This window comes from Pinus tabuliformis, chromosome 9, assembly GCF_031772625.1.
Source record: "Pinus tabuliformis cultivar Carrire ecotype Pingquan chromosome 9, CPIR1, whole genome shotgun sequence".
Lineage (NCBI taxonomy): Eukaryota > Viridiplantae > Streptophyta > Pinopsida > Pinales > Pinaceae > Pinus > Pinus tabuliformis.
Window position 1 is genome coordinate 775157395 of NC_142307.1, and position 72089 is coordinate 775229483.

At 34.1% G+C, this 72089-nt stretch overlaps 1 pseudogene; it reads left to right on the top strand.

Moving 5' to 3' along the window:
- The first annotated feature begins 21789 nt into the window (after positions 1-21789).
- LOC149151021 (guanosine nucleotide diphosphate dissociation inhibitor 1-like) lies at positions 21790-24234 on the top strand (annotated as a pseudogene).
- Positions 24235-72089: the final 47855 nt, after the last annotated feature.

The following is a 72089-nucleotide window of genomic DNA, read 5'->3' on the forward strand; positions in this document are numbered from 1 at the left end:
TCACTACTTATAAGGCAAGGATTGTCTGATGATTTAGAACACATGTTGGATGAATGTTTCTCTTGGTCTGACTCTTGCTGAAAATATACTATCTTAAAGCAGAGTAGTAGTGCCTTTGGTATATGATCTCTTGTGATTTGGTTTCATGGTGATGGTTTTAGACTTGATACTGGAAAGGTTGATACATTGGAAGAGAATAAAATTCGGGATGAAGTTAATTAGACTTAGAAGAAGAACTGAGCAGAGTTTGGCTAAGGTACTAAAAATATTCAACTATGGTACCACAAACTATTCATGGCACATGATGGACTTGGATATTTTCTTGATAGTTTATTTTGATAGGTGAATTGTAATGTATACAACATGCACAATAGTGGAAGAAAAAATAATAGTTGTTGATGAACAATGAAGTGCTCAATAAAAAACCACATGAAAAGTCCCCATCTTTTTAATCATAGCTAATGCTCAACATGTATAATTAAAGTTTGTATGTTGGTTCTTATAGAAATGGACTCATGAATGGCTTGTAGAATATCATGCACTCTTTTATTGGGGATCCAACATGATGAAAGGGATAATGACATCATTCATATGTAAATAGTTGGTGAATGTGCATAAATGAGTCCATGACCTAAAATACAACCATATGTAACTTGGCCAATGCCTCCTTCACTGGCAATTGTTGGCACAATTCAGCCATCATGTAAGTGAGTTTTTGTACTCGCTGATCAACGAGTTGTATTATCTTCTATTTGAATTGCATGTATTGCACTTTTCTTTTATTACACTATTATTTAATAGTGGTGAGAGAGTCACGACGTTCAACTAGTAGGTATTTGAATAAAGGTAACAACTTAGGATGGTATCAATTTCCTCTCCTAGTTCTCTCACTTTAATCTGTCCCTATATTATCTGCTACAAGGATTTATTTGCATTCTATGAAAAATCCAATGGCCAAGAATTTCCATTATTTGGCTCTCTTGGTGACTGAGAATCCACCTAGAAACCTTTTCATCGTTCCTTGAGGATTGCAAAGGCATAGTCTTAAATTCACAACCTTTACGTTTTATAGACTTACTAATGGAAATTGTGAGTGCGGTGAGTTTGACTTTGTAGAGACCATATCTTATTTATACCTTCAATGCTTGTTGATATCATGGGAATAATATATTTTATGATTTCAATTAATTATCTAAACCATAACATTGTTCTGTCATTTACAATTTTTTATTTATTTTTTGTCAATTCCAAATCAATCACCATATCCATGAGCCACACTCATTCATGAGTTGTAACTAACATTATAATCAAACTACATGAGCACCGGTGTGGATGATCCAAAGTTTACTCCTTGTATAGTTTCATTAAGAATTAGTTCGTTGTAAAATGAGTTAGTCATAACTCTGAACTATAGTAGAAAAGGGTTTATCCATGAACGACATCCCTGATTCAATGATATGGCTTCACCCCTTGACTTTCTTAATTTGAGTTCCAGAGAATACTTTTGGATATCTCTTGGCAGTTGTATTCACACCACTACTATCGTAAGGTTGTTGCTACCACTGTTGATGATACTGGTAATAATAGCAACATGATTAATAATGTTAGTAAGATTAGCTACTTGATTCATTAGCTTAGCTACTTGGACTAATTTATGTATCTTTGCATTCAATTAGGAGTTTTTTCATTACAATTTTAGAGATCTATGAAATATGAATTATTTTTTATTTCACTAAAAAGAAGTTAGTGATCGAGGGCAATCACTCCATTATTTCATCTGAGTAGTGCCCATTTCCTTTGTGTCAAATATGTGCAAAAGAGGAACAGATTAAAATATTCATGCTTGTATGATCGTATCTTCATGGTTTGTCCAAACTCTTGTTGTTGCCATTTTGGCCCTAAGAGTGAGGTGGAAGACTCATCACTTGCTAGAATATTTTAGTACAATAATAATTTTGAATTTTACAAATATGCCACTGATTTTAATTTGGAACCTTGTGCATTGTGGAACAAGGTCATATCTATGTTATTGTGCATTTTATGCCCACTGTTATGCAAGAAAAATATCATTCATCACCCTTTCTTTTGTGAGATCCAAGGACAATGTAGCTCCAAACTCATCACTGAAACAACTCCCTTTTTATAAAATTTCTTCTTCATAATCACAATCCTCATCACATGCTAATTATTTTGCAAGCTAGAAGTCTCTTATGTTTGTATAAATGTCCTCACAAAGACTATCTTCTTGAGAAGTTTCATCTTTCCAACAGTGATGAGAATTTTTTCTGAACATTTGGCAAGGCCAATTGTACTCAACCCACTTGCATGGGATTCTCATATTGTAATGGAATGGTCTTGGAAGATCTTGATATCTACACAGCAAACTTTTGAGCTTGATAAAGCTTAGAAAACCTTTAAAGCAACCTAAAATTTTATTCATGTCTATAGTGTTTCATGGCATAAATCAAATTATCCTCGAGATATTCAATGTTCAATATCATTGCTTCTCATTCTCCATGATTGTCTTTGAATATAGGCCATTATCTTTGAGGTAATCGAGCCAGAATATGTGACTTAGTGTCTCACCCTTGAAAAAACAGGGGCACCTTTCATTGGTAAACCTACTTTTGCAAATCACGGACATGGTAGGATGGCCTTGATAAAGTAAATACTCTGAGCTTATAAGAAATATTGTAGGGTTAAATAGTTCTCATTTGGTGGATCCATGTAACTCAACATTCAAGGAAGACCATCTTGCATTAAAGACTGGGGCCTATGGTATCCTTTTATGCATAAAAGGGCATTATGCTAGTATAGTTGAAAATGATATTATCATAAAACCACCTCCAATCTTTCCAAACAAAGCCCTGCATAGTGACATTCATTTTAGGTAGATCCTCATATTTTATAAGATATTGCAATTCTAGATAGATATTCTATCATATGAAAATACTTCCTTGAAATGAGAGAAAATTTGGCAATCTATCAAGGAACTATGATCAACATCCCATAGACCTTGTCATAGAAATATTCTCTATTTACAAAGCCTCTTTGCTTGAATTGTGGGAAGCTCTGCAATACTTTTCCCATGAATTTTCCAGTCCAAAATAGGGAAAATAGATAGGTACTAACTGCTTTTTCCACCTGAAACATTCCAAGAACAATCATTGAACAATAGATTTCCAACCTTAAGCAAGTCTATTGATTGTAGTCCTTTTTGTATGCTTTGTCTATTTCTTAAATGTCTTCTATCAAATATTGTCAAGGAATCCTCAAAATGTTGAATCCAAATTTCAACAAGTTTATGGCATCTAGTCGCAAATGTCAATGCTCCTAAATATCTTTAATATTTCAATTTTCAAGCCGCATAAACAAACATTTTCTCTATAGAATGTCCATAATCTGCTTTCCACTCTTTAAGAGGTTCCCTCCTTATTTATGGGTAGCTTTACATAAACATGTTTTAATAATATTGGATGGGTTTTCATATGAATAGATGTACATTTTTCTATATTATTTTTCATCCATTGCTTTATTCATTGTTATAAGAACTGTGATTAAGCTATCATGTTTATATGTACAACTAACGATAAGGTGCTCGTACTTTTTTCAGTAGGTGAATATATTTGCCACGTATTTTAGCTTCTTTCTTGAGGATGATGTGGAATTGGAAAACATTAAACAAGTGAGTTACCATTTTCTATTTCTGACAATTTAATTTTTTAATTGTTTAATGTTTGGAAATTTGTGTTGTTGATGTTCATGCAACATGCCACTATTTTTTCTTTTTTAGTAGTAGATGAATATAATTCTTACATTCATATGTGTAGAGATCTAGGGTAATTTTTCCCTAGAATTTCCTTGTAAAAATATTTCCTTTTTCTAACACAACAACTTAATTGAATACAAATTGATGAACAATCAAATTTATGTCAATGATGTAATAAGCACAGTTCCATTCAATAATCCAATATAAAATCTTGGAAATACGGTATATTATTCAATAATATATTATACCCAATTAGCTCAATTTCATTGAGAACATAGTTCAGTCTAACACTGTCACATACAAAATAATTCAAACTCCCACTCAACGGGACCATAAACCCTAACCATATATCATAGTTAAAAGATGCCCATTTAAATTTCTATTCAGACCAACTGAGACCTATGACTACTTAGTATGTTAGATCTGAGAGGCTACATGGCTCAACTCTTTTAGATATATTAGACCCGAGCTCTCAAAACTTGTTCAATCCAGCGTGAAAGTTTTTGATATCTTATTTAATCCACAATGAAGACCTTTGCTCCTTGGACCAACTTCGAATTTGGTTTTCGTCCCATGACAAGGAATTAATGATTTCGTCTTGGTTAATTTAGCCTCAACCTTCATAGATTCTCTAAGACAGAGACTTCCAAAATCCTCAAGATGATCGACAGGCCAATCCCTTGCTACATAATTTCTCACATATGGATATATAGTAGTCCAATATTCACAAAAAATGTATCCTTCAGCTATAGGACACCTTGTGAAGGTGTCTCTATGTATAGAATTTCTTCCACTTTTAAGAAAGATCACTTATCGAGACCCTGATTCAACATAAAGTGGGATATCAAAAAGTCTTTAAATGTCTGCTGCCTTCATTAAATAGTTCCTATAGCCAGAACAAGGGAAGAAGAAGAGAAATAACTTCATTGTCCTTCTGGATGACATTCTCTTGCCAATAACAAGGGATCAACCCAATAGAGGGTTTTTCTCACCTTTACAGAAGAATATCCCATCAAGAATTTTCATTTCCTTTTGGATGTACGTTTTGTGCCAAAACAAGAAATAAAATAGATACTCACTTCCCTATCAAATTCATTCTCAGACAAGGACCAAGAACTAGAAAGATTTTGGTCCCCTTCCAGATCAAATTCCTGAGCCCAGAACAGAGACAAATGACATAATAGTGTCAAGTAGGGTGGAATCTTTCACCACAGAAATTGATAGGAGATTTAGGGGTCTTAAAACCCTTAGAGCTTCGGGCTCAAGAAAAACATAGATAAAGTGACCCACAATTGATGATCTCAAAATGAATTCAATCCTCCCATATTTATAGATTTATCAGAAGGGCCTCTTCTTCCTAATTGATTGAGTAAAATTTACCCCAAGCCCCAACTTTGGGTTTCTTCATCCAGCTTCCCCAAAACTCTCCCCATAGTGGGAATTTCTTGGTTTTTTCCCCTTTGTTAAGGACTATAGCCTACATGGATTGATAGGCTACTTCATCCCTTGAGAAATTAGTTTTTTGTGGACATTACACCCCCCTTCCTGACATCGCTTGTCCTTAGACAATGACAACTTCTATTGTTGCTCACTGTATTGTCTCCCGTCTTCAATGTATTTCAAAGAAATATTACTGCCTATAAATAAAGAGCATTTGATATCCTTTAATGCAACTTCATAGAGGGTTTAGTGAATGCTTTTAAAATTCAGAGGTGTTGGTTTGTGTTATATTCTTTCCACGACTAGCCCATGTAGTTAATCGGGGGGTTAGAAGGGGGGCAGAGCCCCCCCTTCGTTGTGCCAATTTCGTAGCGAGAGGAGTCACAGGGGGTTTGAGGGGTTCAGGTAAGCCCACTCTATGGGGTCCAGGGCAAGTGCCCCGGAAAATTTTGTTTTTGGACCCTATATTAGGTTGGGCAGACCTACTTATGGTTTTGTGCATGTCTTTCGCACATGGTTTTGGACGTGATGGTTTTCGGTCCATGGTATTGGATGCTTCAGCATGTATAAATATGTATTGTAACATTGAAAGGAAAATAATGAAAAATCAAGCTTGTAGTCCCGGTTTTGGGATACAGGGGAAATCTCTGTGTATATGTGTTTTATGTCTTATGCTCTCGCAATGTTTATTTTTTGTGTTTTAGAATTAATATGCAGGTAATTTCTTTATGGGGTTAAAACCTACATTTGGTATCGTAGTTGTTTTGGCTTCAAGGGGACGCCTTTGTTGCTGAGGGGTTTCGCTTGAGCCTGTGGTAGACCCTGTTCAGTGGGAGATCTGCGAGATCGATTCTGGTGGTGAAAGAAGATGGCGAGCAGTGGAAAGATAGAGACTGAGAAATTTAATGGTCAGAGTTTTGAGTTGTGGAAAATCAAGATGGAGGATCTGTTAGATGATAAAGATCAATGGATCGCGGTAGATCCAGGTACTAAACCAAAAGGAGTGTCTGATGAAGAATGGAAGAAGTTGAATCAGAAGGCAAAGAGCATAATACGATTGTGTGTCTTAGATTCAGTATTGCTGAATGTATCAGGGGAAGCTACGACAAAGGCTTTGTGGGACAAGTTAGGGACTTTGTACCAATCTAAGTCTTTGGTGAGTAAATTGTTTCTGCAGAAAAAACAGTATAACTTGAGGATGAAAGATGGAGACTGGTGACAGAGCATCTGAATGCATTTAATACTATGGTAAGTCAGTTATTATCTATTGATATTAAAATTTCAGATGAAGATAAGTGCATCATTTTGTTGTTTTCTCTACCAGATTCGTGGGATAGTCTGGTTATTGCAATAGGTAGTAATGCAACTGCCTTGCAGTTTGATGAAATAGTCTCATCCTTGCTGACGGAGGAGATGAGACGGAAAAATATGGAGAGCCATAATGGTGATGCCTTGTCTGTACGAAGGTGGTCCCAAAACAGAAACAAAAATAAGTCATCGAGTGGGAGATCTAAATCTAGAGGGAGATCTAAATCTCTAGGAAAACCTTTAAAGGTGGTTTTCTGGAAATGCGGAAAGGAAGGGCACTACAAAAGGGAATGTAAATCTAAAGCTCCTGACAAAGGAAAGGGATCTGATGATGCTCCTTATGCACAGGTGAAAACCACCTCCGATGAAGGTGGGGATGTGTACTTGGCTTCTTCAAGTACACATGTACATCATGAGGCATGGTTGATTGACTCAGGTGCATCCTTTCACTTCACTCCCCATAGAGAGTGATTCTGCGAGTATGAGAAATATGATGGTGGTGATGTCTTCTTAGGGGATGATAGGAAGGCCAGAATCATTGGTCGCGGAAGAGTAAAGTTGAAGTTGCAAGGTGGAAGGGTTAGAACACTTCCTTGTGTTCTGCATATTCCTACATTAGCTAGAAATTTGATTTCTGTAACCAAGCTAGATGATGCAGGTGTAAAAACAGTGTTCAAGAAGGACAGCTGCAAGATGGTTAGGGGAGCACTGATGTTGATGCGAGGAGTTTGGATTGGAACTCTGTACAAGCTGCAAGGTAGCACTGTTGTTGATGGGTTCAACAGTTCCATGGTTCCTAAAAGTGGAGGAGAAAATCTAGTGGTCCCTGGAGAGAAGACCATGGACTATACCTTTCTGGCTACCTTCTTTATGAGAATATCAGTCTGAGAAAGAAGGTAGCCAGAAAGGTATAGTCCATATGCTTTCTATTCAAATTTTTCTTTATCTATTTTTGATGATGATCCCAGAACTGTGAAGGAAGCAGTAGATTTAGAGGATGGAAAACTCTAGAAAGAGGCCATGGTTGATTAAATGGCATCTTTGAAAAAAAATGAGGCTTGGGATCTGGTGGAGTTGCCAGCTGGAAGGAAACCCATTGGCAGCAAATGGGTGTTCAAGAAGAAGACAAATGCAGAAGGAAAGGTGGAGAAATACAAATCTCAGTTGGTAGCAAAAGGTTATTCCCAGGTGCCGGGAATTTATTTTGGTGATATTTTTTCTCTTATTGCCAAGGTAACTTCTATTAGATTACTTTTATCTGTTGCTGCTACTTTTGATTTTGAGGTAGAATAGATGGATGTGAAGACAACATTTCTTCACGGGGATTTGGAAGAGGAGATCTATATGAAGCAACCTGAAGGCTTTACGGTGAAGGGTAAGAAAGAACTGGCATGCAAGGTAAAGAAGTCTCTGTATAGGTTAAAACAGTCACCAAGGATGTGGTATCAGAAATTTGATACATTTATACGGGGACTTGGCTTCACCAGAAGAAAAGAAGATCATTGTGTGTATTTTAAATTAATTGGTGACCGTGTTATTTATTTGGTCTTGTATGTGGATGATATGTTGTTGGTTGGAAATGACAAAGAAATTATCCAAGATTTGAAGACCCATTTGTCCTCCAAATTCGACATGAAATATCTTGGTGCTACAAACTATATTTTGGGCATGGAAATCAAAAGAGATCGGACAAAGAGGAAGCTCTGGTTAAACCAGAGGGAGTATGTCGAAACAATATTGCAGAGGTTTAATATGCAGGATAGTAAACTGGTGAAGGTACCTATTCCTGTAGGTGTAAACTTATCTACTGAACAGTGTCCCAAGACACAAGAAGAGGAAGAGGACATGTCCCGTGTTCCATATGCAAGTGTAGTCGATAGCCTGATGTATGCGATGGTTTGTACTAGACCAGACATTGCACATTTAGTGGGAGTATTGAGTAGGTTTATGTCAAAACCAGAGAAGGAGCACTGGATAGCAGTGAAGTGGGTTTTCAGGTATTTGCGTGGCACTAGTGATTATGGTTTGTGCTATCAAGGAAGACTAGGATTGGACATAGTGTTGGATATTCGTGGCTTTGTTAATGTAGACTAGGCTGGAGATATGGATTAGAGAAGATCTACAAGTGTGTATGTGTTTAACCTATTTGGAGGTCCAGTCAGTTGGATGAGTAAGAAACAATCTGTAGTGGCACTATCAATTACATAGGCAGAATACATGGCAGCCACTCATACAAGCAAGGAAGCCGTTTGGTTGTAGAGATTGTGTTCATGTATGGGGATTACAGGGAGATATAAGGATAGACTGCGACAGCCAAAGTGAAATCTTCTTGGCAAAGAACCCTGCATATCATTCAAAGACAAAGCACATTCATGTTTAGTATCACTTTGTGAGGGATATGATAGAGGAAAAAAAGGTGTTGCTGGTAAAGGTGGACACTTTGAAGAATACTACAGATGAATTGACAAAATATGTGAGCTTTGAGAAGTTCTCTTGGTGTAGAGAAACAATGGGCATTGCAGGGCTAGATAAATGACTAAGCTCTCTTGTGGCCCCCTAAGGAAAGAAAACAACAAGTGGGAGAATTTTGGGTTGTGTTATATTCTTTCCATGACTAGCCCACATAGTTAACCGGGGGGTTAGAAGGGGGGCGGAGCCCCCCCTTCGTTGCATCGATTGCAGAGTGAGAGGAGTCATAGGGGGTTTGAGAGGTGCAGGTAACCCCACTCTATGGGGTCTGGGGCAAGCGCCCCAAATTTTTTTGTTTTTGGACCCTATATTAGGTTGGGCGGACCTACCTATGGTTTTTTGCATGTTTTTCGCACATGGTTTTGGATGCGATGGTTTTCGGTCCATGGTTTTGGACGCGTTGGTTTTCGCTCCATGGTATTGGATGCTTCGACATGTATAAATATGTATTGTAACATTGGAAGGAAAATAATGAAAAATCAAGCTGGTAGTCCCGGTTTTGGGATCTAGGGGGAAATCTCTGTGTATATGTGTTTTATGTGTTATTCTCTCAGGAACACTATCAAGGGATTTTAACTCACAATGATTGATATTTCTATCACAACATCGAATACAAATTCCTTCACTATGATAATATTAGTTTGTGGTTCCTATACTTGAAATTTGTATGGACTTTACCATTTGAGGCCTGTCCTCCAATTAAGCAGGTTTTGACATGAAAGAATAGCAACCAAAAAAGTTGTGATATAAAGGTATGTGTATTATGCAACCTTGTTAGAATATCCAACATATGAATGATATTAAATATGTTCTACATTGTGAGGAATTTTAGATGTTCCTTCCAGTCCTTCCTTGAATAATGGAAGTGGCTTGGTTACCTCCTTAGATAATGGAAGTGGCAGACATCCCAAACTTAGTTTTGAACATAAGAAACATAAAATTTTAGGAGAATTTTCCATCTTATTCAGCCATTGATTATAGTAAAAAAAAAAAAATCTCACCAAAATTTCTAGGTTGGCCAATTAAAAAAAAATGGGTTTCAAATCCACATGAGCAAGACATTTTAAATGTCGTTTCTGAAGTATTGAAATTACATCCATAGTAATGTATGCAATCATTTCTGTAGATATTTCTTGATCAGATGAATCCCAAGGGTTGGGCCCCAACATATCCTTTACCAAAATATAGTAGTCTCCCTGATGCCTGTTGTCTCTCTCATTATTGTGTCCATTGTTCCACCAATACTCCTTCTGATAAAGGTAAGGCTTATCCTTGCACTGAAGCTTGTTTCCATTATTTCTAAGAAGCAACAAAACCTTATATGTGCTATTTTATTTCTCCAAGCCACCAAGAATTTTTTCTTGCAAAATATTATCTAGAAGTGACACCTACTCAACTTTCTTAGGTGGCGAAAATTATTTGAGTGTTCCAGAAAAATACCTCTCAACTATTTCATCTTTGTTTTGATAGGTAATAATATAAACTTCATCCCAAAATCTTTGATTGTCATAACCAAAAAAATCTGAACTAGCATACCTTTTCTCATATTCATCCAGTACAATATGATGCATTATTGATTGATATAATGTAGGTTATCTATCAAGCCGCTTCCAATCAATGAAGAAGTTCAATTGAGGACATATATTTACATTAGGAATAGCCTGGTGGTATCCAATTCTGATAGCTTCTTGGACATTGATAGATACATGTTGTCCATTGTTCCACCAATACTCCTTCTGATAAAGGTAAGGCTCATCCTTAGAATAAATCATGTTTCCTTTATTTCTAAGCAGCGATAAAACCTTGTATGTGTTATTTGATTTCTCCAAGCTGCCAGGAAGTTTTTCTTGGAAAATGTTATCTAGAAGTGACACATAACTTTCTTAGGCGTAGAAATTTATTTGATTGTTCCATACAAATCCCTCTGAATTGTTGCATCTATTTTTTGATAGGTAATAGTGTAAACTCCATCCCAAAATCTCCGATTGTCATACCTAGAAAAATCTAAACCATCGCACATTTTCTCATATCCATCTAGTACAGTATGTTGCATCATTGCCTGATGTAATGTAGGTGACCTGTCAAGCTACTTCCAATCAATGAAGAAGTTCAATTGAGGACATATGTTTGCATTAAGAACAATCAAGTGGTCTCCACTTCTGATAGCTTCTTGGGCATTGATAGATACATGGTAATTCATGGCAGTGGTTGTTGCGGTTGTTGATGAAAATACGCTAGAATATGATGAACACCCCAACTCTGCTTTATGCATTTGTTCTACCAAGTAAATCTCATCTCCTTCTTTAGGCAGGTAAATTAACATCTAACCATAGGCCTGCACTCATTAACATTAGTTCACAACACTAAACTGAAAATGACACAATAGGTATACACATAAACTAAAAATGATTAATCAATAAAACAAAATAGTTACAAGAGAACTCATGGCCTAATGATTGGCCTCTCATTCTTCACACTCACTCACACAATTCTACATCTTACATGCCTCATAGGCTCTTCTCAATTTATACAAATGGATTAGAACCCAATTAGGTTCTATATCCCTCAAAAAACTGCAACAATATATCTCTTGATCCCTAAAATCTCTCATCCAAATCCTTATCCCTAGATAAGAGCTAACTAATCCATAATCCTTTCAAACCTTCCACAATACTCTCAAATCTTCTCCTTTTTACAAAAATCTTCATTATCTCTTAAAAACTATAGAAAAATACAAGAAATAATTAAATCCTGACTTTAAAAACCTACTCCTCTAGTAAACGAATGACCTAGGTTAGATGCACCTGCATCAGACTCCCCAGGTAAAAGAAAATCATGGTCTCTTGACCATCAATCTTCAGTAGATGATAAGAATCCTCTTGGATCCCAAACTTTGGTCTGTTGTTGATCAATTACTTTGTCATATTGTTGATGTTATGTGGTTTTCTTCTTTCATCTTCCAAGCTTCCAAACTGTATGATGTAGTTGTCCTCCCTTTTTGCTGATGTATATTTATGAATTTAGATGTATCTTATTATTATCGTTTCTTTTTCTTTGTTCAATTGACATCTTCTGAGATTCTTTCAAAATCATCTTCTTCATTTCTTCAATTTCAATATCTAACCTATTTTCTGGCTGGTGTACATTATTGTTTGTTTGCTAAACTTTCTTGTCGATCTCTATGCTTTCGTTGTGCCAAATTTCTTGATTTATAGGTCTATTGTCACACTATGACTTTGGATTGTCCAACCATTCTTCTAAGAACTTTAGTTTTGCTACAATATCTCTCATGCTGACATTTGGCCTGTCTTTTCCAATTCATCAACAACTTGCTTCATTTCTGTATCAATTTGTTGTTCAACAACATATCCTGCATCCACACATCAATGGTTAGATTTAAAAACATGAGGTTGACAGATGAATCTATCTTCAGGTCTTCATGCTTCTCTTCTGAACAATCTGTAGTGTCGTCTGTGGGGATCGAGCCCACATTCATTTCATCATCGTTGTCGTGAAGAAATGATCCTTGCTCTGGTTCACAAATATATATATTTCTCTGGAGTTTCTCTGCCTTGAAAACTTACAGTTTATGCTTCTATCTTCTTTCCATCAATTTTTTAATTGGCCATTTAATTTTTCGCTTTATTACCCATCTATGTCTCTGTCTTTGTAATAGCTCCAGTAATATGTTAAGTCGTGACTTTAATTCAGCAATCACTTTCTCATCGTCACCAATGCCAATTGTTATGGCATCATCATGGCCTTTTTGTGGAATTTGCATCTTCTGTCATGAACTTCACCTTGTTCACTGTAACCTGAAACTTAATCACTTTTCAAAGTTATATCCTTTGAAATTGGTCAATGGTTCACTTCACTTGAACCTTCTTTCTGAGCACTGCTTTGCTCCTCTTTTTGCTACAAACAACAACTGTAGTAACTCTTCAGATTGTCTTTACAATGATTAGACTTTGGTTGTCGGGCTCCTCCAATCATGCACCCATTACATCACCTCTGAATTGACTTAAATTTATTTTTTACTCCAGACTTTTGACATCAATTCTACATTAGTGGACCTTGGGTGTTGGGTACAACTGAAAATGAACCCTTTTGTATGATAATGATAACTCAAATTTTTCTCAACTCAAAAATACTCTCAAATTCACTTGTGACAAAAATCTCAAGACTTTCCATGACTTTCTTTTATTTGACTCAACCTTTATAACATAACTCTCCTTTCCTAACTCAATGACATTATGTCAAAAATCCCTTATGATATCACCCTTTACAAAAGTGCTTTAAAACAAATAGCATAACTCTTTTACAAACTTCCATATAAATCCCCTCTCTCTTAATTCTCTGCTTGGAACACATAATTAAAAAGGTAAAATTACACTCTTTTAATCAATTTTTGTCTTCGTACATTTCTCATCTTCCCTTTCTATAATTACTCCCAAAACTCCTAAAATACCATACTCTTAATGTATGTTTTATATGAGTGCTTAAGTGGTAATTAACTCTCATAACCTCGAAGACCCTTCTATTACTTCACAAACCAGTAAAATATTGCAAGTTCTTTATGACCTAGGTTTTATTAATATGGAACAATTTCCAGATAAGTTCCTTCCTTAAAAACACTATACAATACATATTATATTGTTTCTTAACCAGTAACTTCTAACTCCACAAACTTCAAAATAGTCAACATTGCACTTACAGTTGTTCTCACTGCACATTAAACCAACACGTGATGGATAGGAGAATACACAGAACGAGATGGATTTTAAGAGAGACGAGGAGACTACCTGTGATGCTATGTGTCATGCTCATACCTGGAAATCAATGTCTAAACCTCTTCTGGTAATTTGGATCGCAGAGGTTCGAGTGATTTTTTTCCGGAGAAGAAAAAAAAGTGAGCTTCAACACGAATCTACAAAGATACCTTGATGAGTAGCTTGTAGTTCAAATACCTTGAAACTGGTCACGAATTACCCTCTAAAACTACTTAATTCTATGGCAACATCAAAATTTGTCACTTAGCACTCATCGAACTTGGTGAACAACAATCACTAATATTTTAATCTGCGATATTCAAACTCCAACGGAATCTTTAAAAATATTAAAGGGATGGCCTCGAGAATGGTTGTATCTAATTTTTAAAAATGAAATTGGGACTAACGAGGCAACAACTTTGGATTTTTCTGAGCACTTAAAAGAATTTAGGCCAAAGCAGACAGTTCTGGAAACTAAAGGGGGAGAAATAGGAGAAAAGAATCCTTTTGTACCTTCAAATAAAAACTCAAAGTCTCGATTAACAGTTAGAGACAACGAGTATTTTTAATCGAACATGATTGTTGCATCTACTCTTGACCTCGACCACTCTATGGTCATGAACACAACTAGTGTTATCTCTCCATAATAGCATTCCTTTTGCAGTCAAGGTTTCACTACAGTTCGTTCGATGTTGCTCCCTGCATTAAATTTAACACGCGAAATGAATTTACCATGCTCCTATAAGCATCTACAACTCGTCAATTGGAAATAAAGGAAATTTCAGGACTCCATTCATGGCTTCCAATATCCATGACTACGGTTCCATGACTACTGCACCTCAACGACTTTACCTCACAGCTACAAACTCAACCAAAACAAAAATTCACAAGAGTCGAACTCCACAACTTCATGGAAATTTTTCAGCTATTAAATTCTCTGTTGTAACACTCTGACCTCATGCTCTCATAAACAAACATTTGATTCAGGTAAATTAAAATATAACCATCGTCCTGCACTCATTAACATTATCTTACAACACTAAACTGAAAATGACACAATAGGTATACACATAAATTGAAAATTATTAATCAATAAAACAAAATAATTACAGGAGAACTCATGGTCTAATGATTGGCCTCTCATTCTTCACACTCACTCACACAATTGTACATCTTACATGCCTCATAGGCTCTCCTCAATTTATACAAATGGATTAGAACCCAAGTAGGTTCTAGATTCCTCAACAAAATCCAACAATATCTCTCTTGATATGTAAAATCTCTCATCCAAATCCTTATCCCTAGATACAAGCTAACTAATCCATAATCCTCTCAAACCTTCCACAATACTCTCGAACCTTATCCTATTTATAATAATATTCATTATCTCTTAAAAACTATAGAAAAGTAAAATAAATAATTAAATCCTCACTTTACAAACTAACTCCTCTAGTAAATGACTGACCTAGGTTAGATGCACTTGCATCACTTCTATATCTTCTTCTCCATTCACTTTGGAAGAGTAAGCTTCTTCCATAAGTATAGCCTCTCAAATTTTAATACGTGTGAGATCATGATTCTCATCCTGTTTGACTATTTCATTGGTAGGAGAATCCAATTTTATTAGGGGGCATTCATGGAATGAACATTACAACCATTATACTTTCCCTTTGCAGTTCCACTTTCAGTTTCCATAGGATTTGAACCTAGGTGGGGAGGATAACAATGTTATACATTATAAAATTAATAATATCGTGTGCTAATTATGTTAATGAAATAAAGTGTGTTAAAACTCGTCAAAAAGAAGGCAATGCTAAGAAATTTTTTGTATATCCTAACAACCTTTTCGTTTACTGGTAAATTGAACAATAAGTATCATGTGATGGAATTCCAATGACCCCTCACTAAACCGTGGATGATGGCCACCTATGAGAATTCTTGGCACATTCCATTCTGAATGGTTGAGTTGCAGTTTAATGAGTTTAAAAAGACAATGTAAAAAATAATCCCTTCAGCTAAAGATGATAGTAAAATAGAGTTTGTTAAAACTTGTCTGAAGGCAATGCTAGGGAATTTTGATATCATCCAGCAATGTTCTCAGTGATTGGTAAATTGAATAAGAAGTATTAAGGTATACTTCACCAAACCCTCGATGATGGTCATCTATGGAATAAGCCAAAACATATGAAATATGCCCATGTTATTTAATCAATACAATGCTCATTCCTTCAACATTCTATATTTTTATATTCTTGCATTTTGGAATAAAATATGAAATAATTGATTATGTGAGAGTTGCCATAGTTGAAAAAATGAAAGATATGTCTATTCCATGTTTATCTTCTGTGACAGCTACAAGAACAAAGGTCCATTAAAAACAAAAGATGGAAATGAAGTCATTGAAAAAGATCTTTGACACCATCCTGAAATGGAACCTAATGTTGGGAGTGCCATTAATCATATCCTTGTACATAAAAAATTGTGTTCTTCCAACTTATATTAAACTTTTTGGAACTTGTTTGAGAAAGGATTATTAGGACTACATTATATTATAGAGAATGAACATACTACTACAAGTTATATTTTCCAAATTAAAATAACAAATCTCAGGTAGTTAATTGTTATATTATCATCTTATCTGTACACACTGCATTATACATAGGGAAATGTCTCAACAATTAAAGCTGGTTTGATTGGATTATATATATGCTAAACAAATCATAACATTTGAAACTTCTTGAAGCCAAAGGATAAGGTAAGGCATGAGTCTATCATTAGAACATTTATGACATAAAGCCAACAAAATTTTAGTGTTATTTGCCCTAGACATATTTGATCAGCCTATATGTATCTCCATTATTTTATGTTGTAATACTTGGCTTTGCAACTCTAATGACAACTCTTATTATTTGATTCTCTTGTTTTTAGGATTTGGGGTTTGTTTTATCTTTCTCCTCAATTATTATCCCAATATTATTCTTTAACTATTTTGTTTCTACTACCATTCCAACCATTGGCATTTGACTTAGTAAGACTAGCATTATTTTCCATAGTACTAATTGGCTCATTATTCCAATTGTTCCAACCCTCATTATTTGATGCTCCTTTTTTTAGTAATTCCTAGTTGGTTGAAATTCCATCCCAACTATTACCCCAATTTAATCCTTTATCTATTAGAACTAGTGTTCCAACCATTGGCATCTGACCGACTAAGGTTGGAATTATTTTTCATGGTACTAGTTGGTTCAATATTCCAACCACCATTCCAACCCTCATTATATGATGTTATTATCTTCAGTAATTGTTCGAAGCTACAAATTCCACCCCAACTATTAAATTTTTCTCCAACGCCACATTTTTAACATTGTATTCACCACCCCAATCTAATTTTATGTTTGATTTTGCATATTTTGGGTTCCATCCCTCATTACATAGAACTTTTGGTAGAATATTCCACTCACTTTGTCTTTTTTCACTCTAACCATTATCTCAATATGATCCATTTTCCATTACCTTGGAAGTAGTGTTCCAACCATTGGCTTGTGACTATTGGTCAATATTTAATCATTCCATCTTGCTAGATAGATTATTATCCCAAACACTCTTATCCCTTTCTTCCGAATTTAAAATCAAACATCGTGAACCATCTCTAGATTGGAGATTTATCCTAGGATTTCCAATTAGATGTCAGAACCTTGTTGGAATTGTCCTCTTGAACTAGTGAATTTGCAAAAAGATTCTCAAAATTATGCTACTCCTAAAACCAAAGATATCATATGAAGGCCTATTGCCATATGAAAAGATCCCCTCTTCATCTTTTAGATCATCAAAATACAACCCAATACATAAGCTTGATGGCAACATTTCCTTTTTATTTGGTGCCCTGCCTAAGATTTTGAAGAGTTCACAGATATCCAATTGTCTATACTAGTAAACCAAAGGTTCCTTTTCCTCCTACATACAAATAAAATGAAGTTACTACTACCCTTGGTCTTCATGCCTCATCCTCAAGGATAATCCTATTTCAAGACTCATTTACTGATGTTTTACTAACTATAGTTCAAATGTGCAAACAAAACATTTTCCTGTGAAAAGGTGCACATATTTTAATATAATGATCAAGATATGAAGAAATTACATATAAATAAAACACGCAAAATATATTTGAATAGAAAATATAAACATTGAAAGGTTTTACTAGGAGAGATATTTTCTTGGACTCCTTTTGGACCAACATAAACAAACTTGAATGAAAGGCTTTCTTCAACATCATTTGAGCATTGTTCAAATCAGTACTAATGAATGTAGAAATAAGTACCAAAAATTTCAAATATTAGCCCATAAAATTTCAAAACATGAACCTGTTCCCATAGGAGCACGTCTACCCCAAGAACATGATGTGACTTCATGAGAAAGGGCATCCTTCGCACCTTTTTCAGTTGCTTTCTCAAAGCATTTAATGGGTGTCTACATATTCATATTTAAGTTAATGTGTGGATCTTGATGATATTTCTAAGAATAGAGACTGTGACCAGATCGAGCCCTTGTACAAGGAAGTGATGTCCATCATAAAATTCATCACAGTGTATACTATTTTCCACTATATTTACCAAATTCATTTTACTTGTAGCTACTTAGACTTGAAAGGACTAGATTTGGCCACTATTAGCTTGCCTTTAGGTACTTGTTGAATGTTGGATGAGAATTGCCTGACATGATAGTGAGTGATTTATGGAAGAAACTAAGGATACATATTACATCAAATAGATATGGTTCTTCTATAATGCAAGACACTATTATTGATCCTTATTTTTGGCATAGGTTAAGTATGTTTTATTGTTCACCAAGACAATTTATAACATGATTTTCTTTGAAAATTCATATCGACCAATGATTGGGTTGGTTTATGAACAAATGGACACCATGTCAGGCCAACTTAAGAACATTATTGCACTGATAGATGTAAAACTATGTGAGTATATTCTACATAGAGGTAGAAGAACAGTGGGTGAAGCAAAACCTCCACTTGATTCCTTAGCATATATCCTTACACCAAAATGCTTTCCTACATCATGGTTGGAAACACCGTGGTGTGAGGAGAAATCCAACATGGATCCAAAGGCTGAAAGTGATTACATGTAAGCAGTAGACAAACTTGTCCCTTATGAGGAGTGTGATATCATACAACAATAATTGAGCAGAGTCATCAATATTGAAAGACTATTGTTGTGCCAATTGAACTAGAGATTTGAAGAAAATGACTTCTCTTAGTTGTGGAACATGTATGGTTGTTTTTCTCTACAACTGTAGTGTTTAGTGAAATGGGGGATTTCATGGGTTGTGAAAACTTGAAATAGTTTACCATGTACAAATCCCATTCCATCAGAAGAGGCTGAGGTGAAGAATTAAGCTAAGAACAATTAGCATTTGTATAATGGGAAACTCCTAAATCTCTCCCGATTTTATATTTTAAAAATTTTATGGGCTACTTCAGCACCACCGTTTGGGGCAGGCACAAAGTTAGGGTAGACCAGATATTCGAAAATAGTCTAATTCGCCGTTTTATTTCATCTCAATCTCCTTTTTAGGCGGTCGGAGTAAGGCTCATCACGGGTAATCAAATAGAGCTTTTCTTATTCAAATTTAGCATTTATCAAGTTTATCTATAATTCGCGGGACGGATTCGATTGATGCGCGGGGACGCTCGACTAGGCCACTCTCTCTACCCGCCCGGGCTACTCGAATAGAGCAGAAAGAAGACATGGGCATTACTTACGAGCATTTAGATTGAGGTCCACTTAACTGATTGAATTTGATTTAGAACTGATTAGTCTTACGATAAGGCTGGCCGGGAAGGTACGGACAAAGGCAACTGATTAGGCTTCTGGAGAGGGGCGTTACCATTTCAAGGGGATCCATCTTACGAAAAGAGTGTTCCAACTGACCCTTCTGCCGATAGCACGTACCCATCATTCACCATAGCACGTCCTGATAAGATTACACATCCGCAGATAAGGACCTACTCCATCTACTCCAAACTACCCTACTCCCCTACAAAAATCCTACTCCTAACACCTACCCGAACATACCCCAGCATACCCAGAAACAAGAAACAAGGATATGCTCACGTCCTAATACGAGACATCCGGATTAGCTTTCTTGCTTGATCTTCTCTTTTGTCCCCTTCATTCCCAATCTTTCGTCCCCCTCATATCTAAGTTCACGTCCCAATGCAAGGTCTAATCTAAAGCCCCCATGTTCTCGACCCTAGAACCTCCAACTCTACCCTCCGCCCTATACCCTCGACCCTACAACTCACTTACCGGTACGGAACACACGTTCCTACCTCGATCAAATGGATGCTATGATTATGATGCATGCATTACTTACTATGCACCTGTCGAGGATCATCGCCAGTCAGAATATCTCTATACAATTCTATCTATGTGGAATTGGGATGTTTCAAATTTCCTTTCTCTCTCTTCCTTCCCTAATCCAACTCCCGTCTAAGTAGAATGGAGATGATGAAATCAAAAGGTAATCAGCTCTCTCAAAGTGGCATTATCAGAAACATGCATTTGGAACACAAAATCAAACATCAAAATGATGGGGAATAATACCTGGGCCCAGACACTAAGTTTGTTCGCTTGGAATAGATCCCAGAAAACCTTCAAAGAAATACCTGTGGAGTTGAACTACAGCGATTATATCCGTTTCATTTCAACTATTGGAATAGTTGCACTACAGCTCATTAAAACTAGTTGGATCAGGCTTAGCGGCAAGCTAATTAGTTGTTCTAACTATGTAAGTAGATTACACAATTCTGGGAATACAGCTAAGTCTCATACTAATTAGGTTCGTAAATAAGGCAGAAATAAGAGTTGAATGGAATAGTGCTTCTTTCTTTCAAAGGAGACAACTTATAGCAGCTTATTCGCTGGAGCTCAGGGATAAAGGAAGGGGACACTAGTTTCTTTTTCAAAGAATGGAGACAATAGAGATCTCTCTAGCTCTACAAAGATATACATCTCTCTAGATCTCTTCTCTCTACATCTCTACATCTCTTGATCAATAGAAGTTATGTTCAATTAAGTTCAATCCAGCCCAGAAATACCTTCAGTTCAGTACAGATACGGTAAGGCTGCTATTGACGTGAAAGCCATAATCCCGAGTGTGTGTGAGGTGCACCGATTACCCTTACTTCTTCACCCAGTACATGTTTCCGAGAGATGTGTATCCATGGTTTCAATACTTACCCGAATAAGGGCCATAGCTTAATACGTGTCTCCTCGGCGATGTCCTTTTTTTGCCTCCAATGGGATCCTAAAGTAAAAGCTCCTGAACAATGGTATGAAAAATCACAACATTTCATTTTATAGTCAAAAGCTCCGGCGAATCGGGGGTTTTGACCGAGGAGAGCAGAGCACGGCGAATGATTTGTTTTGGGTGCCTCAATGGGGTCCAGGCAGGCTCCAACTATATTTGTTAGTGAAGAAGGTTCCTTGCCCCCGGAGGGACAAGCGGCTTCGCACCTTTGAAAGAGAAAGGCTCTTTCCTTTGCGAGAAGGCTCCGACAACATGATTCATAGGTTGATTCACCAATAAGGGTAGTGGCATTGTCCGATAAGAGTCATGCTATAAAGCCTATACAAACTTACATGACAAGGGGTGTGGTACATACACAGTGTGTGTCTGAAGGTCCTTATGTTGATGGTCAAGGCTCCTCGGTCTGGGTCTGAAAAAGTGAGTTTTATTGCCCTTACATTGGGAGGGTTAATCGCTGGTCAAGTGTCTCAGGGAATAGCTGTTCAATGCCAAAGTGAGTAGCTCTAAGAATCCCGATTGGGGCAATGTTTGTTCTTTAGACACTACTTGCCTTAGTCCATAGTGTAAGTTCAAGCCTTAAAAGAGTGGCTGTATTGAAAGCTGAGTGAAAGCCTTTAAGTTGTCTCCATTCTTAGAAAAAGAAATATGTGGGATAATAACTTATATAATGCAATCATTGCTTGTGTGATGGAAAGTGTAAGGATATTGATGGACAACACATCTTCCGAGAGAGGCGTTCCCACCGGACACAGGCAACTTCTCACCCAATAGGCCATACAAAATCATTCGCTCTTTTTCTACTAATTGAACAGCTCACACCCAATATTTTCCATCCAAACAAATTAGCTTTCTGTCTTAAACCTGGAGACCTTACCTGGAGACCTTACCTGGAGACCTAGCCATTGCAGCTATACCTACAACTCCACATCGAACCTCTACCCAACATAGCTCCAACCTAACAGCTTCTGAACTAACTCGTAAGCTAAGAGTCTCTACTGCATCATGCCTTTTTAGTAAGTTGACCTATGCGGGATTGATTCGATTGGTTGAGCGCCTTTTTGCTCGCTGGCTTTTCGGGCTTTACAAAAGAAACCGCCCGACAAAGAGAGAAGGCACCCTATGGAAGAGACAAAGGCCCTGCAAGAATTTACCATACTAGGGCTATAGTGATTTTGAGGAAGACTATATAGGCGAGGTGGGATTTAGATAGACCCCATGCATATTTTTTTTTCTTTGCACTTTATTGATGCTGACTAAAAAATTTACGATTTTGTTAACTCGCTATCCAGTTTGGCTACAACTTTCCTTTAATATAATCATTACTCATTTGGGTTTAAAAGAAAACAGTTATTCTTGTGACCCAGTTAACGTATGTGCATCTTATTTAACCCTAGTATGGGTAGAAAAAACACATTACTATAGCCAATGCAAATGAGATGTAGGGAAAACTTGGAAATGAAGTCTTTCAAGTGGTGATCTAAATACACGTGTAAGAAGACCTCCAAAATTTCATCTGATTGGCACATGATATTTCAAGTTTTCTTCTTTCTTGGAGAGATACATATGCTTTTAGTTGTTTGAACTTTTGATTTCCCATTAGATGTCATAGGTGAGCTAGATGTAAAATGAGGATTGCTTAGGGAACCAACTATGCCACTAAAATATTCTTTCCCATAGTTAATAATACAAGTATTTTGCAAACTTTAAAATTGGGTCATTATGTAATTGATTGAATGATTCTATTTAATCATTTCAACATTTTTAAGAAATACGCAAACCACATTTTTCATTTCCACTAGATGAATTATTATGATTTTATAATTTGTTTATAAATTTATTTTGTAAATGAATAGGTCATTTGATGAAGACGGTAAAGAAAATGGGGTGGCATAAGAAGATGAAGTTGCCAAATGTAAAAAAATTGTTTGTGATCCATCATGTCTACCTAATAAGGTAATTTTACTTCCATGATCTCAAACTTAAAATATATTTTATTATAGCATAGTTGTAAAATATTCCTATGTCATGCTACATAACATGTTTTCTTCAATCAGGGTAAGAATATAGTTAAGTTTTCTCGAGAATTTTGTATCATGAGCCACCCCATTTACACTTGACCATTTTTTTCTTTTATTTTTATTATAGCATAGTTGTATAATATTCCTATTTAATTCTACCTAACATCTTTTTTTTTGTGTCAGGTTAAGAATATAGGTAAGTTTTCTCGAACAATTTGTGTCATGAGCCACCCCATTCTGAATATAAATGATTCACAATCACTGCAGATTATTTTTCCCCAAAAGCAAGTTGGATGCAAATATGGTATGTATATATTCTGACTCATATTTTCTCTTTTTGTCTTGCGCTTTTCTGGATGAACAAGAGGAATTTAGATTTTTCCCACATTACAGACCATAGTTTCTCAATAGAAAGGTTCGAAATTTATGGATGAGATACATGTAAATGCATCAATGTAGATTTATGATTGCAGATTACAAGTTTTTACAATACCCTCTACTCTATAATTTATATGCCTTTTCCTCACCTTTAATGCTTTTAGGTATTTCTTTTGTTGTTCCCATTCACATAATATTTATCCCAAAAGAAAATACATTTCATTTTATTCAAGAGAAGCAGAGACAGACCAACCTGAGGAAGAATTACAACTAGGATTAAATTTTCTTAGAGAAGTTGATGAGATGTTTTTTAACACTTTACAATATATATGAACCTGTTAATGAACCATCTCTTCACAATTTCTTCATATCAAAAGTAAATGGTCTTCCTATATTTTCTTTGAATTTTGCATTTATGTATGGATAGCTTGCTATTATCAAGTCAAGGAAGGTACCATAATGTAGAGAATTTTTTCTTGCAAAGCTATGATGCAACCATACATTTTGAGACAATGGTTCAAGGTGTGCTTTCTATGTACACACAAATCACAAGAAAGGTAGAGTTACTATATATTTACACTTGATCATTTTTTCTTTTATTTGTTTGTAGGTTTGTTTTAGTTGTTTCCCTTCACAATCTTGATTTTTTTGACTACCCTTAATGCCTGTTCTTTGATTTTTGTTGCTATCTATTTTGTTTTTGCAGGTGTTGGATATAAGTTTCAATCTCAGTGTTGCAAGTGTTGCAAACAAGTAATTGATATTCTTCCATTCTTGATTGTATTCCACAATAATCCTAGGTTGCATCCATCTTCTAGACATGGTCAAAAGTGACCTCATATGTCATTGAAATCTTTCTTTGTATTTGTGAAGCTTGTTTCTATATCAAATTATTGACATACATTCTCAATTAGTTACCCCAATGCCTAGCGTGTGTTAAAATCAAGTTGATTCTTTTTGCGATTAAATTCCAATGGTCTCTTTTGAATATTTAATATACCTTGTTTTCTTGCAATAATTTATATTGTAAAAGTAGTTTTCAATCTATGCAAATTTTGAATTTCTATGTACAGGTGCATATTGTATATACCTACAAATAAGTAACTATGCATGTCAAACAACATCAGTGACTCATAAAGAATTACTATAGTCATTTGTATAAGATAACTTGTTCTTATAATGTGCATATTTTAGATATCACATTGTGATCTAGGATTACTTTTACTTTTTTTATCAATATCTAATTGCTTAAACCATGTTCACACTTCATGAAATTGCAAACTTTATTACCTCTTGATTTCTAATAGAATGATTCCTGTATTGTCTATTCTTTGCTTGTCTTCCATGTTTTAGGTATTCCCTTTCTTGTTTCTTTCTATTCCATGTTTCAGTAGCTCTTGAAGGTTTAATATTAAATTCCCAAAGTATTCTTTTCTATGGTGATGTTTTATTTTCTTTGTTTATACAGGTCATTTGGCCACATAGTGGCCACTATCACCAAACTGAAGAAAATTTATTCTTGTTTCTTGCTTTTCTAGGGAAAAATGGCATTGACATTGTCGATGTTGAGGTACATCTCATATAAATCCTTTACAGTCTATTTTAGTTTAGATTCGAGTGTTTATATTCTTTCATGTCATATACTCTGCGTTGTATGGTAAGAAGCAGGAATTGAAGAAAGAGGAGGCCAATAACACTAAAGTGATAAATGCAGAAATAGGGAGAGAGAAGAGAACCAGTCTAATGACACCCTTAAATTCAATATCATGTACAAGACCCACATAGAAACTGATGGTAAAGTATTTAGAGTTGGTGAATTCACCAACAATACCTTGGCAACACAATCATAATGTTTTGAAGTGAAGAAACAATATTTCGTGTGCAAATTGTAGTCCAACCAATATTTTGTTGGAAATTCATATTGTAAGAGTCGACATTTCATATAATATAACTTATGTGATTGAAATTATTTATAGTTGTACTTGATATTATTTAGTATTGTAATTAAGATACGTAACTTTGCATTTTCATGTTAGATACATGCACATGGTATGGACTTTTTTTAATTTAGTTGCAAAATAATACTAATTAATTTATGTCGATTAATAATTAACACATAAAATCGATCCAAAATTACCAAATTAGTATTTTATATTGATCAATGATGAACACAAATAAAATGAATATACGATGACTAAATTAGTCATTTAGAATTATTATTAATGAAAGTAAATGAAATGAATATAAACTATTAAATTAGTCGTTTAGATAATGAATATGAAACTACAAAAAAAAGATAAATGACTAATGTAAATGATAAATTTGTGATTACAAATAGTGACTAAATTTTGCATATATATGATTATTAGTAGTTAATTTATAGTATCTTATAACATGACCAACATTTTGATCATATTTCTTTGGTCTTTAATCGATTTTTTTTCGGGTGATCATGTAGTTGTATATTTTGTTGTGTATTTGGTCATTAATTGTGACAATTAATGATTCACTAAATGAATGACAAAACTTAAGACTAAACATACTACTAGAAAATAAAATTTAGGAAACCAATTAATGACTAAGCTAAAATGACTAAAAATTGGTCGCGTTATAAGATACTGTAAATTAGCCACTATTAGTCACTGACTGGAAAATGGTCGTTTATATGCACATTTTAGTCTTTTTTTAAGTAACTAATTAGCCATTTTTTACTATTGTATCTAAGGTTGCTTTCAATTAAACTAATTCTAACTATTGAAGGAACTAGTGGAAAGTCAATTATGTAGTGGGACTTCATTCAAACTCATTGATCATCCAGTAAACTCATCAATTAGCCCAAAATAGCTAGTGCATGTAGAGAATTCTAGTTCCACGGACTTGGTGAAGATTCCAAGGCAGTGTAACAATAGTTGTAGAATATTATTGAGTGTATATGTGTTGCATGTAGTTATATGATCAACTTAAGTAATTGCACAATTCATTTTGGAGAAATTCCTCAATAATAGGGGCCTAATTTCTCAAGGGACAACGCAATGAAATAGGAGCTCAAGCATAGGCAGAAATTGACTAACTATGGGTCACACCTTCCTAGTGAGTAGAGAGATAGGTTATGCACTTGTAGGTTTTTCTCAATTGAGAAAAGTAATTGTAATACATAATTATTCGTCATATTAATACAATCCTGCAATGGGGCTTTTAGTAGATTTCTTTCCCCATGAAAAATATTATTTGCATGTGTGTGATTTCTTATTGCATGTTTTAGATTTTTGTTCTAAATTGTGAATTAATGTTCGTAGAGAATTAGAGTAGGTTTGTGTCTTGTGATTTTGATTAAAACTTCATGATCAGTTGCAAATATACATCATAATTCCTAAAACACTTATGTAGGGGTTTGAACCAACGATCTCATAATCTTAACATAACATACTTTATCAAGTAATCTACAATTGAACTCGTTAGTTTTATTATTTTAGGTTAAAAGGTTCAAAGTGCATTGACACTAGTTTAAGTATTGTTCGAATTATTGCACACAATAAACTCTATTCTACGTATTTTATTATAATCGTAACATCACATATTTATACAAAAAGTTAATCATTAAGATAGATTGACTATCTTAGTGAGAAAATCTAATTAGTTGAGAGAAAATCTCAACCACACCTAAAACTAAGAGCTAATTAACAACCTCCTAGTCAATAAATCCTATGATAAGGAATATCTTTTATCAAGAAAAAGGAATCTAGGCATTTAAACCTCTAGAACCATCTCTAATGAATAATTTCCTTGAAGTTTTCTTTGGTGGAGTGCTCATCAAATACTCTAATCATTTTGAAATATTTTGGATTGAACTCAATGAAGATATCTCCTAAGTTGTACTCCCAAGTTCCACTCCGAAAATATTTAATCATGGATCTCCTCAAATCAATTAATAGTTGCACCAAGTCACATAACCTCACTACAAAATGCTCTCATGTCTTCAAAAATTAATTATGGATTGTTCCCTAGATCTAAAACTCCCAATATAACTATAAAACTATCTATATTGAGCTTTACTTCCACTTGATCTCTTGAAGATACAGTTTCTTCTAAGCACTAAATAAAATCCTTATATTTATTATGTAATAACTAAACTAATAGTTATTCCATTGACATCCATCTATCGATACACATGAGTTTTATCCATTGTACTCACTAGTTATTTTTGAAAACAGTCTACATACAAAATGTATTTGAGTTCCTGTTAGACCATGAGCTTCAATGCATTCAGAGATTCATCGTCATTTCACAAACAAAATATAAAAATAACAAAATTTTCCTACTAGAAACTAATATAAGGACACCACCAAATCTCATGACAACAAAACCAATCATTGTTCTTTAGCTTGTTGAAATATCCTCAAAGCAGGAGTATGCATGGATCTTTTTTCCAACAATAGTGAGCGCCATGGCTTCTTTACATGGATCAATATTATGAGTGATGGACTACCATCTATAATCATTGATCACTGAGCCATGATGACCAAGATGACTATTCATTAAGAAAACAATGGTGTCATAAAATCAGCATGTGTAACACATTTCCACAGAGTGATTGACTGCATGCAAAATTCACGCATATTTTTTTTCATAGGGAATGGATTTCCATTCATTCATAATACCTTTATTGTGCCTTAAATGAATGTGAAATGATACTTTTCATCCATGATATCGAGAATCTAGTTTGAATGTGTTTTTCATTATATCTAGGACTAACAATTGCTCGTGGTAAGATTTCTTTGTGAAGATGATGGTGGTGTAGGAATAAAGCATAATTATATAGGGATAGGGAACTCAATTTTTCTAGAACTCTATTATTTCAACATTAATGACATCACCAAATCAAAGGGAATTAGCCACTATTACATCTAATTTTTCATTCCAACCACACACTAACTTTACAGCAGGCACATCGATAGTTGTGTTCTCTTTCAACAATGGTTATTTACACAAACTCACCCACATAGAAACACAGAAATAGCTTTACACAAAACATAAAACAATAACATATTTTCTCTCACTCAATCTAATCATACATATTTAAAGATGATTATAACTCACATCTTTGACATTTTACAATTAATGATTCACTAAATGAATGACCAAATTTAAGACTAAATATACTACTAGAAAATAAAATTTAGAAAACCAATTAATGACTAAGCTAAAATGACTAAAAATTGGTCGCGTCATAAGATACTGTAAATTATCCACTACTAGTCACCAACTAGAAAATCGTCATTTATATGCACATTTTACTCTTTTTTTTAGTAACTAATTAGCAAATTTTTACTAGTGTATCTAAGGTTGTTTTCAGTTAAACTAGTTAAACTAATTCTAACTATTGAAGGAACTAGTGGAAAGTCAATTATGTAGTGGGACTTCGTTCAAACTCAGTGATCATCTAGTAAACTCATCAATTAGCCCAAAATAGCCAGTGCATGTAGATAATTCTAGTTCCACGGACTTGGTGAAGATTCCAAGGTAGTATAACAATAGTTGTAGAATATTATTGAGTGTATATGTGTTGCATGTAGTTATATGATCAACTTAAGTAATTGCACAATCCATTTTGGAAAAATTCCTAAATAATAGGGGCCTAATTTCTCAAGGGACAACGCAATGAAATAGGAGCTCAAGCATAGGCAGAAATTGACTAACTATGGGTCACACCTTGCTAGTGAGTAGAGAGATAGGTTATGCACTTGTAGGTTTTTCTCAATTGAGAAAAGTAATTGTAATACATCTTTATTCGTCATATTAATACAATCCTGCAATGGGGCTTTTAGTAGATTGCTTTCCCCATGAAAAATATTATTTGCATGTGTGTGATTTCTTATTGCATGTTTTAGATTTTTTTTCTAAATTATGAATTAATGTTCGTAGAGAATTAGAGTAGGTTTGTGTCTTGTGATTTTGATTAAAACTTCATGATCAGTTGCAAATATACATCATAATTCCTAAAACACTTATGTAGTGGTTTGAACCAACGATCTCATAATCTTAACATAACATACTTTATCAAGTAATCTACAATTGAACTCGTTAGTTTTATTATTTTAAGTTAAAAGGTTCAAAGTGCATTGACACTAGTTTAAGTATGGTTCGAATTATTGCACACAATAAACTCTATTCTACGTATTTTATTATAATCGTAATATCACATATTTATACAAAAAGTTAATCATTAAGATAGATTGACTATCTTAGTGAGAAAATCTAATTAGTTGAGAGAATATCTCAACCACACCTAAAACTAAGAGCTAATTAACAACCTCCTAGTCAATAAATCCTATGATAAGGAATATCTTTTATTAAGAAAAAGGAATCTAGGCATTTAAATCTCTAGAACCATCTCTTAATGAATACTTTTCTTGAAGTTTTGTTTGGTGGAGTCTTCATCAAATTCTCTAATCATTTTGAAATATTTTAGATTGAACTCAATGAAGATATCTCCTAAGTTGTACTCCCAAGTTCCACTCCGAAAATATTGAATCATGGATCTCCTCAAATCAATTAATAGTTGCACCAAGTCACATAACCTCACTACAAAATGCTCTCATGTCTTCAAAAATTAATTATGGATTGTTCCCTAGATCTAAAACTCCCAATATAACTATAAAACTATCTATATTGAGCTTTACTTCCACTTGATCTCTTGAAGATATAGTTTCTTCTAATCACTAAGTCAATTCCTTATATTTATTATGTAATAACTAAACTAATAGTTATTCGATTGACATCCATCTATCGATACACATGAGCTTTATCTATTGTACTCACTAGTTGTTTTTGAAAACAGTCTACATACAAAATGTATTTGAGTTCCTGTTAGACCATGAGCTTCAACGCATTCAGAGATTCATCGTAATTTAAAAAACAAAAAATAAAAATAACAAAATTTTCCTACTAGAAACTAATATAAGGACACCGCCAAATCTCATGACAACAAAACCAACCACTGTTCTTTAGCTTGTTGAAATATCCTCAAAGCAGGAGTATGCATGGATCTTTTCTCCAACAATAGTGAGTGCCATGGCTTCTTTACATGGATCAATATTATGAGTGATGGACTACCATCTATAATCAATGAGCACTGAGCCATGATGACCAAGATGACTATTCATTAAGAAAACAGTGGTGTCATAAAATCAGCATGTGTAACACATTTCCACAGAGTGATTGACAGCATGCAAAATTATCGCATATTTTTTTTTTCATAGGGAATGGATTTCCATTCATTCATAATACCTTTATTGTGCCTTAAATGAATGTGAAATGATACTTTTTATCCATGATATTGAGAACCTTGTTTGAATGTGTTTTTCATTATATCTAGGACTAACAATTGTTCGTGGTAATATTTCTTTGTGAAGATGATGGGGGTGTAGGAATAAAGCATAATTATACAGGGATAGGGAACTAAATTTTTCTATAACTCTATTATTTCAACATTAATGACATCACCAGATCAAAGGGAATTAGCCACTATTACATCTAATTTTTCATTCCAACCACACACTAACTTTACAGCAGGCACATCGATAGTTGTGATCTCTTTCAACAATGGTTATTTACACAAACTCACCCACATAGAAACACAGAAATAGCTTTACACAAAACATAAAACAATAACATATTTTCTCTCACTCAGTCTAATCATACATATTTAAAGATGATTATAACTCATATCTCTGACATTTTACAATTAATGATTCACTAAATGAATGACCAAATTTGAGACTACATATACTACTAGAAAATAAAATTTAGAAAACCAATTAATGATTAAGCTAAAATGACTAAAAATTGGTCGCGTTATAAGATACTGTAAATTATCCACTATTAGTCACCAACTAGAAAATGGTTATTTATATGCACATTTTACTCTTTTTTTTAGTAACTAATTAGCCATTTTTTACTAGTGTATCTAAGGTTGTTTTCAGTTAAACTAATTCTAACTATTGAAGGAACTAGTGAAAAGTCAATTATGTAGTGGGACTTCATTCAAACTCAGTGATCATCCAGTAAACTCATCAATTAACCCAAAGTAGTCAGTGCATGTAGATAATTCTAGTTCCACGGACTTGGTGAAGATTCCAAGGCAGTGTAACAATAGTTGTAGAATATTATTGAGTGTATATGTGTTGCATGTAGTTATATGATCAACTTAAGTAATTGCAAAATCCATTTTGGAGAAATTCCTAAATAATAGGGGCCTAATTTCTCAAGGGACAATGAAATGAAATAGGAGCTCAAGCATAGGCAGAAATTGACTAAGTATGGGTCACACCTTCCTAGTGAGTAGAGAGATAGGTTATGCACTTGTAGGTTTTTCTCAATTGAGAAAAGTAATTGTAATACATCTTTATTTGTCATATTAATAAAATCCTGCAATGGGGCTTTTAGTCGATTGCTTTCCCCATGAAAAATATTATTTGCATGTGTGTGATTTCTTATTGCATGTTTTAGATTTTTGTTCTAAATTGTGAATTAATGTTCGTAGAGAATTAGAGTAGGTTTGTGTCTTGTGATTTTGATTAAAACTTCATGATCAGTTGCAAATATACATCATAATTCCTAAAACACTTATGTAGGGGTTTGAACCAACGATCTCATAATCTTAACATAACATACTTTATCAAGTAATCTACAATTGAACTTGTTAGTTTTATTAGTTTAAGTTAAAAGATTCAAAGTGCATTAACACTAGTTTAAGTATGGTTCGAATTATTGCACACAATAAACTCTATTCTACGTATTTTATTATAATCGTAATATCACATATTTATACAAAAAGTTAATCATTAAGATAGATTGACTATCTTTGTGGGAAAATCTAATTAGTTGAGAGAATATCTCAACCACACCTAAAACTAAGAGCTAATTAACAACCTCCTAGTCAATAAATCCTATGATAAGGAATATCTTTTATTAAGAAAAAGGAATCTAGGCATTTAAATCTCTAGAACCATCTCTTAATGAATACTTTTCTTGAAGTTTTGTTTGGTGGAGTCTTCATCAAATTCTCTAATCCTTTTGAAATATTTTAGATTGAACTCAATGAAGATATCTCCTAAGTTGTACTCCCAAGTTCCACTCCGAAAATATTGAATCATGGATCTCCTCAAATCAATTAATAGTTGCACCAAGTCACATAACCTCACTACAAAATGCTCTCATGTCTTCAAAAATTAATTATGGATTGTTCCCTAGATCTAAAACTCCCAATATAACTATAAAACTATCTATATTGAGCTTTACTTCCACTTGATCTCTTGAAGATATAGTATCTTCTAAGCACTAAGTCAATTCCTTATATTTATTATGTAATAACTAAACTAATAGTTATTCGATTGACATCCATCTATTGATACACATGAGTTTTATCTGTTGTACTCACTAGTTGTTTTTGAAAACAATCTACATACGAAATGTATTTGAGTTCCTGTTAGACCATGAGCTTCAACGCATTCAGAGATTCATCGTAATTTCAAAAACAAAAAAAAAAATAACAAAATTTTCCTACTAGAAACTAATATAAGGACACCGCCAAATCTCATGACAACAAAACCAATCACTGTTCTTTATCTTGTTGAAATATCCTCAAAGCAAGAGTATGCATGGATCTTTTTTCCAACAATAGTGAGCACCATGGCTTCTTTACATGGATCAATATTATGAGTGATGGACTACCATCTATAATCAATGAGCACTGAGCCATGATGACCAAGATGACTATTCATTAAGAAAACAATGGTGTCATAAAATCAGCATGTGTAACACATTTCCACAGAGCGATTGACAGCATGCAAAATTATCGCATATTTTTTTTTCATAGGGAATGGATTTCCATTCATTCATAATACCTTTATTGTGCCTTAAATGAATGTGAAGTGATACTTTTTATCCATGATATTGAGAACCTTGTTTGAATGTGTTTTTCATTATATCTAGGACTAACAATTGCTCGTGGTAATATTTCTTTGTGAAGATGATGGGGGTGTAGGAATAAAGCACAATTATACAGGGATAGGGAACTAAATTTTTCTATAACTCTATTATTTCAACATTAATGACATCACTAGATCGAAGGGAATTAGCCACTATTACATCTAATTTTTCATTCCAACCACACACTAACTTTACAGCAGGCACATCGATAGTTGTGATCTCTTTCAACAATGGTTATTTACACAAACTCACCCACATAGAAACACAAAAATAGCTTTACACAAAACATAAAACAATAACATATTTTCTCTCACCCAGTCTAATCATACATATTTAAAGATGATTATAACTCACATCTCTGACATTTTACATTCAATGATTCAATAAATGAATGACCAAATTTAAGACTACATATACTACTAGAAAATAAAATTTAGAAAACCAATTAATGACTAAGCTAAAATGACTAAAAATTAGTCGTGTTATAAGATACTTTAAATTATCCACTATTAGTCACCGACTAGAAAATGGTTATTTATATGCACATTTTAGTCTTTTTTTTAGAAACTAATTAGCCATTTTTTACTAGTGTGTCTAAGGTTGTTTTCAGTTAAACTAATTCTAACTATTGAAGGAACTAGTGGAAAGTCAATTATATAGTGGGACTTCATTCAAACTCAGTGATCATCCAGTAAACTCATCAATCAGCCCAAAATAGCCAGTTCATGTAGAGAGTTCTAGTTCCATGGACTTGGTGAAGATTCCAAGGCAGTGTAACAATAGTTGTAGAATATTATTGAGTGTATATGTGTTGCATGTAGTTATATGATCAACTTAAGTAATTGCACAATCCATTTTGAAGAAATTCCTAAATAATAGGGGCCTAATTTCTCGAAGGACAACGCAATGAAATAGGAGCTCAAGCATAGGCAGAAATTGACTAACTATGGGTCACACCTTCCTAGTGAGTAGAGAGATAGGTTATGCACTTGTAGGGTTTTCTCAATTGAGAAAAGTAATTGTAATACGTCTTTATTCATCATATTAATACAATCCTGCAATGGGGCTTTTAGTAGACTGCTTTCCCCATGAAAAATATTATTATTCATGTGTGTGATTTCGTATTGCATGTCTTAGATTTTTGTTCTAAATTGTGAATTAATGTTCGTAGAGAATTAGAGTAGGTTTGTGTCTTGTGATTTTGATTAAAACTTCATAATCAGTTGCAAATATACATCATAATTCCTAAAACACTTATGTAGGGGTTTGAACCAATGATCTCATAATCTTAACATAACATACTATTTCAAGTAATCTACAATTGAACTCGTTAGTTTTATTATTTTAAGTTAAAATGTTCAAAGTACATTGACACTAGTTTAAGTATTGTTCGAATTATTGCACACAATAAACTCTATTCTATGTATTTTATTATAATCGTAACATCACATATTTATACAAAAAGTTAATCATTAAGATAGATTGACTATCTTAGTGAGAAAATCTAATTAGTTGAGAGAATATCTCAACCACACCTAAAACTAGGAGCTAATTAACAACCTCCTAGTCAATAAATCCTATGATAAGGAATGTCTTTTATTAAGAAAAAGGAATCTAGGCGTTTAAATCTCTAGAACCATCTCTTAATGAATACTTTCCTTGAAGTTTTGCTTGGTGTAGTCTTCATCAAATTCTCTAATCATTTTGAAATATTTTGGATTGAACTCAATGAAGATATCTCCTAAGTTGCACTCCCAAGTTCCACTCTAAAAATATTGAATCATGGATCTCCTCAAATCAATTAATAGTTGCACCAAGTCACATAACCTCACTACAAAATGCTCTCATGTCTTCAACAATTAATTATGGATTGTTCCCTAGATCTAAAACTCCCAATATAACTATAAAACTATCTATATTGATCTTTACTTCCACTTGATCTCTTGAAGATATAGTTTCTTCTAAGCACTAAATCAATTCCTTATATTTATTATGTAGTAAATAAACTAATAGTTATTCGATTTCCATCCATCTATCGATACACATGAGTTTTATCTGTTGTACACACTAGTTATTTTTGAAAACAGTCTACATACAAAATGTATTTGAGTTCCTATTAGATCATGAGCTTCAATGCATTCAGAGATTCATCGTCATTTCACAAACAAAAGATAAAAATAACAAAATTTTCCTACTAGAAACTAATATAAGGACACCACCAAATCTCATGACAAGAAAACCAATCATTGTTCTTTAGCTTGTTGAAATATCCTTAAAGCAGGAGTATGCATGGATCTCTTTTCCAACAATAGTGAGCGCCATTGCTTCTTTACATGGATCAATATTATAAGTGATGGACTACCATCTATAATCAATGATCACTGAGCCATGATGACCAAGATGACTATTCATTAAGAAAACAATGGTGTCATAAAATCAGCATGTGTAACACATTTCCACAGAGTGATTAAATGCATTCAAAATTCTCGCATATTTTTTTTCATAGGGAATGGATTTCCGTTCATTCATAATACCTTTATTTTGCCTTAAATGAATGTGAAATGATACTTTTCATCCATGATATCGAGAATCTAGTTTGAATGTGTTTTTCATTATATCTAGGACTAACAATTGCTCGTGGTAATATTTCTTTGTGAAGATGATGGGGGGTGTAGGAATAAAGCATAATTATACAGGGATAGGGAACTAAATTTTTCTAGAACTCTATTATTTCAACATTAATGACATCACCAGATCAAAGGGAATTAGCCACTATTACATCTAACTTTTCATTCCAACCACACACTAACTTTACAACAGGCACATCGATAGTCGTGATCTCTTTCAACAATGGTTATTTACACAAACTCACCCCCATAGAAACACAGAAATAGCTTTACAAAAAACATAAAACAATAACATATTTTCTCTCACCCAATCTAATCATACATATTTAAAGATGATTATAACTCACATCTCTAACATTTTACTATGCCTTATAATGAGGGACTTAAGAAGAATCGTACTAGCTTTGATAACAATTTAGAATTATTAAACATAAACAATTTAGGCATTAAGATAGATTGAATATATTAGTTATATAATCTAATTAGTTGAGAGAATATATCAACAACACCTAAAACTAAGAGCTAATTAACAAACTCCTAACCAATACATTCTATGATGAATAATATTTTGTAGTAAGCACAAGATAAGTTATCCCAAATAATTTAAGGAAGAGTAGCTTCAAGTATAGGTGATGGAGTAGGTGTTTAAAGAAATGAATGGTGATGGGAATATCAACGAAGGAAGCAATTACAAAGGAATTAGTAGGTGTAATTCATGGTAAGTAAGTAATAACAATGATAATGACCAAGAAGGAGCCCATGAATCATATAGAATCTCCCTCATTCAAACATGTATAGTCATGGGAGGTAAGAAAATGCGAGATAATGGAGGGTGCATGAAAGGAGAGTGCATAAACTTTGGTTATAGGTTCACATTAACATGGAATGGGCATTAAAAATTTATAATTGATCATTAGAACTAATATTTTACCAAGAGGGTGCCTAGCTAAGGTGATTGAAAACTTGAAATGTGAAGTTATATTTGCTAGGGTTATAGGGGCTACATTCACTATATGCAAGATCATGCACTCATAGGGAAGTTCAAGAGGATTTCACTCTAAGGAAAGGAATTAATTTGGTGGATAAAATTAATATGGAAATGCAAATGGTAGGTAGATTTCAAACTATGGTAGAAGGATTTTCTTATTGTCATTTTCACAAGTGTTGAAAACAAGGATAAGTTCTTTGAGGAGGGTCTGGTCCTCTTCAACTTGACAAGTGTGTAACTAACATTTTAGATGAATATGTCTAACCTCAAAAATATTATTTCACCATACATTTGGTGTGGATTTAGCTACATTCAATGCCGTTAAAATTTTTAATATGAAGAGATGCTTGTCGATATAAGAAAGAATTTGAGATTCTTTGTTAAAATATTGGCAAAAAAATAGAAATACCTGTGACATAAAACATTCAATTGTGAGACATTAAAAAATATATCTAATTTACCTAAATATTAAAAATTATCTTTTAAAATATTTTTGTTAAATCTCCATCCTAATATATCTTTCTAAAAATAAAAATAAAAATAAAAACCTATTTTTATAAAATATCCTTTTTTATCTCCCATATTTATTATTATATATCTCCGCAAAAATTACAAATATTAATCATTTTTCTCACAAATTTGATCATATCAATATTTTATCATATTGCAGATATGATCAAATAATACCTATTAAACTAAAACCCTCGTAAGTAAATAAATAATGAGAATTATAACTCCAATAACACCGTATGCATGTAGCTATAAACATAACCCTCGTAACATAGTTTTTAATTAATTATTAAAATGCAATCGAATACCATGTATCACATGTATTTATATCGTTAATTACTCAAATAAAATTGCAGTGATCAAGCCATAATTATAAATATATCACATAGCATTTCATTATCATAAACATGTATTAATAAAAAATAAACCATCGAATACACATTCCTATGTTAAATAGGACATGGTGTTCATTTATGCAAGTACATAGCGATGGCTATCTGGCTGGTTCACACCAAAATATTGAAATTGGCATCACACAGTTTCAAACACTGTCGTTATATTGCCGGCCGACCAGTACTATTTTTTACTGTTTTGCCACCCATGTCGAGAGACAAAGGTGGAATGCATTGTACAATAATAGTGTCCACTATAGCTTTCGGACTGGTTTCAACACATACCAGATAAGAAGTCTTACATGGAAAAATCAGAAGGTAACAAATATTTAAATCAAAGTGTATGTATTGGGAAAGAATTATAATTTAAAAAATGAAGCCGAGTAAGGGTCGGAAAGAATTATAATTAAAAAATAAGGCAATGATTTATATTGTGATTTATATTGCGAAGGCAACTAGCTGAAAGTGGAAGTGAAATATAATTAAATAATGGAGTCTGGAGTTGGAGTGGGAGGAATTGCTTCGACAGTTAAAAGTGGTTGGAATTTGGGCAAAAAATTTCAAAAAATCTTGTAATGGCAGTGTTTGGATCATGTTTTTGATGGTGGAAATAGATTCAGCACCATCAAAAACGTCTAGGACACCTAAAATTTTAAAGTTTAATAACTGTAACTTGGATTTACAAAAATCTTTGCCCAAATTTTCTCAAAATATAGCCGGCATTTCCATAACTTTCAGGGCAAAAAGGCAGTCTCGTTAGACTAAGGCTTAAAGAATAAGTGACAACCACGAAGATCCCACTACATGGGATGCAAACTAGATAAGCGTATTGTCTTCAATCCTGCCAACTAAAGACAACATTAAATATGATTTGACAATGTATTAATTATGGTAAACTAGTTTAGATTTATTTTAATTTTGGATTTATTCAGAGGGATCAAATTTATTTTCATACTGTAAAGAAGTTTGAGACTCTAGAAATTTATGGCTAAGAACTTAGTAGATTAAGAATTAAGGTAAACATATACCCATTTTATTAAAAATATTATTTCTTAAAATAATAAAAAAAATTCAAGTTGTTTTTAGTGGGATTTTTTGAAGACTTTTCTGGTAGGTTGTTCGGGTTTTTTACAGTGTCGATTCCATATATACACTCAAAAAAACCAGTTTAAATAACACAAATCAAGATTTCACCTCAAATTTTTCCACCAAATTTTGACATCAAAAATTCCAAAAAATAGCTCTGAAAACAACTCCAATAAAAATTAATTAATATTATAAAAATAAATATAATTCACATATCACATTAATCAATAAGTTAAAGAAACTTATTTTAACAAAAAAATATATTAAAAAATATTAAATTTTATGTGGGAAAAACCTTTAACTTATTTTAACAAAAAAATATTAAATCTTATGTGGAAAAACTATATGAAAGGAAAACAAAATATTATAACTCACAGGAGTATCAAACGACGTCCTGTTTTTGAAATTTTGAAGGAGAGCGACAAATGATTTGAAATTAGTGATATGTGGTTTCCAAAAATCTATTAAAAGAATATTAAATTTCATCTGGAAAAACCTTTAACCTATTTTAACAAAAATATTAATTCTTATGTGGAAAAACTTTATAAAAGAAAAACTAAATATTTTATCTCACCGAAAGTATCAAACGATGTACTGTTTTTTGGAATTTTGAAGGAGAGGAACAAATTATTTGAAATTAGTCATACGTGGTTTCCTGCTTTTGGAATTTTCAAAGAGGCAACAAATTATATGAAATTAGTCATACTTGAGGAACCGGGGTTTCCTGTTTTTGGAATTTTGGAAGAGGGCAACAAATTATTTGAAATTAGTCATAATGGAATAAGATGAGAATAGTAGATTGGTTGAGTTGACGCGTTAAAGAAAAGAAAACCGATGACAAATGGAAACTCATAAACTCAAAACAACTTGAACCACATAAGAACCTACATTTAATTTTGTTTGGTTCCCCATATCTGCAAAATGTTGACATACATGATGCTGCAAATCTCCCCCAAACTGAGCTTTGAACTATTTTGTAATTGGATAGAATTTCAGTATAATATTCTTTTTTTTAATAACTATTTATAATTCAGTAAAATATTCTATATTAATTTTGTAAAATATCATAAGTGGTTTGATATTTTTATATTTCAATTTTATCAAAAACATATATTTTTTTATTCATCTTTAAAACTGTAATTTTTTTTAATTTTTTCTTTTAACTTGAAAAAAATAGTTTGATATGTTTATATATTCTAAATTGTAATATTTTATTTTTATATTTTTTTGGATAAGTAAATATGTATTGATTAAATTCATCCAAACTACATACCTTGGTTTGTTTTAGTTGGTCACCAGGAAAACACACTATTTACTAAATCAAAGTTGTTTCATAGTTTTAAATTGAATATGCTCAAATACGAAAAAACCATAATATCAAAATGAAGAGGCTTGTAGTATTCTCAATTACTATGTACAACTATCACCAGAAAACTAAGTAAAAAGGAACACAAAAACTAGTAAAACGGTGTACTAATTCCGAACACAAAAAATTAGTAAAATGGTGTACTAATTCCGTCATTCAACCTTTGAAGAGATTGTTTCCTCTGTTGATATCGGCTCTCTGTTGCATCCAAGAGAACATCTTAGGTCAAGAGGAAGCCCATGGTGTGTCTCAATATGTTGCATGTGGTGATCATCCCCTTCACCATGAATTAGAGGTCATCAAGCATCAACAAAAATTTCATCCATTGCTACATTTTTGTCTAACAATACATTTCCCAACAATATTATGAGGTGCCATTATATGTTAATGGTGTACATATATTGATTGATCCTCCCTCTAGTATGGTCAATGTATGGAGCTTATTCAAAAATTTCATGGGCTATTTCAATGTGCAACAGATATCTCGTTCCTCCAACAATCTCCCATTTCGTCGCTTTTGTCTCCTCCCAACTGGAAAATTCATGTTCTCTTGGTATCAGTTGGCTGAGGTTTCAACCCTTTCCTTTACACATGAGATTTCCATCTACTTTTAATATGATATACCTTGATGAGCCCTATACTTTTGCCTTAGCATGGTGTTCTTAGGACCAAGAACATTATCCTTGAGCCAAGAAAAAATCAAATAGTCAGGCTATGGGGAGGATGCTAGAGGAGGGGAGGAATTCCAGGTAGAGTGTAGAGTGTTTTATGTGCCTTCCAAGAGTACATTTGCATTAGCTAATATGGATTGTTACAAACAATAAACTATGAATAAATATCTTTCCATTATAAAAATAACCACAAGAAAGGCCATCTACTTAGGGGTTTTTAAATTCCTTATCAAAACACAAAAAGTATGAGTAAGGGGCCAGGAAGGAGGGACATATCAAGGTGACAAGAAAATGAAATTTTGGAAAAGAAGGGAATTCCACCCAAGCAACCAATAATAGCCCCAAAATAATTAATAGTTTCTAGTTTCATGACATGAGATAGACTCAAACTCACTTCTCTCACTTCAAATTTAGATGATAAATGTGCAATGTCTCCACTTAGTGAACTTGTGACATAAAGCATTCAATTGTGTGACATTAAAGAATACCTCTAATTTACCTAGATATTTAAAACTACCTTTCAAAATGTTTTTGTTGAACCTTCATCCTAATATATATTTCTAATTAAAAAACATATTTTTATAAGATATCCCTTTTCCATCTCGAACCTTTATAAACCTCCCAAACTATATATATCCCCAAAACTTGCAAGATATTAGTCATTTTTTTCACATTTTTAAAACCCCTTTTATGAATAAAGATGTGATCAATTAATAACCATTAAACTAAAACCCTCGTAAATAAATGGTGAGAGTTATCAATTCAATCATCATAATGATTAGGCTAACAATGACACTATATGCATTCAATTATTATCATAACCCACCTAACATATTTTTTAATTAATTATTAAAACGCAATAAAATACCATGTACATCAAGTATCACATATATTTATATGCTTCATTACACATAAAATTGTGGCAATCAAGTCATAATCATAAATGTGTGTTTTTGTGGATAATAATACTTCATATTCTTTATCAGTAAAAATGGAGAAATTTTACATACTATTTTTTACAATTTCCATGACCACACAGGTCTCGTTAACAAGAGAATAACCAGACTATATCAAGAATTATGCAAGGATACACAACCTTTAAGATAAATTGACAACCCAAGAGAATTATGACCATAAACATCTATCATTAGGCCATGAAGAAAACATGATTAGATTCAAGTAATTTTCCCAAGAGCTGAGAAAATAAGTTAGACCCATAATTATGCCAATAGCCATCAATTTCGTCATAGAATTGTGTAACAATACAACAAAAACTACCTCCATGCTAATTGCTCACATTAGAAAGAGATAACAAGCACCTTATAGTCAGCAATGAACCAAAATAAGATAATGTTTATAACCTCTTCATCTCCACAACCCATAGAACTGAAAACTAGAACACCCCAGCTCCTTAGTACATAGAGCCGCCAAAAGGAGTGTGTGTTCATATAATCCAGAAGAACACATTAAGCCTGCAAAAGAAGGGAGAAACCAAATACCACAGTCCACAAAGCTTGCCAAAGGAGACATCGAATGCATATGCTCAAAATAACCCACTGAGCCACCATGAGTTGAGAGAAGACATATATCCCCAGAATACCAACCCAAATGAACAAAACTGGAAGGCAAAAAGACACCAAAAGGTACCCACCTGGTCATCATCTGAAGAAAGGAGAGCAGTTGTCTTAACACTATCATCTGGAGGATCAGTAAGATCAGTTGAGAGCCATCCAGGCTAAGCTAGACATTATGAGAGATCACTGTTATAAGGACCAAAATGAATTGGTGGCCTATTTTAATGATATCCAATTTTGCCTCAGTGAGAAACTGGAGTTGCTTGAGAGTATATATCGCAATCAAGGGTGCTTCAATGATCACTTGCATGATTTGGAGGCCCATGTGGAACAAATTGACTTCCATATGCATGAGAAGGCCAAATTCCAAGCAGACCCTCTTGGTCTTCCGCCTCACCATCCTTCGTGACATGTTTATCTCAGGTTCTTAGTCGTTTTGTTATCTTTTTATAATGCAAGGCTACTAAGCCTATTGGAAATAATGTCTATTAAGTTGCATCTACTGTTATTTTTGGCATCCCTAGCTCTCCCTCTATCTGTCATCAAACTAAAAAAGTTATACAACCTATTTTGTACTCATAATTTTACCAAAAATAATATAATAAAATTCTTTTAACCAACAGAAAATAAAAACTATAAATATTATAATTAAAATTTATATATAAAATTATAATAAAAATATATAATATTTACAATCAATAATATTATATATTAATATTATTTTATTTAATTTTAATTTTATTTAAGTAAATAAATAAATAATATTTTTAAATTTTCCACAAATCAATGTATGTTACAAACACTTTTTTTAATCTTCATTAGAATAGTAATGCACCTTCATCCGACAAAGGAACAATATCCACTTCCAAAATAGCCTTCGCCAAATTAAAGGGAAAAAATAATTGCCCGGTAATATAAAAATAAATCTTCACATTATATTTTAGTATGTAAATAATTAATTTATGTTAAAATAATTAAATGGTAATATAAAATGGGTTATTAATTATTAGAATTAAAATATGGCTTACAAACATGAAGGATAAAGTATCATGGGACAAATATTTTGAAATATAAAATATAGATATATATACTTGATATTTAAAGATGTATTTTTCATTTCGAAGGCGTTTTGACATTTTGTAACATCCAATTTTACTATAAAATTTTTGAGGTGAATTTATTTTATTTTATTCATTTTGATTTTTTTCTCAATATTAATTAAAATAAAATAATATTATATTATTCATTTCTTTATATTATTTTTATTTTTTTAATTTATAATTTTATTTTAAATTTAAAAATAATAATATTTTAATATTATAATTTTAAATATTATTAGTATGTTTTTTTTTCGTATCAGTATACTATTTCTATTTAAAGAAAAGAATAACGTTTAAATTATTTAAATATTGAATAAAAATCATGATTAACGGAACAGATGCAATATTAGGCATAACTGAAATGCAAAATAATAAACATTTTGATATTATCACATCACTCATTTCAAAGATAAAATTTAATCATTGCGAAGTCATTAGATAAAGCTTAATCATTGTAAATTCAGTTTTTAAACGATGGGAAGGGAAATAATTGCAATCCCATGAACTAGATATATACAAAATCATAAACTATTATAATGGATAATTTGATATTTATTTTTAATTAAATATAGAAATTATTTTATGTGACAGAATTTTAAATTAACAAATTATTAAACTTAAGTTTTCCAACTAAAAAATTTCGTGCAATTTGAGAAGATAGTCCATTTTAAAGTGATAATTTTTTAATTATTAATTATTTGAAATGAAGCAAATTTTTATTTTAACAAAGTAGTTATATAGTAGTTTGTATTTTCTTTTTAGTAAAAAGATATATATGTGGGAGTGTATTTTGTTTAAAATTTAGAGTAGGAATTTTGGAGTCACTGGTATGGGGAGAAAGAACAAGTATGAAAGCAGAAGCTATTGTTTTATGGGGTTTATTATGGTTTATCAGTTTCTTAGATATCCCTCAAGTACAATTTTTTTGGGATTCCAAATGCATAATAGACCATGTTAATGGAAAGAGAAACATTCAACAAACTTGATTACAAGGGTGGTTGAGTCGTATAAAATGTATATGGAGTTGCTTTCAGAATTATTCTATTGGGCACATCAACAAGGCACATAACAAAACATTGGATGAATTATCGAAAAAAGGACTACAGGACACAAAGAAAGCATGCACATCATGATAAAAATAGGAGCTGAGGAGACAGAAGTAGAAATTCTAAAAGTGTCAGGATAGATCACTGAAGTGGGATAAAAAATGCAGAACCTCATAGTAGATATGTTTATATTATATTTTTGTCTCTTTTTTTTTTTAATTTTTGTATAATTTTGTAACTAATTTTGTATAGAAATCATACAAAAAAGAGTCCATTAGGTATGAGATCTTCAGAAATGTGAAGGATCTGATCCACTTTTTAGATTCTATGTATAATGCAAAAATGGAGGAAGTACCATAATGTTGTATCCTTTAGATTACTTCACAAATGAATGTTGTGTATATCCCAGGTTTATGAGGACAATCTGTCCTTCATAAGTATGTACTGTTTTATTCCATAATAATAAAACAGACGGTTTTTTCTGCTGAAAAAAAAAAAAAAGATATATATATATATATATATATATATATATATATATATATATATGGCATTGATCATTATTTATAAAGCTATGAATTTTACATAGAAAGTAAATATTAGATATTAGAAAATTGATTAAATATTGGACAATTGACATCTTTACACAATAAAAAGCATCAAAAGAACAATGTATATGTTAAGATTAGTAAAGCCATATCGACCATAGTTTATTTGCAAAATACACACAAATACTAATGACATATGATTCTAGGTTACGATGCTACAAATTCATTTTGTTTTTTAAAAGTGTGATTAGAGATTTCAAAAATGAGTTTCTTATAAGCTGAGAAAAATCACAATGTATAATTTTTTGGTTGGCAAAAATATAATTATAATTATATTAGAATTAATATAAAATTTAATTTAAATTAATTTAATATATATGAAAAGAATGATACATAGATATCTTGATATTTAAGAAATCAAATTTACAATGATCTTGGTATGTTTATATATAGAATAATGATCTTATTGGTACATTTTTTCTTTAATCTATATATATATGCTTAACTAATATTTGAACTTTTTAACAATAATAGTAATTTATAATAAAGTTACAATTTAGTTGATTTTTTTAAATTTTCTATTCTTCAGAATATGAGATGTATGATGAGATAAGTGTTTTGATGCCTATTGGATTATGCTAGTCATATAAGTTAAATGATTAATGAATATTGATAGGCTTAAGAAGATAGTGATGATAATAAGATTTGCAAGAATCCAAATTTTGAGGTTTTTAAGTCAATTAAGTGACTTAAAAAATCTTTTAATTATGTGGATAGATGTGTCTATTTCGAAATATGGTTTCCAAAATTTTAATTTAATTATCAATTATTATTAGTTGGATTGTCAGGATTTAATCTCAATGGAATATTAGTTATACCCTTCTTACCCTTTTAATTTAATTTATTAACTAAAAAAATGTTAAATGAACAAGTGACATATAAAGTCAGTTATGGCTTTTTCAGCATGTGGTATTGCTAAGCTATGGTATTGACCCATAGTATTATAACAATGAGTATTTACATATTAAGAATCTTCACCATACTAAAGTGAGATAAATGTCCATGGTTAAGAATCAGGTTTCATGTTTTTTTAAATGTATATATATGTTGAAATTATATTAATTCTTTTTATAATTAATAATAATTTAAAGTAATGTTAATATTTAGTTGTATTGGCCTATAGTAATATAATAATATGTATTTACATATTAAGAATCCCACCATAGTGAAATGAGATAAATCTCCATGGTTAAGGATCATGTTTCGTGTTTTTTAATGCATATATGTTTAAATTACATTAATTTTTTTTATGATTAATAATAATTTAAAGTAATGTTAAAATTGAGCTTATTTTTATGTTTTTCTAATTTTAGTAAGGTGAAATGTCTTATAAAATAATTATTTAATTTATATTGTTGCACTAATACTACCAATAATTATAAATTATTATTTATAAAATACATATAACTTAATAAAATTAATCATGATTTAAAAAAAAAATATCATATTTTATTACATCTTTATTGTATCTTATTGCATTTTAAAAATATATATAATATTTATAATTCTAAAATCTACCTTTATTTAGATACTTATCCATATTAATACTAATATATTTAATTATTTTAAAATATGATTTTTAAATTAAAATTTAGTTTCATATAACATTGTACAAAAAATATTGATTTATAAAATATCTATCACTACTCAAAGCCTTGTTAATATGAAAACATGTGGGAAAATTCAATAGTTGATGTGATGTGATATACATATTTACAATAAATCAAACTTTGAATGATTTAATGTTCTCTGATTGTACATCCATTTCACTCACTGATTATAATAGGATCTAATTGGGGGTAGAGAAATTATTGTATAATAAAAACATTTATGGCAAATCTGTGATGGCATTCATGTTGCACATTTTACAAAGCATTTTCCAATAACATCTCCAAACTCGCAACCAATAATATTAAACATAAATACCTATACAAAAATTGTTTCAATTAAGTATTTAAATTTGATAATTATAAAGAAAACCATTTTGGAGTGTTAACAAATCTTGTAACTTTTCATATCAAGAAAGTTAGGATAGGCAGTTTCCTAACCCTAACTACCTCCCTGATTATGAATTCTCCAAGGAAAGGACTCAAGAGGGTAGACAGGAAACCTAAGAGTAACAGAGGAGAAGGGGAGAGAATCTGTGCTGAAAGGTCAGATGGGAAAAGAGGCTAAGTCTGGTGGTGACCAGATAGTTGTGGCACTGTGTGTGAAGCCTTGCAAGAAGACATCGATCTTGTGAGCAAGCTCGGGGGGAGACTTGGACCTGAAGGCAAGTCTCAAGGTTGGGAGGATTGGAATCTATTAAATTACAAAGGTGACTTCAATAGTTGATTTTTCCTTTATTTATTGTTCTCAGGTAAGTAAAACAACTTGGAGAAACTTTATTTAAATATGAGATGATAGAGTAAATGCTCAGTTCTGGAAAATGTTGTTATTGAAAACTTGGAAATTTAAATATTGTACAGTAATATCTTGAAAGTAGGAGAGTAGCTATTTCAATAAATCATAGAAAGAGAATTTTTCTAGTTCAGATATAAATTTAAGAATGTAAGTACATACTTAGAAACTTACTTAGAAAGGAAAGAATTAAACTAAGCAAGAACCAGAATTACCAGAAAGGAAGTAGGCTTACTTTTGTCACAAGAAAGAAATACATATTATTTCCTTGATAGAACTAAAACCACATAATAAATATAGAGGAAAACTTGCACCGAGGCCTGTTCTATTGTTATCTTTGAGAACCAAAATAAACCTTTAATATTGCTGATAGGTAACCCGAAAACCTATAGAAAAATTTCACAGTAAACATTGAAAAATTCAAGAAGCATCATAATATTGAGATTGCCAACAAATAACCGAGAAATCGAAATCAGACCCTTAGGACCCGATACGCCTATGGGATAGGATAAGAATCCCCGTTCTAAGTCCACATTTTTGCCAATAATAACTAAATTACATATAAATCATTAAACAAAGAAATTGCGGATTGTAACCATTAAACCCAGATAAACATTGCAAAAAAAACTTGAAATAACATAACCAGAACGGGATGAGTCACTGAAATACTATATATGTAAATCAAAGCCTAAATCATTGCACAAATGATAAATGAAGTTAACGGCACGCATCATACTCTAGAAAAATAGAGAGATACAGGAGCTTGAGGGTTAGCATGTAAAGAACGATATTGACAAATATTGAACTAATAAATTGATAGTGTTATATAACAAGTCGAACTAGCCATGAGAAAGTCATAAAATACGCATTCGTTATTGTCAGATGAAGTTCCAGAACAAATAAGACAATTACACAAGCTCTGTCATATAGAATTAGGGACTCTCCATCCTAGCCCTAAGGGTTATTGGATGAACCTAGAAAATCCGGAAACAGTGACCTGAACAATTGACAAGGTGTTTCTTTTAACCAAAAATTACTTATAGCTTAAATACAAACTACAACAATGAGATTTCAAGAGAAAAGCCCCTTTCGCTCAAATAAAAATACATATACATCCTGAGTATCAAAGAAAATCACAGTTGAAAACTAAAACCCTTCCGAGAGGATTCATCTAAGGACAAGAATCTCTGACCCTCTCTACCTAGTCAATAGAAAACGGTGACAATAAACATACCTGTGAACTCATTGAGGACTTGAGTGTGAAGAAACAGGTGGAAACCACCTCAGAAACTCCTTGGGATGCTGAGACCTCACCAGAAGAACCTGCAACTCAAATTCAAAGAACCATCATGAGGTTTCTTTAAATCGCGAATAAGGTAACTCAAGAAAAGTACAAAAATGTATAAGGGATTGCCTGATAAGGGCCGCATATGGGTGGTGAAACCACCTGTTCAGAGACTTTCATGTAGGCCAGAACATATTCATCACTGTTCAAACCACTCAGGGATGACACCCTAGTATCACAGCCTAAAAACCAGAGAGTCGAGAATTGAAACGATGAAAGTGAAACAAGACCTCCGTAAATCCCAAATGAAGTTATCAGAAGACCCATCAACCGTTGGATTATCGTCGTCGTTAGATCACTGTCGATGTAGCGAGGAAAACGAGGCGGGAGGGACAGCTGGAGGGCAGCCGCCGAGGGAGTCGAGGCCTGCTCCCGCCACAACTCAGAGGTAGAGCATATTGATATTAATACTACCGTATAAAGTGTCTAATAAAGTATGTTTATAATTGTTCAATAGTACTAAGACTTGAATTTAAACACATTGAAATATATGCAAAATAGTATTGTATAATAGCCTTTGGGTTTGTAATTGATATATGATTGTTTTAATATGTTCAACGGATAAGTGCCATCATAATTATTATAAATAACTATGGTAGAACATAAGAAAAAAAATTATATGAAGTATGTTGAATTACATGGAGATGTGACAAGTGGTATCAGAGCCAAGGTTACCAAACTGAGGCCTCTAGAAAACTAATGACTGATAGTGTTGTGAATACTAAAAAAAAAGAAGTAGGAGCAGTTAACATGAGAAGGACAGATAGCACTCCCCACATAAACATGATAGGCTTAGGACTTGCAAATTTTCCTAAGACCAACCTTGAAGTATGGGTGCAGTTAGGAGAAGAACCCCGTAGCACCAATCCTACAATATTGGAGACTGTGCAAGAATTAAAGAGCGAGATGGCCCGATTGTGGGCTGACAATGAAAGGTTAATGCTGGAACAGGAGAAGATTATGAAAAGTCTGTCAGATAAGCAAAATCAGCGTCAGCTGATTCCCAGCCCAGAACACAGGCACATGTCAGGAGAGCAAGAATATCAGACAGAGTATGTGGAAACAGAAGGAGGGGAAGAAAATCAAGAGGAAAAGTCAGATAATGCCTCAGAGCATAAAACACAAAAGAGGCAAAGGACATAACTGCAAGGAGAATTCCGGAAAATAAAGCTGCCCCTCTTTGATGGAAAACAAGAAGAGGCAGCTGAAGCTTGGCTCATTAATATGAATAAATACTTTCAGCTATATGAATATGATCACAATTTAAAGGCTCGCTTGGCCATTTTCCAGCTGCAAGGGAAAGCCACCCTATGGTGGGAAGAGGTAAAGACCATACAAGGGGTGAATGAACAGAGCATAACATGGGAAAAGTTTCAAAGATATTTTAAAGAAAGGTATTTAACTGAACGGTTCTACGATGAAAAAGCAAAAGAGTTTCACGACCTACAACTAGGACAGCTAACAATGGATGAGTTCATTACAAAATTTACCTCCTTACTTCGGTATGTTCCTTACATACAAGAAGAGAAGGAAAAAGTGTAGCAATTTATCAGTAGTTTACCATTGTTCATGAAAGAGCATATTGAGTTTGACAACCCAAAAACAATGGATGAGGTCATACAGAAGGCCCAGATATGTTATCAACAAAGTAAACAGAAAGGAGAAGTGATGGGAAAGAAATGGATTGACAAAAAGGGCAATAAGTTTTCTGTTGGCAATAAAGGGAAAAAGAGAAATATCAATAGAGGACCTCCCAGAGGACAGATAAACAAAAATATACATAAATATCAGTCTAAATTTAGACCTCCCAATGAACCCAAATCCAATGAGCAATCAGGCAAAATTGAAGTTGAAGCAACAACAAGACCCCAGTACAATGTTGGGGATGTGGAGGGCCACATTACATTAAGAATTTTCCTAACCGCAAGGGCGCTGAATAGATTTTGTAGATTCTTCATGAAAGAGCGTATTGAGTTCGACAACCCAAAAACAATGGATGAGGTCATACAAAAGGCCTAGATATGTTATCAACAAAGTAAATAGAAAGGAGAAGTGATGGGAAAGAAATGGATTGACAAAAAGGGCAATAAGTTTTCTGTTGGTAATAAAGGGAACAAGAGAAATATCAATAGAGGACCTCCCAGAGGACAGATAAACAAAAATATGCATAAAAATCAGTCCAAATTTAGACCTCCCAATGAACCCAAATCCAATGAGCAATCAGGAAGAACTGAAGTTGAAGCAACAACAAGACCCTAGTACAATGTTGGGGATGTGGAGGGCCACATTACATTAAGAATTGTCCTAACCGCAAGGGCACTGAACAGATTTCGTAGATTCAGGAGGCATCCACAGTAGGAGATGTAGCCAAGAGTATTCCAAAAATCAATGTCACCCTTGAAGATCATCAGGCAGAATACCAGCCAACTATGGTGGAATTCGAAGGTAAAATCTTTGATCATGCTATATCTATTTTAATTGACCCAGGAGCTACGTTAAGTTATGTTAGTCCTAAAATAGTTGATCAATGTGGTTTACAAGCTGTCAAGTTCAAAAATCCCTGGTTAGTACAACTAGCAATAGGGGAAAATAGACGTGTGTTGGCCAAGGTCAACAACTATCCATTAGAAATAGCAGGTTAGCCTTTGGTGGCAGATCTAAACGTATTACCCCTAGGGTCATATGATGTTCTAATAGGCATGGACTAGCTAGAGAAGCACTAGTCCCTTATAAACTGTAAAACGAAAGTTATCTGCTACATGGATGAGCAGGGAAACAAACAGGAGATTCAAGGCATTTTGAGACCACTAAAATTACGACCAATAACCACATCCCAACTAGCAAAGTGCATCAGAAAAGGATGTCAGATTTACACGATTCAGGTGGGTTATGCCAACTTAAAAAACAAGTCTGTTTCCTTGGAAAGTATCCCTATGATACATAATTTTCCAAATGTATTTCCTAAAGAAATTCCAGGGCTACCTCCAAAAAGAGACATAGACTTCACCATTGAACTGGTACAAGGAGCAGTTCTAGTGTCCCGAGCTCCTGATCATATGAATATACTAGAGCTGATGGAATTAAAAATGCAATTACAGGAGATTTTGGATAAAAAACATATCCTCCCAAGTGTATTGCCTTGGGGAGCCCCCATACTGTTTGTCAAAAAGAAGGACAGGACCCTACGTATGTGTATGGATTATCATCAGCTAAATAAGCTAACCATTAAGAACAAGTACCCTTTATCTCACATTGACGAACTATTTGATCAAGTGAAGGGTGTGACGGTGTTTTCAAAGATTGATCTATGGTCAGGATACCATCATATCAGAATCAAGGAGGAAGACATAGCTAAAACAACCTTTAGGACCCGCTATGGACATTACAAGTTCGTGGTGTTACCCTTTGGGCTGACCAATTCCCCCGCAACCTTTATGTGTCTAATGAACATTATATTTCATCAGTATTTAGATAAATTTGTATTAATTTTTATTGATGATATACTGATTTATTCCCTAAATATTGAAGAACATAAAGAGAATCTCAGGATAGTGTTGCAGACTCTCAAGGAACATCAATTGTATGCAAAATTTAGCAAGTGTGATTTCTTTAAAGAGCAGATTCAGTATTTAGGCCACATCGTTACCAAAGACGGGATCGTTGTAGACCCAAAAAAGATAAAGGCCATAATGGAATGGCCAGTGCCAAAAGATGTGGCGGATATAAGATCTTTTATGGGATTGGCAGGGTATTACAGACGATTTGTTGAGGGATTCTCTAGGGTGGCCTATCCTATTACCTCCCTATAGAAGAAGGGAAAAATCTTTAAATGGACAACCGAATGCCAGCAAAGCTTTGAACAACTCAAGCATTTACTCACCACTGCATCAATCTTAATCATAGCAGATCCAAGTAAGGACTATGTGGTGTGTACAGATGCTAGCAAGGAAGGGGTAGGTGGTGTTTTAAGGCAAGAAGGTAGAGTAATCACCTATGAATCTAGAAATTTGAAGGAGCATGAGCAGAAATACTCAGCCTATGACTTAGAATTGACATCTGTTATTCATGCACTAAAAATGTGGCGGCACTATTTGATGGGTAAGAAATTCCTTTTAATGATTGACCATCACAGCTTGACTAATTATTTTAAGCAGCCCACTTTGAATGCTAGGCAAGCTAGGTGGGTAGAATTTTTAAGTGGATTTGATTTTGAAATCAAACACTTGAAAGGAAAGGAGAACCGGGTAGCTGATGCCTTAAGTTGAAAGGTACATTGTCTTTATGAAATTTCTTACAGTGAGGTGTGGACCACCTTCAATGAACTAATTAAAGAAGCAGCTAAGTGGGATCCAGAATACCAGTTTTTAGGACAGCAAGCTCAAACTACAAACAACCATGAACATCAGCTAGGATATGAAATAAATCCTGCAGGTATGTTGATTTATAAGAAGAGATTGTATGTGCCTAACCAAAACAACATTAAGGATTTGATTTTGGATGAATATCATAAGAGTCCCTATGCAGGACACCCAGGATACAAAAAATTAATTACTACACTCTGAAAAGAGTACTACTGGCCGAGTATGAAAAAGAATGTAGCATAATATTTAACTCGCTACTTGGAATGTCAGCAAGTAAAAATAGAACACCAACATCCTGCTGGATTATTGCATCCATTACCAATCCCGGAATGGAAATGGGAGACCATCTCCCTCGAATTCATCATGGGATTACCTAGATCCAAAAATAAAAATGATTCAATAATGGTGGTAGTGGAAAAATTAAGCAAATCATCTCATTTCATACTAGTACAATCCACCTACAAGGCAGTGCAAACTGCCAACATGTTCATGCAAAATATTTTAAGGTTACATGGGCTACCAAAAACTATAATTTTTTATCGTGATGTAAAGTTTACATTAGCCTTCTAGAAAACTCTGTTTGAAGTGTTAGGTACGTAGTTAAACTTCAGCACCACCTATCACCCTCAAACGGACGGACAGACACAGCACGTGAATCAGGTGGTGGAAGACATGCTACAAACATATGTGATGCAACAACCCTCCAAATGGGAAGAATTCTTACATCTGGTCGAATTTTCTTATAACAACAGCTATCATACATCCTTACAAATGAGCCCATTCAAAGTTTTGTACGCACGTAAGTGCCGCACACCATCCAGTTCGGGAGGACCAGAGGACAAGTTTTTTTTTTTTTTTTTTGCTAAAGCAAGTGTGGATCCTTCTATTTCAATAAGCAAAAACTTGTGTACATTTTTTACAAACGTCTACCCGACACCAAGGACAGAGAAAAGAAAGAAATCCCCAGACATCAAGGGCTAAACCTTCAAGCCTTACAACAAAAAACTCAAACGCAAGGAATAACCCGCGAACTTCCCGCTACCCCAAACTCGGAAAGGTCCGGGCTATCTGGGTCATCCAAAAGAAGTAAGCAGATCAACGGCTGAGGGGAAATCACTTAACTCAAAAAGCCCCAGAGATAAGCGACACTGCCCCACCAAGATGCATGATCAAATCCAACCGTTGATCGCTGTCGACCAAAATCTACGGGTGAGAGTGATATCGCACTAGCCAACTAGAACAGGCGTTAATGTGTGATAAGGGGTGGTTTTCAGTACACTACCCCTGCCATGTGTTGAAGCTTGACTAGAATCGCTGCGAAATCTCCAAAACCGCTCTCCACATAAAAGCGGTGCGATCAACATAAAACTGCTTGGGAGGTGGTTTCTTGTACTGGGCCCTCAAGTTCATAACAAACCAGCTGGCAGATAAAACAGGGTTTTGCTTGCGCCTGCTAATCTCCCTCTCCTGAACCTGGAACCTTGGAAATTTTAGAGGCGATCCCTCGAACCTAATTTTGATCCTGAGTTTAATTAGGAAATAAATTAGCCAGGGGGCCACCAAAAACCAGGGAGACCTGGTCGAGAAGCTCCAGGAGGAGATGAGAACGAACATGACTATCGGCTTCATAGGTTCTACCTGCTGGACTGAGAAGGAACCCCCCATTATCTTCCAATCGTAGGATTCCACCCGGCACGATATCGGGCGACCTCCCTGTCCTCCTTAGCTTGTTCTTCCCAGATAGCTTTTACACGACTTGGAGGAATTTCTTGCCACTTCTTGGCCATTTCACCTTTAGCACTGTTCACACCTTGATTGGCCAGTAAGTCGGCCAGTTTATTAGCATCACGTCGAACGTGGTTGAAACTGATGGTTCGAAGGCCCCTTAGATGCATTTGTATTCTTTGATAAACCTGGATAAGTTTCCAATGATTCGAGACTCTATTTGGCTTGGAACCACCACTGATTCTTTTAGCTGCGTTGATGGTGATCTCAGAGTCTGCTTCCACAATTACATTTGAATGATGATTCTGTGATAGAGACTCTAGACCCTGCTCTAGTGCCATCACTTCCGCCATGTTATTAGTAGCTCTACCTAAATGGTAGTGGAAGATAAATATAATATTGCCCTCGTCATCCCTTAAAACTCCTCCATAGCCTAAATTTCCTAGATTGCCTTTAGAGGCACCATCAATGTTGTATTTTAGAAATCCTTTCGGAGGGGGTTTCCAATGGTCCTTCTCCATAACCATGGTTTTATCCTTTTTGTTTCTACCTTGAGGAGTTATCTCTAGCATTACCAGTTGCCTGAGAATTCTCTGCTCTTCATCCGTGGGGGGGTTCGAGGGGATATTGCGTATAGTAGATCTAACTATTTGTCTGATTTGTTTCAAGATAATGTCAAGAAGGAGTTGTGCTGAGGACTTACCATGCTCGAAAATTCTTTTATTTCTTTCTTTCCAAATGTTCCAGATAATAAATTCGGGTGTGAAGGCCCAGGCCAAATTGAGGGCTTCTTTCTCCTTGAAATTTTTCCTCCAGTGATTTAGGGTATTTGTGATACTTCCTCTGTCTCTATCAGACTTCTGAAAAATTGATGAGAACGACTCCCATAGCCAAGAAGTATAATAGCAGTTGTTGAGAATATGTTCCATCATCTCCTCCTAGTCATCACAGAGCTGACATCTGGAGGGCCCCATAATTCCCCTTTTTCTAATATTTTCCCAAGTCAATATTTTCTTGTGATGAACCAGCCACATAAAAATCTTGATCTTCATCCATCCTTGCTGCTTCCAAAGATGCTTCTAGGCCTTGTCTAGAACACTGTAATTCAGCCCTAGTAGATAACCCTTAGCTTCCTTGAGATTAAAGGCTCCTCGCTTGTTGTTACCCCATCTTAATTGATCTTTCCCTTCCATTTTTAAGATCATCCTTTGCTTGAGCAAGTCCCCAAGAGCCGCTACTTTTATTTTTAGGGGGTTATCCTCTCCACAATCAATGTTTCTCCAGCTTCTCCATTTTTTAGAGGTATGCGTGAGATCCAAAAAATCCTTAACTCTGATTAATCCTTGGGCATCTGTTTCCTGCTTGAGGCATACAAAATTCTCTGTTAACAAAGTTGGTTCTTGTTGCCATTTTTCCTCCCAAAAAAGGGCAAGATCTCTTGCTCTAATTTCCCAGAAACTATTATTTTGAACAAGACTTCTGTTCTCCCAGGCTCTGTTCCATATGTAGGAACCTTTTATAATTCCATACATTCTTATGAGGTCATTATTGTGCCACAAGCTGGCACATTTCTCTTTCCATATCCTTGCCCACTGTGCTTTTGGATCCTGCACCCATCTCCACCAGAGTTTGGCTCCTAGAGCTTTACAAAGAATCTCTTGATCATTCAGGCCAAGGTCCCCCTGACTTTTGGGCTTGCATACCTTATCGCAAGAAACCAGGGCCCATTTCTTTCTAGTTTCCTCCTTTCCCCACAGGAAGTCTCTCTGAATGTCTTTGATTTGCTCTAAGACACATTTTGGGGCTGGGAGAGCTGATAACATATAAACTAGGATGGATTGGAGAACAGCCTTAAACAAAACTAACGTTTAGGCCAGGTTCAAGGCCCGGAAGGTCCAATTTTTTACTTTATCCTGCATCTTATTAAGGACCGGTTCCCAAATACTCTTATGCATGGGTCTGGCTGTAAGAGGAATTCCTAAATATTTAGAGGGGAGGGTATCACGTTGGAATCCAATAATTCTTGAGATATTTCTTTGGATGGTGATGTTAGTGCTAAAGAAGAAGATTTTTGATTTAGTGAGGTTGATTTCCATACCTGACGCTAGGGAAAAATCTCTAAGAATTTGTTTGTAGGCCAAAGCTTCTTTGATTGTTGGAACACCTTGCAGTAAGGTATCATCCACGAATTTTTGATGAGTCAGCACATAACCGTTCTCAGAAATTTGAAGACCCCTAATTTTACCTATATCTTTGGCATTCCTAATGGATCGCCCAAGCCCTTCCATCATAAGAATAAAGAGGAAGGGAGAAAGAGGGTCTCCCTGCCTGAGGCCTCTAGAGGGACTGAAGATTTCTGAGGGGGATCCATTGACCAGAATGGAAAAGCTGGAGGAGGACACCAGCGCCATAACCCATCTGACCCAGTTGTGGTCGAACCCAAAGGTGTGGAGAACCTTCTTGATATAATTCCAATTCACCTTGTCATACGCTTTGGCAATGTCTAGTTGCATTAACATTCCTGCCTATTTTTTTGCTAGTAAGCGTGTGCACCACCTCATGTGCTTGAATGATGTTGTCTAGAATCTGTCTTCCCTCCACATATCCTGACTGTTCCTCAGACACTAGCGAGGGTAGGAGAGGTTTGAGTCTATTAGCCATTACTTTGGATATTATCTTGTCGACCACATCATATAAGGCAATAGGTCCGTACTTGTCTGCAACTTGAGCTCTGTCCTATTTGGGAATAAGGGAAAGAAAGGAGGTGTTGAGAGATTTCAGGATAGTCTTACTTCTCCTGGAATCATCAACAACGTTCACAATGTCCTCCTTAACAATATGCCAACACGCTTTAAAAAAATCAACATTGAAACCATCGGGACTGGTTCCTTTCCATTCTGCATTTTTGTGAGAACCTCGCTGACCTCCTCCTCCTGAACTGGTTTATTGAGGTTAAAATTGTCCTCTCTGGATACCAATTTGGGGATATGCCCTGTGATTCCCCTTATGGGCTGATCCCTATCTCGAGTGTTTTCCTTAGTGATGTTCCTGAAATATTGGACCAGCACGGCTTCAATATCTTTGTGAGTGGTTTGAATTTCCCCTCTCTCATTTTTAATCATGGAGATTCTACTATGAGCTGTGTTGGCCATAACGGATCTGCGAAAAAATCTGGTGTTCCGTTCTCCTTCCTCGGGCCATTGAATTCTGGATTTCTGTCTCCAAAATATTTCCTCTTGTTTGCATAAATTTTCCCAAACTAGATGGTATTTATCAGCCTACTGAATTTTGGTTTTGTCAAATCCATCGTTAATCAGAGCCTTGTTGAGTTCTTGGATTTTAATTTCCACTAGTTGCTTTTCCTCAAAAATGTTACCAAAATCCTTCTGGTTCCATTCCTTTAGTCTAAACTTAATGTGCCTTAATCTTTTATGAAGAATGTACATCCTAGATCCTTGTATTTGCAAGTCTTCCGCCCACCATTTTTCAATGTTGCTGATGAATTCCGGGTGGGAGAGCCAGATGTTTTCAAATCTGAAGTGTCTATTCCTCGGAGCATCAGTACCCTTGATTTCCAATTGAACCGGCCAATGGTCTGAACCTCCAAAAGGAAGCACTCTGGCAGTGAGTTCATTATTTAGAAACATTAAATCCTCCAATATCATGAGCCTGTCTAAATTAGATGCTACCAGCGCCTCCCCCCCTCTTTTATTATTCCATGTACAAAGGCCTTTGCTTGAATCTGACTCCACCAAATTCATATTGTCTGAAAATGATTGAAACGCTAAGGAGTCTTTATTAAGCACTCTAGTACCTCCTTTTTTTTCTGAGAGAGATTTGATCATGCTAAAATCTCCACCCAAGGTCCAAGGCATTCCATTCTGTCTGCTCCTGAGATCACTAAGCGCTTCTAATTATTTGAGTTTATCCTCTAATTTTTTAGGACCATAAACATTTGTTACCAGAAAGGTTTCCAAAACCCCGACAGGTTGAATGACCACTGATAGATAATTTCTTGATGCCTCTGCATCCATGATGCTAATCCTTTGGGGATTCCAAAGAGTAGGAATACCCCCCGCCGTGTTTTCCACTTTCACCTCTAGAAACTTGTATCTAATGAGCCATTTACTGTGAATAAGTCTTATTTTCTAAATGGAACATTTTGTTTCCTGTATGAAAATCATGTCCGACATTTCTTGTTTCATTCTATGACTAAGCATTCTTTGTTTTCTTCTACTTCCTAGACCTCTGATGTTCCAAGATGTAAATTTCATTACTAAAGACTTGTAAAGGAGTAACTGGTTAGGTCTTTCATCTTACCCTAATCTATCATTAGCTTTCCGCACTCCATCAGGAGCTCCTTCTGCTTTTTTTGGCCTCTCTTCTTACCCGTATTTCTAGGAGGTATTCCCAGGGATGGTTTCATTGTTTTCACTCCTTTGTTTTCTAGTTTGTCAGTGGTTGTTCCTGTTTATAACTCTCCTTCTTGAGTCTTCCATAAAAATAATTGCTGTATTCAGTTGCATTCCTCTTAGGGTAGTGAATCCAACCCTCCCGTGGTTCCCTGCATCAAGAACCCTTCCAGATCTAGATGTTCCTTTTCTAGAATTTCTTGTAATTCATGCTCTTCCAGATCTGTTTCACTTTGGGTCATTTCCATATCCATTTCTGCTTCAGCCTCACTATTCATGGTTTCTTTCCTGTTACTAGTCTCTTGTGTTATATTGTAGTTTTCCTCCATCTCTTTTTCCTTAGGTCCGTCCTCCATTGCTTGGTCTTCACTTGTTGTTTCTTCCTTTTCTTCCAGTATTTGAAACCTGTTCGTGTTGTTCTTCTACCCATCGCTGCGTTGTTGCCTTGATCCTTTTCTGCCCCCTTTTCCTTTATTAACCACTCTTTGAAAGCTTTCAGTATCCTTCACAGTTCTAGGTTCTCCTTTATTGTCTTCTTTACTAAGAGGGCAGTCTCTAATCAGGTGTCCATGTTCGTGGCATATACGAAATCTAAACGGGATGTGCTCATAATACACCATTTGGACCCATTCCTCATCATAAACTTCCAGGATTAATTCATCCGGGAGAGTGCCTGATAGATCCATTTCTACACAAATCCTAGCATAGGAAGTATATTTTCCCCTTTTGTGGCTTCCCAAGCTTTCACAAAGTGCCCTAGATTATTGCCAATGGAAACAAGCGACCCATGTTGCCAATAATCGAGAGGTAGGGAAAAGAGCTTTACCCATACAGGAATCGAGGTGAATGTCTCCCTTTCTGGAACAAAGTTCATTTTCCATGGCCTCATATAGAGGCCTACTGCTGCAAAGAAGTAGGGTCCTCCTTCGAATATTCTATCCGTATCTTCAATGTTAGTAAATACCATAGTAAAAAACCCCTTCGACCCCAGATGGAGTTCAATATTGCCTTTGGGTTTCCAGTGGTATTTGATCCATGTATGTAATGCCTTTTCAGAGGGCCAAATTCCCATGAATTTGCAGATTATGGCATATGCCCCCATATGGTCCCTATGCTGTTGCAGAGCAGGATCATTCAACACAACTCTCGGAATAGTCTTTGTTTTAGGTCTACACTGTCCCTTTTGGTTTTTGTCCCTTGTTCCCTGGCTTTTATCTTCTTCCTCTTTGTCCTTTGTGCTACTATTTTCCTTAGACCTGGCCCCATCTGACTCCTTCTCATTATTTCTTTCCCCTTCTTCTCCAGAGCCTCTGACTTTACCCACTAATGCCTTGCCTCTACCGGCAGTTGCTTCCTTGTAGGAGGGACTGGAGCTCCCTCCTCTACTGTGCTCCATCTGGAGAAACCTTCGCGTTCCTCTATATCCCTATTTCGTGTTCACGATATCACTCTCGCCGCCTGCACCTAATTCAGATTCTCACGAAATGAGATATCGGACCCGAGGACAAGTTGATGTTGGGACCCAAAATGTTAAAAGAAATGGAAGAAATGGTTAAGAAGGTTCGTTCCAATTTAAGGGCCACTCAAGATCGACAAAAGAACTTCGCCGATCGAAAAAGGAATTTAAGAGAATTCCAAGTAGGGGATCATGTGTATGTAAGGGTACGCGCCAAAAAGAGTACCTTACAATGGAGCGGGTGTGCTAAATTAGCACCCTCGATTTTGTGGTCCATTTCAAATTTTGGCACGGGTGGGGCTAGTGGCATACCAGCTCGCCTTGCCTAGCCACATTTGAGTACACAATGTTTTCCATGTATCCGTACTAAAAAGATATGTTTATGATCCTAAACATATAATCAATTGGCAAGATATATAGGTAAAAGGATTTTCTCTAAGAAAGTCAAATAAGAAATTAATGATAATAAAAATTGACTAAATTTTTCTTCTTATGTAGGTCGATCCGGAAGGAGAATTCTTGGTCGAACCTCTGGTTATACTCGATCGGAGAGAAGTAATGTTGCGGAAATGAGTTATCACCTAGGTTAAAGTGCAATGGCAGCACTTTGGGCCAGATGAGGCCACCTCGGAGGATGAGCAGCTCATGAAGGAAGCTTTTTCGGGTCTGTTTACAACAAGAAACATCGAGACAATGTTTTATTTCAGGAGGGAGAGATGTGATGTCCCGAGAAAACTATAATTATTTTATTTTACCACAGTAAAAACAAAACTGGATATTATGGTTATTGTTTGAATTAATTATTTAAATTTGATAATTATAAAGAAAACTATTTTGGAGTGTTAACAAATCTTATAACTTTTCATATCAAGAAAGTTAGGATAGGCAGTTTCCTAACCCTAACTACCTCCCTGATTATGAATTCTCCAAGGAAAGGACTCAAGAGGGTAGATAGGAAACCTGAGAGTAACAGAGGAGAAGGGGAGAGAATTCGTGCTGAAAGGTCAGACAGGAAAAGAGGCTAAGTCTGGTGGTGACGAGATAGTTGTGGCACTGTGTGTGAAGCCTTGCAAGAAGACATCGGTCTTGTGAGCAAGCTCGAGGGGAGACTTGGACATGAAGGCAAGTCTCAAGGTTGGGAGGATTGAAATTTGTTAAATTACAGAGGTGACTTCAACAATTGATTTTTCCTTTATTTATTGTTCTGAGGTAAGTAAAAAAACTTGGAGAAACTCTATTTAAATATGAGTTGATAAAGTAAATGTTCAGTTCTCAAAAATGTTGTTATTGAAAAACTTGGAAATTTAAATATTGTACAGTGATATGTTGAAAGTAGGAGAGTAGTTATTTCAATAAATCATAGAAAGAGAATTTTCTAGTTCAGATATAAATTTAAGAATGTAATACAGACTCAGAAACATACTTAGAAAGGAAAGAATAAACTAAGAAAGAACCAGTATTACCAGAAAGGAAGTAGGCTTACTTTTTTCACAAGAAAGAAGTACATATTATTTCCTTGATAGAACTAAAACCATATTATAAATATAGAGGAAAACTTGGGCCGAGGCCTATTCTATTGTTATCTTTGAGAACCAAAATAAACATTTTATACTACTGATAGGTAACCCGAAAGCATATAGCAAAGTTGTACTGTAAACATCAAGAAATTCAAGAAGCATCGTAATACTAAGATTGCCAACAAATAACCGGGAAATCGAAATCAGACCCTTAGGACCCGATATGCCTATGGGCCAGGATAAGAATCCCCGTTCTAAGTCCACATTTCCATGAATAATAATCGAATTACATATAAATCGTTAAACAAAGAAATTGCGGATTGTAACCATTAAACCAAAATAAACATTGCAAAAAAAACTGGAAATAACATAACCAGAACGGGATGAGTCACTAAAAGACCATATATATAAATAAGAGCCCAAATCATTGCACAAATGATAAACGAAGCTAACGGCATGCATCATACTCCAAAAAAACAGAAAGATACAGGCGCTTGAGGGTTAGCATGTAAAGAAAGATATTGACAAATATTCAACTAATAAATCGATAGTGTTATATAACAAGTCGAACCAGCCATGAGAAAGTCATAAAATACGCATTCATTACTGTGGGATGAAGTTCTAGAAAAAATAATACAATTAAACAAGCTATGTCAAATAGAATTAGGGACTCTCTAGTCTAACCCTAAGGGTTTGCTGGATGAACCCAAAAAATCCAGAAACAGTCACCTGAACGATTGACAAGGTGTTTCTTTTAAAAAAAAATTACATATAACTTAAATACAAACTACAGCAACGAGATTTCAAGAGAAAAGCCCCTTTTGCTCAGATAATACATATACATCCTGAGTATCAAAGAAAATCACAGCTGAAAGCTAAAACCCTTCCAAGAGGATTCATCTAAGGACAAGATTGTTTGACCCTCTCTACCTGGTCAATAGAAGACCGCGATAATAAACATACCCATGAACACAATGGAGACTTGAGTGTGTAGAAATCGGTGAAAACCACCTTGGAAATTCCTTGGGATGTCGAGACCTCACCAGAAGAACTTGCAACTCAAATTCATAGAACCGTTAGGAGGTATCTTTAAATCGCAAACAAGGTAACTCAAGAAAAGTGCAAGAATGTATAAGGGATTACCTGATAAGGGCCGCGTATGGGTGGTGGAACCACCTGTTCAGAGACTTTCACGGAGGCCAAACCATATTCATCACTGTTCAAACCACTCAGGGACGAAACCCTGGTATCATAGCCTAAAAACCAGAGAGCTGAGAACTGAAACAATGAAAGTGAAACAAGACCTTCGTAAATCCCAAATGAAGTTATCAGAAGACCCATCAACTGTTGGATTAGCGTCGTGGTTAGATCATCGTCGATGCAGCGAGGAGAACGAGGCGGGAGGGATAGCTGGAGGGTAGCCGACGAGGGAGTCGAGGCCTGCTCCCACCACAACTTGGAGGCAGAGCAGATTGATATTAATAATACCATATAAAGCGTGTAATAAGTTATGTCTATAATTGTTCAATAGTACTAAGACTTGAATGTAAACACATTGAAATATATGCTAAATAGTATTGTATAATAACCTTCGCATTTGTAATTGATATATGATTGTTTTACTATGTTCAAGGAATAAGTGCCACTATAATTATTATAAAGAACTATGGTATAATGTAAATTTTTTTTAATATAAAGTATGTTGAATTACATGGAGATGTGACATCTACCGAGGTTGAGGAATTGCACAGACTGTCAAAAGTAGCCAAAATCCTCGCAAAAAAAAATAAAAGTAAAAATCAACAAATCTTGCAGAAGCACTTTTTAAATCATGTTTTTGATGGTGGAAATGGATTCAACACCATCAAAAACCTTTGTGGCACCCAAAATCTTGAAGTTTGACAGTTGTAACATCTTGAAGTTTGACCACTGTAATTACAAAAATCCCCCAAAAATTTTCAAAATATTGCTAGAATTGCCATGATTTTCAAGGTAGGAAAACAATCTAATTAGACTACTACCTTAATTTCTAACTGATTTGAAAATATTTAAAAAAAATGTAATCTCTAACCAAATTCATATATGATTAACGATAGTGTAAGACCCTTAGGCGAGACAAATAGTCTAGATTCAATATTATCCTATTAAATGAGATTTTGAAAATTATGAAATTAAACCAATATGAATGGAATTTTGCACATTATAAAATTAAACCAATTCAAAACAACATTAAAATATCATTTTGATAGGGAGAAAAAGAAACATAAAATTACAACAAAACTATTCCTCCACTAAAATGAATTTTGTATTGCAGAACATAGAGCTGTTGCATTTTGCTACGCTTTCGTACGAATCCGTTATTGAGAATTCAGAACCATTTCCATTTGCTTGTACTGATTTGGTGTGAAGGATCATTAATATTATGAGTATCAAACAGAATTCAATACTCGAAATGGAAGGAAAGAGGCGATAGTACCGTCTATGATCAAGGGCGATGATCATAAAACTCCACTAATGGTAGCCAAGTACGGATTATCTTAGGGCTGCCGGATGTCATCAAATTTGAGAGGAAGAGTTACATTTTAATTTGAATGGCCAGTTTTATTTTAATTTTCTATATTGACACGTTAAAATAAATTATAGTTTTTATGTGAAAATGGAAAATAATTTTAAATTTCATATATACTTCACACATCACAATTTTTTTTTTTTCATTGTGTTAAGTTCTATTTATATACTAAAATATTAGGTACACTTGAAGTACTACACATAGTTTTATTTATATACTAAAATATTAGGTACACTTGAAGTACTACACATAGATGATACTTAGTGTTACAATTTATATATGAACCATGTTAAGAGGATTTCAAAGATCATTTATTTGCGCTCTAGGTAAGAATTGTGAAGAGAAATTCCAATTACACCATTTATTTTAGTTTAAATAAGAATCATAGGGAGGGAATTCAATAGGACGACTTACTCTTTCATTTCCTACATACCATCCCTTATTTACAATGAAAGTATTTTACAATGAAAGTGTTATTCTTTCTTACACAATAATTTATTCAATTACTCAAACAATTGCAATAGTTTTTTTAAAGGAAATCAAAACATGGTATTATTTTATGGACATTAGTGCAATGTCCAATAATAAAACAATTATTTAAAACCTCCAAGAACACATTTTTCCATAAATGCAATATATCTTACGAGGATCATTTGATATAAAACTTGCATGTATGATCATTGGTGCACTTGTGCTATAAACACAAAAAAAGGAAATAGCATTATTTTTTATAAAAGAGAAGGTAGTCCCTTTTGGAAGTATGAGCCACATATAAAGAAGGAGAGTACCTCTGTGAAGGAGAGATAATAAGTGATTTGTGCATTAAGTGAATTCGGAGAAGTAGTGAGGGGTTTTGGTGAACTTGGTTACCAAGATGAGTTTGCAAATTGTCTTCATGTGATTGTTTTATTCACTTTGTTTTGTTGAAGTAGAACTTTATTATGATATTGCATGGTTAAAACTATGATATTGTGGATTATATTTAACATTGATTTTTTTATAATTAAGAATCAAACCTACTTTGAATCAATTTTTATGCTCGGTGCTCATTGTTATAAATTCATATTAAATAGGTATAAATAAGACATGTAGTTAATATTCATAAATCCAAATAAGTGAATCAACTAGAAAATAGAATCAAGCAAAGTAGGTCATAAATGCAAACAATTTGAGTAGAAAGGAAGAATGTTTTCAGGTGCATCCATGGAAGATTAGATGGTACCATTTGTAAATATTAGTAACAAGAGGATGGCTAGATAATTCAAATTATAGTTGTTTATCCTCTATGACTTGCAAACGGATTCATCATGGCCAAAACATTTCATCCTTAATTCCCACCATTAAGATGTAATTTCAATAAATAAGTGTTGCATGCATGCATGAATTCCATGAAAATAACATGATATTGTATAAAAATGATAACATTTCCTTTTTTGGAGTATATTGATATTGGAAAAGAATTGTGAACATTATTTTTCTAAATTGTTATGGTATATAGAAAAAATGACTAAAAAAAACTGATAAAAGCAATTAAAAGCAAAGAATATAATAAAAAAAAAATCACCCTTCAATTGAAAAAATCATAAACAAATTTCACAAATAATTTTTATTTTAATTTTCATTTGCATTGGAAATAATTTTATGTCCCTCTATGACTAACTACACAATTGTTAAAGGACAATGATTAGATGTCTACATAGTTTTAAAATCTTGCACAAATTTAGAAAACTCTTAAAGGAAAATGACTAGATATCCATATTGTTTTCAAATTTGGCACAAATTTTGTAACATGTTATAATTTCATTTTATTGTTAGAACTTCATTTTAAAGATTTGATTGAGTTTATTTCATTTAAAATATTTTAAAATAATTCAATTTATTTATTCTTTAATAAATAAATAATATAATTTTTTATTTCATTTTATTAGGAAAAATCTTATAAAAAATGTTATCACACATAATAGGGTCTTTAAAATATGCATATATCTATCATTTGTAAAATAAAATGTAATTTTAAATTTATTTTTTGGTTAATTAAAGTTTCTATTGCCTTAAAATAACTTCCATACCAAAATAAGATATTTGTTTATCCTTAGCATTGTTGCAGTCTGTCACAAGGGAACCAAACTTGTCAACACTAATATAGCATTTTATCAACTAGAACTTCCTAAAATAAAACTAATTTGTAGTTGAAGTTTCTGACATGCTCTAGGTAAAATTTACAAAAATCAAGTGACAACTCACTAGATACACATTTGCTAAGAAAACTACTTTTTTGAAATTAAAAAGCATTATTCAAGAGGCTAGAAGAAACATCAATTATCTGAGGAGGAGAATGGGGTTGGATCCTAAGCACTTGTACCTCTTGGAGCTGAAGGCTTGAGGCTACGTTGGAGGTGACCCCCTATGTGGGACAAGCAAGCATCAAGCCCGAATAAGAAGGAGTGTTGGTGGCATTGGACTCATTATACCTCATTACAGAAAGTTATAATTTTATTGGATACCTTGTCTTTTTCTTTAAGAACCCTACTCATAAGTGTCTTCATTTGCTAATGAAGGGTAATGGAATTGAGATATTAGCTCCATCATCCCCTTGTATGGCCAGAGTTAGGAAACCAGCTAGATACTTTAGTTTGAATTTCTATATCAATTTAAGCTTAGCAATCATTTGTTGTTAAGCCTGCTTCTAATTAATAAATTTCCTCTTAGATTTTAGGATGAGTGGAGGAGTGCAATATTGCCTCAATGGTCTATGCTTGGGTTTGAGACCAATGTTGGCTATAAGGGCCTCGATCTCTAGAACCCCAATGAGAGCGCATATGCTGGCAGGGCATGGCACATAGAAAGAGGATATGGTCGGTTAAAGATACCCTGCATGGTAAACTAGTGACACAGGTAAATAGGATCTAGGTCAATATCATAAAATATTTCACACTTGGCACCAAATGGGCCTGTGATTAGAATTAACAGGTACAAAGGGTTAACATACAAAATGTGTCTATGAGTAGGGTCCAAGAACCATAAAATCCAAGGCAAACCATTGAAATTCCACACCAACAAGATTCCCTACATACTATAAACAAGATTCCATTATCCAAAGACAAACAAGCTAAGAATAATGCTAAAATTGAACATAGAAAAGTTTACCCCACAACTTTTAACCCATTAGGAATTGAAATATTGCAAAAAATAGACATAAAAATATTGACCTGCAATTGTTAGCCCACCAAGGTTTGAAATGATGTGTACAAATCTCACTTCCTTTCAAGGCGCATACCCATCTAGCTATGTCCCCTATTGTGACCACTTACAAACCCCTAGGCTTCACTTCCTTAGTAACTATCACCTCATTCCATGCTTGAAATTACAATATAGGGGTTCTGCAATGAAGACAAATCTCCACTGGGCCAAAACCTTCAAAAAATAGAGATTCCACAAATCCATTGTCATGAGTGAAATATCCTACTTGCGACGGGGTATTGTCTTTGGGACTACAGAATAACACAGATCCATGATAGATAGAGTGAGAGGTTGCAAAAGGAATGAGAGTTTCCATCTTAATATTAAGAAATGTAATGTGGTTAACATGTGTGGCTGCATGAGGTGGGATAGTCATTCCATCCCCTCTAAAATGCTACGGGAAGTAGCGGGATAGGGGCTTTCCCATCCTCTGCTAGCGTAGATTCTAACACCATAATAAGAGAATACAATTTTTGTCTTTTATTTATATAAATATTATATACTTATTTGTAAAATAAAATTATCTTTTAATTTTATTACTACTTTTAATATTTTAAAAATTAAGAAATATATATTAATTTTTATTTTTATTTTTATTTTGGAGAAAAACAAATAATTTATAATTAAATTAATCTTTTTATTTATATTAATATATTTAATCCAAATGAAAAATAAGGCTAAAAACCAATATGAAACTGTATAACAAATTGAGCTACTTTCAAAAATACAATATTTTGGTTATGATTTAGATGTTCTCATTCAAGTACAATACGTTATTATGAATGGTTTTTAGTTTAATTGTGTTTTTTCTATTTCTTTGAAGTACGAAGTTATATTTCATTTCCTTAATATATAAAATCATTTTTCATTAAATTTATTTGTAGTATTAATTTTGGAAGATCTTTGTAAAAATGATTAACATAAAAAGTAGTAGTGGAGTTATTTATTTTAGGTATTTTATTTAATGAATAGTGGAATTAGTAATTGAGTAAAATAGGGTAGTGTCATTATTTTATGTGGACACATGTGTTAAAAAAATGTAGCAAGAAATTCTCAAATTCATTTTTTGTCTTGGTGAAATTGGGATAATTCGAATTTCCATATCAGTAGACAATTGGATGCAGTTAACATGTGTGACATGTCTTGTGCCATTCACTTTACTTAGTAAATTCAAGTTGGAGGTGTTAGAGTTTAGTTAAATATGTGTGATTTCTAATTTGTAGCAATTAAGGAGAGTTATCTAAGTTTGTTTCAAGCAAACTAGTTCTAACTATTGAAGGAACTAGTGGAAGGTCAATTAAGCTGTCAGACTTCAGTCAAACTTAGTGATCATCCAGTTAACTAATCAATCAGCCCAAAATATCTAGTGCGTGAAGAAAATTCGAGTTCCCCAGGCTTGGTGGAGATTCCAAAGTAGTGTAACATGAGTTGTAGACTAGGCTTGATTGTACAACTGTTGCACACAGTTAGATGATCAGCCTAAGGAACTGCGTAATCCATTTTAGAGAAATTCCTAAATAATAGGGACCTAATTTCTCAAGGAACGACACAAGGAAATAGGAGCTCAAGCAAAGGTAGAAATTGATTGAGTCTGGGTCAAAGCTTCTCAGTGAGTAGAGAGATAGGTATGAACTTTTAGGTTGTGCTCAGTTGAGCAAAGAAATTATAATACATGTTTATTCATCAGATTAATGCAAGAAGGCAATGGGGTTTTTATAAGATTTCTTTCCATAGGAAAAATACTATTTGCATGTGTGTGATTTCTTATTATATGTTTGAGATTTTTGTTCTAAATTGTGAATTAATTTTCATAAAGAAATAGAGCAAGTTTGTGTCTTGTGGTTTTGATTAAAAATTCTTGAGAAGTTGCGAATATAGATCATAAATTATACATGGTATCAGAGTAGGATGCACATTAGAGAAGAAATTTTGAAGTTTTTTCTCAAGAGGTTCTAATTTGGAGTTCAGTGCAGTAGGATCTCTTGAGAGCTAAGAAGATGGCGTTAAATGGACTAAGGCTAGAGTATGCCTTAGAAGGAACCTATAATTTTGTTGCATGGAAGGATCACATGGAGGCATTATTGGATGACAATGGATTGCTAAAATATATTAAGACAAATGTTGCAAAACCACTGAAATATGATGCCTAGAACCTTGCTCAATAGAAGAAATATGTATCCAAGGTAAGGAGAATAATATTGCAGGGAGTACAGGATCACATTGTCTCAAATCTCCACAGAAAAGAAACTTCATTTCAATGTTGAAAGCACTGGAAAAGTTGTTAGAGAATAATAGTGACCACAAAAATTTGGTGCTCAAGGATAAACTTTGACGTATCAAGATGCAGAAGAATGAAACTATTTGATAGTATTTGAGAAAGTTCAAACAATGTTGTGATGAACTTGGCAAGGTTGATGTAAATGTTCCTAAAGAAGACTTGGTAAGCCTAGCCCTTGTGGGCCTTCCCAAGAGCTCGCATAACTATTAAGATTCAGTGAACATGACAGAGAAACTACCAAATTGGGAGCACTTATGGTTTGATTTGGTAGATGAGGAAATAATGTGAAATACTAGAGATGGGACTTCATCCAAGGGAAAGGATGAATAAAAATTTACATCGGATGGAAACCAAAAGAAGGGAAAAGGGGATAAATCTCAATCTAGACCATAATCCAGACAAAGGGGCAAGAAGAAGGATTTGTCCAGAATTAAATGCTTCCATTGTCATGAATTTAGGCACTATGCCATGAAGTGTCCACAAAAAACATAAAGAATGAAGACCTCAGGAGGAGTAGTAGGTGAAGCCTTGGCTTCATAGTTCAAGCTTGAATTTACCCTTATAGCATGCATTACCAACACAGCGATGGGGACCATGTGGTACTTGGACTCAGGTGCATCATTTCATATGACAAGGTGTAGAGATCTTTTCAGTGACCTAAAAGAAAACTATTTGTAGATGAACATCGAGATGGGGGATGATGGAAGGTATGGTGGGCCTGAGGTTGGCACAAGCACCTTTCAGAGGAAGTCAAGCTCCCCCCTCAATCTCAAGGATGTCATGTTTGTTATGGTCCTAAAGAAAAATCTCATTTTTGTTGTAGTTTCAGAAGACCGTGGTTATAATGTGATCTTCAACAAAGTAAAGTAATTCCTGAGACACATAGCCACTGGAAAGGTGAAGTAGATCAAGGTTCATGTGAAGAACCTATATAAGCTATACGTGGAAGAATTTGTTTCATTAAGCACAAAGGTAGAGGAGGTGCAGAGTCATGATATTAGTGAAATTTGGCATTGAAGACTTGGCCATTTGCATCATGTCGCCCTGAAGATTATGCAGCAAATAACCACATGCCTCCCCAAAGGAGCACTTGAGTAAAGGGATGTACGAAAAGGACTTAATTTGGGGACGTACGCAAGATCCACATTCCATGATCAGGACCACAAAGTGCATGCAGTCCTAGAAAGGATCCACTATGATGTCTGTGGACCTTTCTCGATAGCCTCCACTTCGAAGCACAAATATTTTATCATTTTTATTGATGACTTCTCGCGGAAGTGCTGGATCTTCTTCATGTAGAAGAAAGATGAGACATTCTTCAATTTTGTATAATTCAAGGTACTACTTGAGAAAG